Source organism: Nicotiana tabacum, chromosome 24, assembly GCF_000715075.1.
Source record: "Nicotiana tabacum cultivar K326 chromosome 24, ASM71507v2, whole genome shotgun sequence".
NCBI classification, from domain to species: domain Eukaryota; kingdom Viridiplantae; phylum Streptophyta; class Magnoliopsida; order Solanales; family Solanaceae; genus Nicotiana; species Nicotiana tabacum.
This window is the reverse complement of record NC_134103.1, coordinates 75,243,297-75,315,385: the sequence shown is the minus strand read 5'-3', so window position 1 is coordinate 75,315,385 and position 72,089 is coordinate 75,243,297. Positions and strand designations below refer to the sequence as shown.

Genomic DNA, 72,089 nt, shown 5'->3' with positions numbered 1-72,089 from the left:
ATTCAATTTTCTTTCAGACGATGTCTGAAATGGGACTCTATGTTGCTTACCAAATAAACAGTAGTCATAAGGTTTTACTGTTGTATATTTGGCATAAGAAATGAGTGATTTCCTGGCAAGAATTTGTAGTCCCTTCTCGCTCATATGACCCATTCTTTTGTGCCACAAATATGCAGAAATCTCATCTTGTACCGCGTTTAATTCACCTTAGCATATTTCTGCATTTGTCCTATACAACATGCCACGAGCAACTCCCTTTGCAATCACCAATGACCCCTTGGTAAGTCTCCACTTTTGATTTGTAAAATAGTTCTCGTATCCATCACGGTCTAAAGCAATTCCCGAGATCAAGTTCATCCGCAAATCAGGTACATGTCGCAGGTCCTTTAGAACCAATGTGCATCCGATATTTGTCTTGATATAAATGACAGTGATCCCCGCAATCATTGAGTAACTCGTGTTACTCATTCTCACAGTTCCAAAATCACCTGCTACATATCTGCAAAAAATATCTCTTACCGGTGTGGCATGGTAAGATGCCGCTGTGTCAACCACCCATTCCGACTCTGGACCTGACAGGTGCATGCATTCCTCTTCCTCATTTATAAAGAGGACAACATTATCATTGTTTTGCACCATGGCGGTTGTGTTGTCGTCATTCTTCTGGCCACTGGTTTCACCTTTGCCCTTCCTTGGATTTGGGCAATCTCTTTTGAAGTGACCTGGTTGATCACAGTTGTAGCAATTTCTGGCTCTTGATTTGGATCGGTTCTTAGACTTCCCACGAGCTCCAGATCTACTATAGTTGCTTGAACTCCCTTGATAACTCTTGCCTTTACCTTCTGTGATGAGAGCATGTCCTTGATTTTCAGGTTTCTTTCTCATCTTCTCATTGAGTAGAAGAGCCGATGTGACGTGTTTCAACTCAATAGTAGTCTTACCGTGCAGGATGGTTGTTGCCAGATTATCGTACGAAGATAGTAACGAGTTCAACAACAAGATGGATTTATCTTCTTCCTCGATTTTCACTCCGAGATTGGTGAGCTGTGATTAGTTTGTTAAACACATTTAGATGTGACAAAAAATTCGTACCTTCACCCATGTGTTGGGCGTATAGCTGCTTCTTCAGGTACAATTTGTTTGTCAGCATTTTGCACATGTATAGGCTTTCCAACCTTGTCCAAAGGCCACATGCGGTGTCTTCATCAATGATATTATTTACCACATTATCTGATAAGTGCAACCTGACTGCACTAGTAGCCCTTTCATCCAACTCAGCCCAATCCTTAGCTTTCATGGTATTAGGCTTTTTGGAATCAATATCTAATACCTTGTGTAATCCTTATTGGATGAGCAGATCCCTCGTCCTTCTTTGCCATGTTGAGAAACCGTTATCTCCGTTAAATTTTGCTACCTCATACTTTACTCCGGACATTTTTATTTTTCACTGAGTATAGTACCATCAACAGTGAATAGTATTTCTGTGAACGAGCAGAACATGTGCTCTGATACCAGTTGTTGGAAATAAACCCTCTACAGAAATAATATTCACGGTAATAAATTAAAAGCGAAATAATAACGTAGCACCGAGATACGGTAATCAACAAGAATAAAAAGAACAACATGAACACAATGTTTTACGTGGAAACCCCTTTTGAATAAGGAAAAAAATCACGGCCCCGAGAGGAGCAACTGATATCACTATAGCAAGGAATTTTACTCTTTGTAGGTCCGAGTAAAATATCCAAAGACCACTACAACACTCAAAAAAAATAACCCTCTTTTGATGTTTCCACCTCACTACAATATCGCTAACTCTCTATTTTTCTCAAGGACTGTTTTCTTATACCATGTCTGTGAAACCTCACTCTTTCTTTCTAACTCTCAGATATATTTTTTCTCTGAGATTGGCGTGTGAAAATGAGAAACTGAAGGCTTTTATTTATAGGAAGAAGTGTCATAACTCTTAACCAATCAGAAGTTGAATTCCTACAACTTGCGATTTGCAAATTGAAAATTGAGATCCAAAACCAATTTTGGTCAAAAACGTGTTTAGGTGCGTTTCGGTGCCTACCACAAATTTTGGCATCTTGCAAATTTCCCTTCCTGTTTTTTTTTCTTCCTCATTTTGTGGATGGACCCCACAAAATGATCATCTTAACCTACCTGCTGCTTCTTTTGTTACAAAAAGAAAAAGACTATTAATTTGATTACCAAGTCATGCCTAGATTGTGTCTTAACATTCTTGGATGCTGGTATTGGTTTTAAAAAGAAGAAGATATACTTGGATTCTGGTTACTCCGAGTAGGTTTATTCTAACTGAAAATTCTTCATGAACTGTTGTTATATTCGACATTAGCTTAAAGTATTACTATTCAAGGTAATTGTGCTTGGCAATTGTCTATTAATTTCTACCATCTTATTTCACTATATTTTTCATGTGTAGCATTTAGGAAAAGGAACTTTACATACACTAAGAAGTCTTTCATCAATCTATTATCTCCCTCTGAATCAAGCAGACTTAGGTGCGGAATTACCAAGGGAATTCAAAAAATAAAAGAAGTAAACATACTAAGGAATTAAGGGCATTCAACTGCTAATGTATATAAAAAAACTCTCTAAGATCTAATCTGATCACAATGCTACTTTATGGCTCTTTATTTCATAAATTCAATCGAGAAGTCACATCAACAAAGTCATTCTCATTTGGAAAGAAGGATGATTCAGGTATGTTATTGGCACAACGTATCGTTTATTCTCTATATCTCCTGACATAAACTGCAAAATGTCCTTTAGGAACATCTGAATGATTTCTTGTAAGAACAGACTACAGTTTGTAGGTTTGCTTGGTACTGGAAATCATAGGTAACAAATGAAATCCCATGACTTCTTGATATGTAAATATTGGTTGAACTGAAATTTGTTTAGATTCATAAAGCTTGGTGTTTGATCTGGATCTTGCCCTGAAGTTTGTGCATGAAATATTATATTTATATAGCTGAACTTCCAGCCCGTGTCATCTCTTGTTATGGGCTATGGGCACGTCACATGGTTTTGATATAAACTTGAATAAAATAAATATAATATATATATATATATATATATATATATATATATATATATATATATATATATATATATATATATATCCAATACTGTAGTTCTTTGTCCCTATTAAACGGCTCCACTCAGTGGCTAAGCCCTATGAAGTTATTGTCTCATTGTTTGCATCAATTCTAATGCTGATGCCTCGGGAATAGCTGTTCGTACAACGAAAACTTTCCTAACAGTACAGCATGTGATGAGAGGATTTAAATATCTAAACCAACAATCCATAACCTCTGCCCGAAAAATGAATAGAGTTGAATTTATACGTAGTTTCGAGGATATGTGGCATAACTTAACACAAAATGTAAGGATAAATAGAAATGTAAATATAGATTGCAGAGAATGCGAAATAGATAAGGTTGTCAGGAACAATGAATCTTAGGATTCAACAAATAGAATTAATCTAAGACATCTGAAAGAACGATTCTTTACTATAGAAGAATATAGCGCTTTTATTACAATGTAAGCCCGAGAAAAAACTTGTTTTACAGAAATGGTAACCAAACCCTTTTATAGTGGAGGGATTTGGCTCTAAGCAAAATAAAATAAACATTCAGTGGGAGACCCATGATAAGTCAGCTTTTTCACAATTTCTGCCAAGATTCTCTCTAGTAGGATTGCAACGGCTTTTGTCTGCGAGCTCGATCTTGCTTAGAACCCTCGATTTTGGTTTGAGCTTGATTTCGACTCGAGCTCGTGATCTTGGTTCGAGCCCGATCCTGGCTCGAGCCCTCGAATTGATTCGAGGTCAATGTTGGTTGGTCTCTAGATTATCAGCATGATAGATCTACTCTGCATCATGGTTCAATTTCTATTCGAGCTTGATAATGATATCGAACTCGACACGGATCGGCCTCCCCGGGTTCGAGGTTAATTTGTTCCACCTTTGATAATGATATCGAACTCGATCGGACGTGCTAAGGCCGAAATCTATTTCGACCATAGACAGATAGTCCCCTCGTTTCTCAGAAAGAATATGGCGAGAAATGACATGATTTTTTTAACGGCTCGATCAGATTATAACCTGACGTTTCTATTGGGTTCGACCATGACGCATCTGGTAGTTGTCCCATCGGTTTAGTCTTTCAAGGCATTTAATGCATGTCAGGCGGTGGTCGGCCACCGCTGATACTGAACCGCCATCGCTTAAACCTATAAATAACCCTTTCTTTTATCTTTTACCACTTTTACATCCTTTATCTTCCAAATTTCCCAAGTTCTTCTTCGTACTCTCCAACTTACCAGTAAATCTGTGATTTCTTTCTGCAAAAGCCCCTCTTCTATTCTACCAAATCTTTGTCACTTTCTTCTATTCCTCACCTTTGAATTCGAAAATGGCGAAAACATCACAAACCATTCCTCAGAAAGAGAAGGCTTCATCTTCACAGTGTGCCGCCGATGAGACACCGGCAGAACCACGGCCTGAGGAGTGTGTTCTTACTTTAGATTTTAAGGTCGATAAAGGTTCATCGGTCCCTGGCCGGTGTGAGCCGGTATCGAGGTACATGTGTTCGATAACCGAGAAACACCTCAAATAGATAAAGAAGGATTGCAATTGGGGTGAAAAAGAAATAATAATTCCTACCCCTAACGAAGATATCACTTCCCACGTGAAAGGATTTTTGGATGTGTATACTTACCCTTTCACTTTAGGCCTCCTCGATTTCGTTATTATTGACTTCTATCGTCAATACCAGGTAACCCTAGGCCAGGTCCATCCTTCTTTGTGGCGGATCGTTATCCTGATCCGATATTTTGTGAGCAAAATCGAGGGGATGCCGTTCACCCTCGACCATCTTATCTGATTGTACTGTCATCAACTTTTTTGAGGAGCAAATTTGGATTAGACACTGCGTATCTCGTGCAAGAGGGCAAATCTAGCAATTTTGCCTTCAAGCCCATTTTCCAGCCCTCTCTCTTTTACTAGCTTTCTACAAGTCTAATAAGGACAACCCATTATAAAGTGGGAAAAAAAATAAGAGCTCTTCCTAATATATGAGGAACAACTTCTTTCTAATAATATGACAAAGAAGTAAGAGAAAAAAAGGATCCGTAAAAAATCTTTACTTTTACATTATTAATTAGGAATTACCAACACTGTGACCCTTTTGCTTTCAGCCATTCAACTCCTTTTCCTTATGGCTGTAATCTTCCACGAGCACAAATATCATTTAATTGATAAAAAAAAATATATTAATATTTTCTTAGTTCGACCACTAGACCACAAACTTGAATATCTTTTGTGAGTTCCTCGAGCAATTTAGTAATTTCGGGAGTAGTCCCCGATTTCGGCTCATTTGACTTCACTATGGCTGGTTCCGTTCTGTGGGTGATTTCTCGAATCGGATTGGGCTCCGGCCTGCTTTGTTCCTGAGTTTGGCTCTGCAACTGAGCTATCTCTATTTGCTGGGCTTACAACATCTCGAAGATCATCCATAAGATGACTCCGATCTCCTCCGTGTTATGGGTGTCTCGAGCTTCGGAACGTCGGTTCATTTCAAGAGCCACTTGTGAATTGACATCTAGCGGTACTTTGACTCGAGCTTCAGTGGCATTGTTAATTCGCCTCCCGTCCCTGGGTGTCAAGTCGTTGATTTCATCTTGAAGGCCGGTTTCGTTATCGATCGGTGAAGCCATTTGATTGGTGGTTATTCGTAGCTGATCCGAAATTCAAGATGTTTTCGAAAATAAGCGCAAAGCACAATGGAGTATTTTTTCAGATTTGTATCAAATAACCACTATTATCCTCGGCCCCACGGTGGGCGCCAAACTATTTACCCGAAAAATGGATAGAGTTGAATTTATGCACAGTTCCGAGGATATGTGGCGTAACTTAACACAAAATGTAAGGATAAATAGAAATGTAAATATAGATTGCAGAGAATGCAAAATAGATAAGGTTGTCAGGAACAATGAATCTTAGGATTCAACAAATATAATCAATCTAAGACATCTGAAAGAACGATTCTTTACTATAGAAGAATATAGCGCTTTTATTACAATGTAAGCCTGAGAAAAAACTTGTTTTACAAAAATGGTAACCAAGCCCTTTTTATAGTGGAGGGATTTGGCTCTAAGCATAATAAAATAAATATTCAGTGGGAGACCCATGATAAGTCAACTTTTCCACAATTTCTGCTAAGATTCTCTCTAGTGGGATTGCAACGGGTTTTGTCTACGAGCTCTATCTTGCTTAGAACCCTCGATTTTGGTTTGAGCTTGATTTCGACTCGAGCTCGTGATCTTGGTTCGAGCCCGATCCTGGCTCAAGCGCTCGAATTGATTCGAGGTCAATGTTGGTTGATCTCTAGATTATAAGCATGATAGATCTACTTTGCATCATGGTTCGATTTCGATTCGAGATTAATAATGATATCGAACTCAACACGGATCGGCCTCCCCGGGTTCGAGGTTAATTTATTCTACCTTCGGGATCTTACTTCGATAGATCATCGTTCGAACTCGATCGGACGTGCTAAGGTCGAAATCTATTTCGACCGTATACAACTGACTACTGACTTGGTGCAAATTCATCGGAAACTCTTTTTACCTTTTTAAGATAGAAGTAAGGTTGTGTACGTTCTACCCTACCCTCCGCAGAACTCAAATTTTGGAATTACACTAATTTTGTTGTTGGCTTGGTGCAAATTGCTGCATGTTTTCAATGTAAAAATGACTGCGTTCAAGTTTACCGATCTGCATGATATTTTGTGTTAAGTGCTCACATGCAGGGGAGGAACCACTTAAAGTCAAGAGAGTTAATATGAACCCGCTTCATCGAGAATTTTTGATATTTTATATAGGTTAAATTCTATAAAGTTTAGATATAATATTTTGTTGAACCCACTCAGCAGGAGATGATCTTGTGGAAAAATGGTCTAGTGGGTTCAAACTTTCGTGTAGGCTGTGAGTTCTAAACCTGGTAGCAAGCAACACTTTGTCACTTTCTTTTTGCGTACGTGACGTGCATATCCAGTCAAAGCCAAGGCTTTAAGGGACTAATAAATAGTTACCCTTGTTAGTTGATTCTTCCTTTTCCTTTATGTGTTTTAGTTTTTATCTCTATTTTTCTACTTTAATTTATTTTACATTTGATCTCTTTACTAAAATCCAGCAGGAAATATTCTACAGTCAATTTTACTTTAAGTCAAGCTCGAGATATGGTATCAGGGGAGCTTAGATCGAGGTAGAAATCTCATCAATTTGGAGTCCGTATCATAACGCTCGCCCTCGAGGATGTCGGGGCCATGATTCAGGATTGGTCCCTAGCCTCGATTAACTTCGAAGAACGTTGTCAGGTAGTCAAGCTCAGCCAACAGAAGGTCGTGATATCCGTGACCGAACGAATATCACGCCAGAGATCTCGGCACGTATCGATAATAGATTGGCAATAAGTTAATTAGAAGATTTTTTACCTTTTATAGAGTTGTACCTAATGTAGGACTCTTCTACTATATAAAGAGGGTTTGATTACTTGTAAAAGACATAGTAACACGCATTCCAAAGCAATAAATTATTATTACTCTAAAAGTTCTTATTCTTCTATACCGATTGAAGTGCATTCGGCTCGAGGGTGGCTAACCTTCCAAGGCACAAATCGTCCAATACCAATATGATTTATTATAAGGGCCAAACGGTCAAATGAACCGTGACCGCATAGACTGCTCGAGCCCTGGCACAAAACTTGTACACATGTGTAACTATTGCGCACAAGAATAAAAAGAAGTTTCTACCTTGCGGATAAATATCTTGTCCCTTAAAAATTTCTTTTTTTCCTTTCCTCTTAAGGAATTTCCTACATTCGATCCCCTAAAGGTATCGATCCCAAGAGCTGCCTTTTTTCGGGTTCAAACGATCATTCCCAATCGGAGGCTGCCGTCCAAAAACAAACTCGGACGGCTCAGGCTAAGAGAGTCCGGGGGCCCGAACCTTAAAGGCTATGGCCATCCCCATTCGGGGACTGTTATCTTAGGCAAGCTCGGATAACTCGAGGTGACAAGTCCACTGGGCAACACCCAAACTAAAAAGGCTAAGGCCATATTTAAACGGCTCGGAGACGTCTGTGACCCGTAATAAAAAATAAGGCCTTGAAAATTTTCTAAACCGGTTCTAAAGGCTACCTTCGGTAAACTATAGTCTAAAATATTATAAATACTTTGGGGGAAAATTCTGGTCATACCAAACCCTCACGATGCCTTGAACAAAATAATGTCAAAGGCAAGGCGTGTTCGAACGACCGAACATGACCTAACTAGTTCATGCTAAGGCATTTCGATCTTCGCAAACATAAAGAATAAAGTAAGGAAAAAATAAAACTCAGAAATTGTTGAAGGGAAAAGGACGCCTTGTATTATATATACATGAAGTCTTTACAAAGGCCAAACGACCTTTATAAAAAGCACAAAAGTACACAAGTACAAAAATATAAAAACTTTACTAGGCACTTAAACGACCTGGTCTTCACTGGAGCCCGCCTCGTCGCCAGGTTCTTCGGAGTCTCCTCCATCTTCGAATCCGCTCGAACCCTCGGAGACTTCCTCGGAATAAGCCAACTTCTTGGCCTCTGCTTCGAGCCCCTTAGCACTCTCAATTTCGGCCAACAAGTCGAAACCCCGAGCATGAATCTCCTCAAGGGAATCCCTTCGGGATTGCTGCTTCGCATGCTCGACGATATCCTTCGTTCGATCCTGGGCCGCCTCAGCACCGGCCTTGTATTGGGCCACCATCTCATCGGCATCGGCTTTAACCACCAAGATCACCGACTTGGCCTCGAGCTCCTAGGCAAGATTTTATCGATCATAGATGGTGCTAAACCGAGGTGGCTGGCCACCCCTACGGGGGCAGAAAGGACCCGGGCTTCCGCCGCAACGGAGATGATGATTGACCGCTTCTGGTCGGGATCCACACTCAGAGTTGGGAACCAGTTGACCAATTTCGGGCTTGAAGAGGGCCCACTTGTTCCCGAAGATAGACTCTTCTTCGGCACCTCCAACTCATGCAACCCGGTGACATCCTCCGTGGAGGTAGATTCCATGCCATCAAAAAATCCGCGGAAGGGGTTGTCCACTCCATGGGCCCCCTCGTTAGGACATTCTTTCACCATCTGAGCCTCGTTGTACACGGACTCAGTGAACGAAGGTGACTCGATGATGTCTATCATACCAAGTGCCTTCTTCGGGGCGTCACCCATATCCAGAGAAGCTTCGTCTACGGCCTCCTTGTCGGCCTCCCTAACTTGAGGTAGATCGACCTCGCCTCTCTCCGGTTCGGAGGCCCCTTACCCTTCGAGTCGCGATGATACACTGGCCATCAGATCGAAGGCTTCTCCTCCTCCTTTGGATTCGTCCCTCAGCAGATAGAGTGAATACGGAGATGGTGCTCGATCACTGGTGCTTTTTTTGGATTTACTCACCAACGTTTTCCTTGGCTTCTTTTTCTCCGAGCTCGGAGAACTCAGAGTCTTTTTCTTCTCTTCTCTTCACCCTGTCTCAGAGCAGGGGACTCGGTGGGGAAATCATCGCTATCGGATGGGGGCCTCATTTTGACATCCTTGGATAAACCTGCAAAAAGAAATAAAACAAGTAAGGACTTAATGATGCAAAAGGGAAACCAAATATTACTCATGAAAGAGATCTCACCGTGTGAACGGGCATCCCATCGGCCCTTTGAAAGCTTGCGCCACAAACGCTCGGAATAAGGCCTTTGTAATACGATGCCCCTCGACCCACTCCTTGAGTCGAGGAACTGCATTTGGGATCCGAGCAACAACTGCACCACCACAGAATACCAATAAGAAGAAAGGAAAAAAGCGATAAATTAAAATCTTGGAAGCAAAACTATTCTTACGTAACATGTTCCACTTCTCAAGGAACGATATGTGCTCGGCCGGGATCAAGTCTGAGGTTCTCACTCGGATGAAACGGCCTAGCCAACCTCGATCCTGATCTTCATCGATACTCGAGAATGAGGCTTTACTGGCCCGACGGGCGAGCTTGATCAGTCCCTCCCGGTAGAGTCGGGGACTGTATAAACGCATGAGGTGGTCGATAGTGAAAGTAGACCCTTCGATCTTGCTTACAAAGAAACGGAGGAGGATTACGATCCTCCAGAAATAAGGGTGAATTTGACCAAGGGTTACCTCGTATCTTTTGTAAAAATTGATGATAACCGGGTCCAAAGGGCCCAGCGTGAAGGGATAAGTATAAACACTTAAAAATTTCTCGACATGGGTGGTGATGGCTTCGTCAGGTTCGAAAATCACCACATGTTTGTCAACCCAGTTGTAATCCTTTTTGACTTCGGAAAAAATATCCTCGGTGATCGAGCAGATATACCTCGAGACCTCTTCGCACTGACATGTTACGGAGGAGGGCTTTTCGACCTTAAAATCAACATTAACTGGGCACCCCCTGGGGATGAGCATTTTTATAGGAGGTTCCGGTACCGGTTCCTCGACAACAGTACGCGAGACGACTTTCTTGGTATTCGACCGCGAGGTAGAGGGAGTTTCTTTTTGGGGAACAGATTTTGAAGTCTTCGCCATTTCTTTGAAAGATGGAGAAAAAACAAGGAAAAAGAAGAAGTTAAAAGAGTACACTTGATGGTTTGAGATGAAGACGAATGAAAGTTCTTATAAAAGATCTCAAAGTAACCAGAATATAAGTGTTTGGAAGTATTGAAATTTCTTAGACACGAGGGCAAAAGACTTGGATGTAAAGTTTGAATGAACAAATGAAGGAGTATTTATAGTTTTCCAGCAACGGTTCACATCTGGGAGTGGCCGACCGGCAATTGACAAGCATTTAATGCCATTAAGACTAGACCGACGGGACATTTCAACTATTTTGTTATTTCTGTCACGGTATACCGAAGTGAGAATCGGGAGCTCATATCATTTCTCGTCATCTACTCTCCGAAAAATGAGGGAACTATCTGTATACGGGTAGAACCGGTCTCATAGTACATTCCGGTCTCCGACATGACAAGTCAAGCTCGAGATATGGTAACAGAGGAGCTTAGATCGAGGTAGAAATCTCATCAATTTGGAGTCCGTACCATAACGCTCGCCCTCGAGAATGTCAAGGCCATGATTCGGGATTGGTCCCTAGCCTCAATTAACTTCGAAGAACGCTGTCAGGTAGTCAAGCTCGGCCAACAGAAAGCGGTGATATCCGTGACCGACCGAATATCACGTCGGAGATCTCGGCATGTATCGATAAGAGATCGGCAATCAGTTAATTAGAGATTTTTTTTTTACCTTTTATAGAGTTGTACCTAATGTAGGACTCTCATACTATATAAATGAGGTATGATTACTTGTAAAAGACATGGTAACACACATTCTCAAGCAATACATTATTATTACTCTAAAAGTTCTTATTCTTCTGTACCGATTGAAGTGCATTCGGCTCGAGGGAGGCTAACCTTCCAAGGCACAAATCATCTAATACGTGTGGTTTGCATTTACTTTATTGTTATTTATTTCAATTGTAATCTAATTTATCATTTTGGGTCAAGTTAATCTACATATCCTTAAAATCACTTACAAATTCAATTGTTATCCGATTTTGAAGGTAAAAAGTCACAGCTCCTAATTAATTCGTTGTCTTTTGTTTGTAAATTAGCGACTTTTTTCTTTATCAATAATGAAAAGATTTTAGAATTTTTCCAATTTCTAGAGTCTAAAAAGTTTCTAAGCTGGGTAAATAGATTTTCAGTTAAAGTGTAACAAAGGTGATATTCTTTGAAATAAAATTCTTAAATTAAATAGATGAATTGCTAATTAAAGTAAATGGTCTTTATTAAATATTTTAAATTTCTTGTTCAGCTATTTTTTCTTTCTAAAAAGGGATGTTGACCGCAACTTTTTAAAGTTGTGCATCTTGTGGTAGCATTATTTATGAGTTTAATAAAAAGAAAAGTATCGGAAAAATCTTACTTGCCCTTATTGTCGGTTAACATTATTTTTTTATTGAACCCGCTTGTTTAAACTTCTGGATATGCATGTGACTTGGCAACACAAAGCCGTTTACTACTTTTAGTAATAATAACTATTTGCATCAGATCAGTTAGTTCAATACAGCCCCTAAGTTGGGTAATCTGCACATCTCTTTAGTAATATGCTTGACAGGGAATTCTGTTTTGCTGAGGTGCACGTGCACACGCGTATGTGTAGAGGAATTGGTGGGAGGTGACACCAAATCTGTTACTGAGTAGTAAGTATCCCAAAAGTGCCCAACCAAAATTTTGGAACAATCCGTTTCTGGAATAGCACATAGTTTTGAGCTCAAACTGTGTACTTCTATGTAGACTCAGTTATTTCTTTTATTGTTTCTTTTCTGCTTAATAGTTTATTGTTTTTTTACTACTGTATATGAGGCATATTGATGATAGGCTATAATTACGTATTTTAATCGCTTATTACACTTTAATTTACTATATTTTAATTGAGTTTGAGCTTTAATCGCTAGTGTTTTACAATAATTGTGTGTTTTATGCCTTGTAGGAGTGATTTCGAGCTATGTAGATGTTAGAGAACGAATTCAAGTGATTTGGAGCTTTGAAGTCTGAGTAAAAACCTAAGGAATTAAGTCGGGATCGTGTTCGGGGATCAAATTTGATAGTTAAGAACGAATGAAGAATCGAGTAGACATATTACGTATTGTCTAGTAAAATGCACATAACATTTCGCTCAGAACTCCACTTGAGCTCCACAATATATGGTTGGAAAGATAATTCAAAGGGCTACAACTTTAATGTTTTACATTTTTCCAAATTCCAAACAGAACAGTGTGAAAACTGCGCGACAAGTGTGCGGCCGCGCACTGGCCGCGGATGTGAGGCAGAAACTGGCCAAAATCCGCGGCCGCGGACGTCCTGACTGGAAAAATGTCCTTTTTCGCGTAGGAGAAGGTATAATTATTTGGGTCCGACCCTACTTGGTATATATACATGGAAAAAGGGTATTTTGAGTACTTTTGACATATTTTTGACACAATTTAGACCTAAGGAGGCTAAGGACACATTAAGAGCAAGGCGGAGAATTCTTCTACAAGTTTCTCACTTCCTTCTTCCTATTTCTATTATTGGTTATGAATTCTAGTATTGTAGTTATGCATACTATTATGCATAACTAATTTGTTATCTAGGGTTTTGATGGAACCTTTTGTTGGATGAATTCTTGTTATGTTTTAATATAATTTAACCTTTGAATTTATCTATTTGTTCAACTACGTGTTTATTTCAGTTGATTGAATGGCCATCGATTGACTGTGCTTATTTATTATGTGTTGCTTGAGAAAGGATACATATTTAGGTGGTTGTTGAACAACGTCACTCCTAATGTATGTGAGAAATCAATACAGCGGGTTTAAAGGTAGGTTTAGAAATAACAAAGCCTTGACGTGGTCATAATGAGCGGTTAGATAAAGGCAACTAGCGTAGTTTGAGAGAATATGTCTAGTAAATTATTGTAGTTGCTCGCGAGAGAATTACGACACCTAAAGTGCTCATGATGAGTAGAGAATACATAGGCAAAATTATAGGGAACATAGCGGGAAGGATTCCAACATTTGGGAAAATCATAACTCTAGACCTCCTAAATTTAATCACTAACCCTTAGTATATTTAGTTGTTAATTTACTACTTTAGTTTCTTAGTTAATTAGTTAGATATAAGAATCTCAATCTTTATAACTTAGAAATTTATTCGAGCTTGTCTTCTTAGTGATATTGAACAATTATGGCGAAACCTTAGTTCTCTATGGGATTCGACTCCGGACTCTTAGACCGAGTTATATTTGCAGCGACCGCTTAATCCTTTTTACAAGGCATATTGGGCGTGATCACGTGTATGCGCCCTCTGTTGTTTAGGTTATTGTCCCTTAATATTGCAAGTATTATTTTTTCCCAGATTGTGATAAGAGTTCATTGTACTTGCAGCAGTTGTTGCTGCTCATTTATGACGTGGGCTTTATATAAGCACAACACAATGTTACGTGGGGCTTTGATATTATCAAAAGGTTTTGAAAGAAATACTCCATCCATTTTAATTTATATGACATAGTTTAACTAGATACGAAATTTAAAATAAAAAAAAATAAAAAATTATGAAATTTGCGATCTTCAAAATTTAAAGCGTAAAATTGTTTATCTAGCTGTTGCACCTCAGATTATTTAACAATTCCACTCACCCATGATTTTCTAGTTCAAGCTTTGTGGAATAGTACTCACTATCTGCTTTGGCCCTCAATGGTTCAATCAAGATTGATTCTTTTCCTGTTGTCACAATCAATAACTAATTTTTTATCATGACTCTATATCTGCCCTACCAATTTGGGTATGTATTTTTCTACTTTCAATCTAAGAGCACATGTCCTAGAGCTACAATTACATGTGAGCTTGTGGTCATCTTAAATTATCTGAGTATTATTTGGTACATGTTGTTATATACATTCGATATTCAATCATTGATCACAAGTTGGTTATTCCCAGGCCTTCTTTGTTAACCGTTCACATGTGACTTGAACATGTATTTAGTCATGTAGTTAGTACTAATGATTTGCTTTATACTATAAAAAGTAAGTAATAAATAGATTTGCTTCAGCTAGTTTTGAGATACAGCATCAGATTTGTGATCCCTTACTTAGCTGAATATTATTCTTTTTCCAACTTATAGCGGCCAAACTTAAAAAATCATCTTATTTTGAGAAAGGCGTTTTTTTCTCAAAAGTACTTTTCGAGAAAGCAGTTTGTGTTTGGTAATTAATTTAGAAAGCACTTCTAAGCAGCAAGTGTTTATAAGTGTATTTTTTTTCAAAGTGTTTTTCAAAAAAGTATTTTTGGGGATAAACTATTTTTTCTTATTTCTCCAAACTTTTTTTGCATCTACTCAAAAACATTTTTTTTCTTCTAAAAGTTTGGTCAAACACTTTAACTTTGAAAAAAATATCTTTTCGCTTTGGAGAAGCTTGACTAAACAGTTTATGGTTGATCTAGTTTAGATACTCTTATTTCCCTTATTTTCTCTATCAACTGACAGCAGATTATTCTAGTTTTTCCCCAGTTTGACTAAACATCTTAACATGACTTCCAGTTGGCATGAAAATTTCTATCAAATCTCTAAGGGAATTTTTCTAAGTGGCCGTTCTTAACTTTGTTGGGATTTTAAGCTTGTGTAGCTTAAAGAGAGTGAATGAGAAATGGAGGGAAAATGAAATATTTGAGTTTCCCTTAGAAAAGGGACATTGTCCCATATCGGAGGAAGAAAAGGCTTTTGATGGGTATATATATAATTGCTCTTCTTCTAGCTCTTAAAGAGTTAAGAAAAAGGCAAGCCTCGCGCCGTCGTCGTAATTAAATAATTAACGAAAAATTCAATCCGAAATAACCCATGACCCGCAACCCGGTTCGGTCAGGCCCGTTTTCTTTTCCGGATTATTTTAAATATATTTTTCCCGCAATATTTCAAACACCCCTTTTCCAACAGCCATGGCTGTTTCTGAAAGGTTGCAAACCTTTTCAGAAACATTGCCATCAACTCTATAAATTGAGTTTGAATCCCAGAATCTTTCCTTACGAAATTTTCTGAGCTTCTTCTTCTTCTTCTTCTGCACAATATTTTCCAGTATGTTTTACGACCATTGAGTGGTTCGCGGTTCATCAGAGTTTTGGTACCAAACTGGTGAGTTAAAGCGTTCTATCCTGGGAAGATATATTCCAGCACCTCGGGTATTTGAGGGGAATAATTTCCTTAAGGACACACTGTGTATTCAGTGGGCTCGATTTATTCCTATACTATTTTTTGTTTTCCAAAATCTATTTTGTTACACAAGTATTACTAACTTTCTATTTCGTTTTTCAGTTTAATTATTTATTATATCAATACAGAATAATAACAAACTTTTCCCTAAGATGTGTGAATGTAGGATTGCCATTCTGTTATTCGGCCAAAATTCTTTACTTTTATTTATTCTACTCTTGTTGTAACACTTAGCTGTTTCTTTCAAAACAAACGAAGAAAGAAAAAGAAATGGACTATATATATTTGAGTACAAAATCATGACTAGATTTTAGATCTAGAGATATCTTCGATGCTGATACTGATTAAATATTCTTGAATGTTGAACCTTTTACCGTGTTGAATCAACTGATTTTATACATCATGAACTGTGATGTTTTATATATTTGCTTGTTGGATTACTAATTTCTTTTTTTACAAGTTCAAGCTATTAGTACTTGGACCGGTGGTTCTATTAACTTCTACTCCCTCGGTCTCAATTTATGTGGCACTATTTGACTAAGCACGACGTTTAAGAAAGAAAAGAAGACTTTTGATACTTGTGATCTAAAACAAGCCTTAAATATTTGTGTGGTTATAATTAAAGGTAAAAGGAAAATTCTAAAGTTAAATTGTTTTTAATAAAAAAGTAATATACTTTTTGGAACTGACTAAAAAAGAAAGAGTGTCGTATAAATTGGGACAAAGCGAGTATCTTTTTATGTTTTTAAATTCTTCTATGTCATATATGTGCTTGCTTCTAAAACTTTGGTTTTCCTTAAAAGCCCAAGAAGAATATATGATCAAGCCATAGTTAAAGAATTTGGCTATACATGCATTTTCAAGGACAACAAAAAATGGTAAAGTTTGCACTTTGTACATAAGTAGTTTACAACTCTTGCCTAACAAGAGGAAAAAACAAACTAAAGTGAAAATTCTAAGCTCTAATCTGAACGTTAGGATGCTGCTTAGCTTCTTGATATCATAAACTATTCAATTGAGAAGTTACATCAACAAAGGCTTTCACATTACACGGTATTGTTAAACCGCCCATTGAATTATGAAAGCCAAATTCTTCTTCTGCTTGCCTTAGTAAGTTTTGGAAAGAAGGATGATTCAGGTATGTTATTGGCACGACGTATCGTTTCTTCTCTATCTCTCCGACGTAAACTGCAAAATATCCTTTTGGAACATCTGAATGATTCCTTGTTAGAACAGACTGCAGTTTGTGTATTTGCTTGACACTGGAAATCATTGGTAACAAACGAAATCCCATGACTTCTCTTGATATGTAAAGTAGTAGTAGTGTTTGATGTATTTAAACTGATAAAGACTGGTTTTTGATTTGAAATTTATGGTGAAGTTTGCAATGGAAAGATTATATTTATATAGTTCTCCTATTTGCATATGTATTGCCACCTAACGTCAGCTGTTGTTATGGGCAATGGGTCATATATTCTGGGCTACCTCACATGGATTTGGTCATATAGCTCAATTAAAAATGCAGTACTATCCTTTGTTCCATGTGCATGCATCAGCGTGAAGTGGCGCTAATACTGAAGTTACTGAACTTCAGTATTTGAAATATTTTGTGAAATATTGAAAAAATTGTTTGAAGAGTATTTGGAGTGAAAAAATGGCGTTGATTCACATAGCTTTAATTTCTTCTTTTTTTCAATTAAAATTTATTTTCAAACACATCTTCATGTCAACTTCTAGATTCATTTTCTCGACTTTAATTTTTAATTATTGGACTCAATCAACCCAAAGATACTCTTAATATAGTGTGATATTGTTCGATCCAAGCTTGTAAGGATATGGAAACCGAGCCCCGCATTCCTGCCATCACTATATTCATCCCACCGAACCTGGGTTCTAATACCAGTTATTGGACTAAATCGTCCCACTGCTATCACCATACTCGTCCCCCGAACTTGGACTTTGATATCAGTTGTTGGGCTAAAACGGCCCACAGTATGATCTTAACATAGTGTGATATTATCCTCTTTGGGCCAAGCCCACATGACTTTCTCCCAAAAGACCTCACACTATTAAGATATCCATATACCTTATTGTAACGATCCGGCCGGTCGTTTCGGGAGTTATAACCCCGTTTTTTCCATTTCTGTTTCCTTTATGCTCTTAAGCTATATTATGATATACCAGGTTAGTTGGTTCGGGCCCGGAGTTGTTTCGAAGTGAAATGAGACACTTAGTCTCTTATTTAGAACCTTAAGTTGAAAAAGTCAACCGGATGTTGACCTATGTGTAAACGATCTCGGATTTGAATTCTGATAGTTCTGTTAGCTCCGTTAGATGATTTTGGACTTAGGAGTGCATCCAGAACGTGATTTGGAGGTCCGTGGTAGAATTAGGCTTGAATTGGCGAAATTGAAAATTTGACCATTTTTGTTCGGCAGTGAAAAATTTGATATCGGGGTCGGAATGGAATTCCGGAAGTTGAAATGGGTTCATAGTGTCATTTGTGATGTGTGTACAAAATTTGAGGTCATTCGGACGTGGTTTGGTTAGTTTCAGCATCGGTTGTCGAATTAAAAAATTTAGAAATTCTTAGGCTTGAATAAAAGGGTAATTTGGTAATTTGATGTAGTTTTGAGTGATTCGAAGGTTCGACTAAGTTAGTATGTTGATATATGACTTGTTGGTATTTTTGGTTGAGGTCCCGAGGGCCTCGGGGTGATTGCGGATGGTTAACGGATTTATCGAAGTTGGAAAATGCAGCTGAAGCTGCTGCTACTGCTATTTCCGCACATGCGGAAGGAGGAGTCGCAGGTGCGAGGTCTCTGGTGCATTTGGGGAAGCTGCAGATGCAGAAATGGAAGGCCAAGGCTGGGAACGCAGGTGCGAAGAATTGGCCGCATCTGCGAGCCCGCAGATGCGAGGCCTTGAGCGCAGATGTGGAAAGGAAGAGTTGGGTCGGTTCCGCCGAAGCGGAAGTATTACGCAGGTGTGCGCCCGCAGGTGCGGAACCTGGGGTCGCAGGTGAGGAATTGAGGGCTTAAGTGGTTCTCGCAGGTGCGAGGATTCGACCGCAGGTGCGGTTTCGAAGGAGCGGACATATGGCCGCAGGTGCGACTGTGCTGGGCAGAAATCCCCAGCTCGTGTGTTTTGTCTTCATTTTCCATTTTGGGATTTGAGAAACTCGAGAGAGAGGCGATTTTTCGAAGGTTTTCAAGGAGCAACGTTGGGGTAAGTGATTCTAACCCATAATGGTATTCTTAAGAAGTAGGATTTTGGAGTGAAAGTAGTGGGTTAGGGCTTGGAATTCTTAAGAAGTAATTTAAGGATTTGAAGGACCAAACGATGTCGGATTTTGATGAATTTGGTATGGTTAGACTCGTGAGTGAATGGCTATCTAGTTTTGTAAATTTTATCGGATTTCGAGATGTTGGCCCGGGGGCCGGGTTTGAGCAAATTTCGGATTTTGGTCTAATTTTGTAGCTTTTCCATTGGAATTCATTCCATTAATGTATATTGATGGTATTGTACTGATTGTGAATAGATTTGGAGTACTTGGAGGCCGAGTCCAGAGGCAAGAGCATTGCGGGGTAGAGACTTGACCGGTTTGAGGTAAGTAACGATTGTAAATCTAGTCCTGAGGGTATGAAACCCCGAATTTTGTATCATTCTACTATTTTTAGTGACGCACATGCTAGGTGACGGGCATGTGGGCGTGCACTGTTGGGGATTGTGACTTGGTCCGTCCCGTAGCAACCGTAAAGTTGCAAACTTTGTTGAAACTATATGATACTTATATGTTTTAGAAAGAGTTTCTGTAAATTGGGTTGAATGCAATGTTTGGGCCTTGTGCCAGTGCTGCTTGGACCCTTAGGGGCCTTTTCTTACTATCCTCTCATTGTTTTCGATTGAAAATCTATACTGAGTCATGTTTATACTTGTTTACCGCATAACTCAATTTTATGACTCTATTTTGATGCATATAAATGTTTTGGGCCGAATGCCATGTTTTACTAAAATGCCCGAGTGGCTTGAGAGGTTTATGACTGAGTGAGGCCGAGGACCTAATTTGTGAGGATATTTATGGGATCGGGCGGCACGCCGTAGCATGTTTTATATCGGCCGAGGGCCTGATTATGAGGATGAGTGTGGATCGGGGCTGCCCGCCTGTAGCATACTTTATTATTATAGCACGTGAGTTGTCCATACAGATTATAGCGCTTGGGCTGAAGGAGCCCCTCCGGGGTTTGTACACACCCCCGGTGAGCGCAGGTACCTACTGAGTGCGAGTGCTGGGTGCTGAGTGACTGGGAGGCATGAGTGATTATGAGGTATGCCCGAGTGGCAAGAGTGATTGTGAGGTATGCCCGAGTGGCAAGAGTGATGGTGAAGTATGCCCGAGTGGCACGAGTGACTGTGAGGTTTGCCTGAGGGGCTGTATATGAGTGATGTTTTGCCCGAGGGGCTGTTTATAATTTCAGCATTTTTGCTCACCTTTGCATTTTTCCTCTATTTGAAAACTGTTGAAAAATATCTTTAAATAATTTTTACTGGAACTGGGTTCAAACGAGATGTTTGATTCAAATTCTGATTTTTAAAGCATGTGGTATTTTACTGAAATTTCCAGATATGAACGTTATATGCTTTATTGCTCGTCACTACTGCTCAGTATTTATTTATTGTTATTACTTACTGAGTTGGCATACTCACGTTACTCCCGGCACCTTGTGTGCAGATCCAGGTGTAGCTGGTCACGGTAGCGGTTGTTGATTATTTTGGTTGTAGATTTTCTCGGGGATAGCAAGGTAGCTGCTTGACGATCGTAGCCCTGCTCTTCTCCCTCTTATCTTCCTCTAGTTGTATTTAGCTATATTCTAGGCTGAGTTAGCCTTGATATTGTTAGACAGATTGTAGTAGATACTCATGACTAGTGATACCCCGATATCGGACTTTTCTTTTCCGCACATTTGTTTTGATTTAAACTCCTTTGCGAAGGTTTTTATGTTAAATAGAATTGAAATTATCTTTGAAATAAAAATATAGGTTTGTTTTGGAAATGAGTCGGCTTGCCTAGTTCCACGATAGGCGCCATCACGATAGGGGTTTATTTGAGTCGTGACAGATTGGTATCAGAGCCTATGTTACATAGGTCTCACGAGTCATGAGCAGGTTTAGTAGAGTCTTGCGGATTTGTATGGAGACGTCTGTATTTATCTTCGAGAGGCTGCAGAACCCTTAGGAAAATTTCACTTTCTTGTATTCTATCGTGCGAAATTGATTCAGCTTGAAATATTACTCTTTGAATTCCTTCCATGAATTCGTATGCGCACATGAGCACTCGGTATCAGTTGTGCATCGCCGGCTTGTGATTCTATGAACGAGGTTCGATGTGTGTATTATGTGTTTTGGTGATGGGCTAGTCTGGAGGACTTGAGGCCAGGTTTAAACCGTAGTTTTGTCTCGGTAGCTTCAGTTGTAACCTGTACATTTGGATTCATATGTCCAGTAATGCCCCTACGAGTGGAATTCGTTGCTCGATGAGCGGTGGAATGGTTTTGTGATGAGTATGATGTAACTGCGGGATGTGTTAAGACGATTTGAATGTGACGAGAAGTGTTTCCTTGAAATGTAAAGGAAGGCCATTGGGCGCTTGATTTTTTGTTTTGATGTGACGTACGGTCTCGAGTGTGAATATTTTGAAGGATCTTTCACGTTGTTAAATTTTGGGGCAAATTCAATTCTCATGTCTTGTCAATGAGTTTGGACTCAAGAAGAGTAAGTGATTGTGTAGTAATTGTGATTGCGAATGGGTATTTTTTATATTGATTGCTCGAGAAAGATGATCTTCGAAGAGACTTAGAGTCGGTAACATTTTATTGGTTCAGGTGCGACAGAGATACATTTCGATTTGATGCAGCAGTTGGGTAGCAAAGTATGAGGGAAGACATGACGGGAAGTGTTTCGCGGTGGTTGAAGTACTAGCAGGTCAAGTAGGAGAAGTAGAGGTTGAGAAGTTTCTTAAAGGAGATGATTTAACCGAAGTAAGAGTGGCAGATTAGCATATGAATTCACTAGTAGGGTAGTCGTGCGCCTTGAGAAAGTGTAGAATGGTTTGGAATCGTGTTAGTATGTGAATCGGCATGCAGACTCTATTTGGAGTAATGGTTAGTGTACAAAGGAAAATTGAATATGGCAGAAAGGAGTGTGTTTGAAATGAATAGAGGCGTGAAGATCTGATTATCGTGTCAGGCGCAATATGACTTGAGTTCGGAAGGTGTTGTTGACGTACAGTTGATGTCAATAGGGAAAGTGCAGACTTATACAAATGGTGGGCGACCATGAACTCAGGAGAATTTACGAATTTAGTGGTCATTCCACTCAGTGCAGTGTCATTGGAAGATGTCGGTAAGGAATTCCACATGTGGGTTATCTCCTGTGTGCAACTAGCGGTGGCGTGATGTTGATGAAGCTTTTGCGAGGAATATTACTTGCTACCCGGTAGGAGGTCGCGTGTATGATTTTGGCTGGAGATTCAGAATGTTCATGAAAGGCTTAATAAAAGACTTCGAGAAGTCTGGCAGGTTAACGATGCGAGACCTTGGTAATTGAGAAGGAGAAATCCTTACGAGTTCTAATTTTATACTATTGCATCTTAAGGCTAAGTAGGGGAGTCTGCTATCGACGAGTTGATTGCACAGTTATGGGTCGTATTAGTTTCGGTTCGAGGTATACCGGTGAATCAATTATGACTTGCAGAGGTCGAGATCGAGGATGACTCGGGTAAAGGAATTTCTGGACATAAGTTGTATTACACTCTATGGTTATAGGAGGACCATAAAATAATTAAGTGGTTATTCACGAAGAATGTAGTGTACATGGAGAAGGAATTTGCTCGATTGCGTAGGAGTGTGGGTTACTCTTTATTTCCCTTGGGTGTTGGTGTGCTAATGGGGCACAGGTCGTTTCGGTCCGTTTGGTCGGTTAATTAGAGACTTGAGTAGAGTGGATGACTCTCAAGAATGGTTCTAATGGATTCAAGATTTATATGTAGCGATTTGGAATTTTCACGATTTATATATATGGCTAGAAAACTGTGAGTTGCATTGAATGGTGTCGAGACTCGTGGCATTTCATATCATTGTGAATTATGCATTTCAGTATCAAGAAGGTGAAGGAAACAGTTTTAGGTTCACATAAAGTCTATTCAAAGTAAGCATTTTTGGTTGTGGAACCTTTGGGATACATAAAAAGGGAATTCGGCGGCTTATAAGCCTTAGGGCGGTGTGATTCTATGCTAGAGTTCGTGGGGTAAGTTTTAGTTAAGGATAGTAGTGTTCTAACAAGGAAAAAGTAGCAATTTGAAGGCAATTTAGAAAGAACTTGGAGAAATAGGACAGCTTGGTAGTAGGTTGGGTTAGCACAGTAATGGGTATGATTGGTTCTTTAGGTACTTATGATGTGGCTAGTATCTACAGGTGTTTCGTGGCAACGTTCTCGAATTTGGCAACCTGTGTGGCTTGGTGAAGTTAGAGGAATTCGGTTCAGTTAGCTTGGTTATGTGCAAATGGATTTCAAAGTGTTCATGATGTTTTCTACCATGGTTTGAATCGGATATTTTCTACCGGTGTACGGAACATGTTGTGTGTTATGATTTTCTCCTAGAAAGAAGCAAGAAAGAGGTTTCTGACTAATAAGGTATGTAATTTGCTAGTGACTCAGAGTTGATAATAGAATTCTTATACTTGTCATATGATGGCATAATAGATGTGGTGTGTTGTGCGGGAATAGGATTTACATGTACAAGGTCACAGTTCAATTTTGAAGGGAAGGGCATAAATTCTTAGGCAGCATGGATGGTTTCAGATGACTAGATAAATGATATTACTATTTGGTATGGCTTGATGAGAGTGTATATTTCAGAAGGGGCAGTGTGTTTTGATTTATAGGTACTTCGCTGGTATTGCGACACTCTCTCGGTTGATCGACTATTGATATTCAAATTTTTGCCAGGTGGCACGGAAGATTTTAAAAAAAAAATATTTCTCGTGGGATGATTGTGTATGAGAGAGGTGTTAGGTATTCGGGCAGTGGAGGTGGAATCAAATATGGTAATTTATGTGTTCTATGGAATTGGAGATTGGGAGTTCTCGGGAGCAGATTGTTTCATGGTTGTGGACTGTGAAGTTGTGGCCGGAGCTAGCCAGATGATAGAATGTGTTATGATTCAGTCATTGTGGACTTTCGGAGGTTAATTATTGTGATTCGTTGGATACATGCACCTATGGTGCGGTTCTATTGTGGCCTTATAGTGGAATTTGAGCGAGAATAGTATTGGATATTGCTTGGTTGATGGCGAATTGGTTATGTTCTTTCACGTTTTATATGGCATGGTGTTGTTTGCTTCTCCATGGTTATAGTAATGCACTTTGGGTACTTGATGTCGAATTGCGCATGGTTATCGATTTTAGTAGGGTGGCTTGAGGTGTTTCATATGGACCAGCATTTGGATATGGTCACGTATTGCAGCAGAGTTATGTGGAAATATGATCCTTTGTGTAAGATTCGTGTGTTATGGGTGTGCGGTGTATGATGGGTTCTTAGCATTACGTCGTGGTGGTACCCGTCGAGCTTGCAGAACGGTTCTCCTGTTTGGGTCATTGTTACGATTGGGTACACTTGGAATGTTGCTATCTGGTGCACGGATTGCACGGGTTATGGCTTTAGATTGTATTGATATGTCATGTCACTAGAGTGGTTGTGTTGGATGAGACGAGGTCATTGAGCCTAGAATGGATGCTATCAGATTTGATTGTGGTATAATTAGGAGGATAATATCGGAAGTCGGCTTTGAAATTAGCTATAGTTCTTGTAGAAGGAACGGTAGCTCTATGACCTATTGGTCTAATGAATGGTTATGAATTCGGTATGTTTCTTTCATCATCGGCAATGTACGAAGGTTTTAGAATGAGGTTTTGTCTGATATGAGGTTTATTACCAGCACTAGGTTGATTTGAGTCGATACTGTGATTTGAAGTCATTGCTTCGAGCATTCGAGCTATGCGGTATTTGAATTTGAGTATTTGAGTTATGGTTATGGCTTTTGGTATAGCTTGTTCAAACTTATACGGTATGTAGATGCGAACTTCTAATCTTATAAGAAATTTCGGATGTCGAAAATTTGATTCGAAAGCTTGTGGGCTAGGTTGAATTGAGGAATTTCAGTTATGATGTACTATCGGACCTGTATGGGATAGGGTGACGTGGGATCACCCCCGGGTATGTGTATGGGAAGGTTACACAGCCATTTCTTGGCTTTTGGAATAACTCTCGGCACGTTCGAGGACGAACGTATGTTTAAGTGGTGGAGGATGTAACGACCCGGCCGTTCGTTTTGGGAGTTATAGACCTGTTTCCCTCATTTCTGTTTCCTTTATGCTCTTAAGCTATATTATGATATACCAGGTTAGTTGGTTCGGGCCCGGAGTGGCTTCGGAGTGGAATGAGACACTTAGTCTCTTATTTAGAACCTTAAGTTGGAAAAGTCAATCGGATGTTGACCTATATGTAAACGAACTTGAATTTGAATTATGATGGTTCTGTCAGCTCCGTTAGGTGATTTTGGACTTAGGAGTGCGTCCGGAATGTGATTTGGAGGTCCGTGGTAGAATTAGGCTTAAATTGGCGAAATAGGAAATTTGGCGATTTTTGGTCGGCAGTGAAAAATTTGATATCGGGGTCGGAATGGAATTTCGGAAGTTAAAATGGGTTCTTAGTGTCATTGTGACGTGTGTGCAAAATTTGAGGTCATTCAGACGTGGTTTGGTTAGTTTCGGCATCGATTATCGAATTTGGAAATTTAGAAGTTCTTAGGCTTGAATTCGAGGGTAATTTGGTAATTTAATGTTGTTTTGAGTGCTTCGAAGGTTCGACTAAGTTGGTATGTTGATATATGACTTGTTGGTATTTTTGGTTGAGGTCCCGAGGGCCTCAGGGTGATTGCGGGTGGTTAACGGATTTGTAGAAGTTGGAAAATGCAGTTGAAGCTGCTGCTACTGCTATTTCCACACATGCGGAAGGAGGAGTCGCAGATGCGAGGTCGCTGGTGCGTTTGGGGAAGCCGCAGATGCGGAAATAGAAGGCCAAGGCTGGGAACGCAGGTGCGAAGAATTGGCCGCATCTGCGAGCCAGCAGGTGCGAGGCCTTGAGCGCAGATGTGGAAAGGAAGAGTTGGGCCGGTTCCGTCGAAGCGGAAGTATTACGCAGGTGCACACCCGCAGGTGCGGAACTTGAGGTCGCAGGTGAGGAATTGAGGGCTTAAGTGGTTCTCACAGGTGCGAGGATTCGACCGCAGGTGCGGTTCCGCAGGAGCGGACATATGGCCGCATGTGCGACTGTGCTAGGTAGAAATCCCCAGCTCGTGTGTTTTGTCTTCATTTTCCATTTTGGGATTTGAGAAACTCGAGAGAGAGGCGATTTTTCGAAGGTTTTCAAGGAGCAACTTTGGGGTAAGTGATTCTAACCCATAATGGTATTCTTAAGAAGTAGGATTTTGGAGTGAAAGTAGGGGGGTTAGGGCTTGGAATTCTTAAGAAGTAATTTAAGGATTTGAAGGACCAAACGATATCGGATTTTGATAAATTTGGTATGGTTAGACTCGTGAGTGAATGGGCTACCTAGTTTTGTAAATTTTGTCGGATTTTGAGACGTGAGCCCGGGGGCCAGGTTTGAGCCAATTTTGGGTTTTGGTCTAATTTTGTAGCTTTTCCATTGGAATTCATTCCATTAGCGTATATTGATGGTATTGTAGTGATTGTGAATAGATTTGGAGCATTTGGAGGCCGAGTCCAGAGGCAAGATCATAGCGGGGTAGAGATTTGACCGGTTTGAGGTAAGTAACAATTGTAAATCTAGTCCTGAGAGTATGAAACCCCGGATTTTGTATCATTCTACTATTTTTAGTGATGCACATGCTAGGTGACGGGCGTGTGGGCGTGCACTGTTGGGGATTGTGACTTGGTCCGTCCCGTAGCAACCGTAAAGTTGCAAACTTTGTTGAAACTATATGATACTTCTATATTTTAGAAAGAGTTTCTGTAAATTGGGTTGAATGCCATGTTTGGGCCTTGTGCCACTGCTGCTTGGACCCTTAGGGGCCTTTTCTTACTATCCTCTCATTGTTTTTGATTGAAAATCTATACTGAGTCATGTTTATACTTGTTTATCGCATAACTCAGTTTTATGACTCTATTTTGATGCATATAAATGTTTTGTGCCAAATGCCCTGTTTTACTGAAATGCCCGAGTGGCTTGAGAGGTTTATGACTGAGTGAGGCCGAGGGCCTGATTTGTGAGGATATTTATGGGATCGGGCTGCACGCCGCAGCATGTTGCATATTTATGGGATCGGGTTACACGCCGCAGCATGTTTGATATCGGCCGAGGGCCTGATTATGAGGATGAGTGTGGATCGGGGCTGCCCGCCTGCAGCATACTTGATTATTATAGCACGTGAGTTGTCCGTGCAGATTATAGCGCTTGGGCTGAAGGAGACCCACTGGAGTCTGTACATACCCTCATTGAGCGCAGGTACCTACTGAGTGCGAGTGCCGAGTGCTGAGTGACTGGGAGGCATGAGTGATTGTGAGGTATGCCTGAGTGGCTAGAGTGATTGTGAGGTATGCCCGAGTGGCAAGAGTGATGTTGAGGTATGCCCGAGTGGCACGAGTGACTGTGAGGTTTGCCCGAGAGGCTGTATATGAGTGATGTTTTGCCTGAGGGACTGTTTATGATTTCAGTATTTTTGCTCACCTTTGTATTTTTACTTTATTTGAAAATTGTTGAAAAATATCTTTAAATGATTTTTACCGGAACTGGGTTTAAACGAGATGTTTGATTCAAATCCTGATTTTTAAAGCATGTGGTATTTTCCTTAAATTTCTAGATATGAACGTTATATGCTTTATTGCTCGTCACTACTGCTTAGTCTTTATTTATTATTGTTACTTACTGAGTTGGCGTACTCACATTACTCCTTGCACGTTGTGTGCAGATCCAGGTGTAGCTGGTCACGGTAGCGGTTGTTGATTATTTTGGTTGCAGATTTTCTCAGGGATAACAAGGTAGCTGCTTGGCGATCGCAGTCCTGCTCTTCTCCCTCTTATCTTCCTCTAGTTGTATTTAACTATATTCTAGGTTGAGCTAGCCTTGATATTGTTAGACAGATTGTAGTAGATACTCATGACTAGTGACACCCCGATATCGGTCTTTTTTTTTCCGCATTTTTGTTTTGATTTGAACTCCTTTGCGAAGGTTTTATGTTAAATAGCATTGAAATTATCTTTGAAATAAAAATATCGGTTTGTTTTGAAAATGAGTCGGCTTGCCTAGTTCCACGATAGGCGCCATCACGACAGGGGTTTGTTCTGGTCGTGACACTTATGCTAGCGTTTGGCCACAGATTTCCAAATTTGTTTTGAAAAATCGGATTTGGGTGAAGTTTGGTTTGAAGATGAAAAGTGCTTTTGAGGAGAAGCAGAAACAGTTTTTGAGAAGCAGAAAAATGTAGCTTCTCTCCAAAAGTACTTTTCTGAGAAGTACTTTTGAGAAAAATACACTTAGAAGCAGTTTTCAAAAGCTTAGTCAAACACTATTTACTGCTCAAAAGTGTTTTTCAAATTAATTAGCCAAACACAAACTGATTCTCACCAAAAGTACTTTTTTTAAAAAACTTCTCGAAATAAGTAGATTTTAGAAGGCAGGCCCAAACAGACTATTACACTAACTAGGGTTGTTCATTTGGATCGGATATCCGAAATCCGTACCGATCTGTTCAATTTCGGATTGGATCGGATTTCGGATTATGTTTATTAAAATTTCGGATTTCGGATCGGATTCGGATTGGTATAATTTTAATACGATCCGATCTGATCCGATTCGAAATCCGAAATTATTAGGGCATGTATAAATTTTAAACTTTAATTCGGATAATTAGTACTTCCTTTATGTTTTTCTCCAATTTATTACCTTTACAATTGATGGATTTAGCTCTATTGGCACCATAATACTCTCATAATTGTATAAACATGAATTTTTCTTACTGTACTGCCTCTTTTACGAAGAAAATATGCATATGAGTTTGCAACTTTGAGGCATAATAATCCGATCCGAAATTCCGATCTGATCCAAACTTTAAAATTCGATCCGATCCGATATTAATTCGGATTGCTTCTAGAATCCAAAAATCCGATCCGAAATGTGCTAAATCTGATCCGATCTGATCCATACACAGTCCTAACTAGGGTGTTCATTGTTTGGTTTGGGTCGGTTTTTTCCTAAAAAGAAACCAAACCAAGTAAGTCGATTTTTCAAATATTGGAACCAAACCAAACCAATTAATTCGGTTTTTTATCGATTCGGTTTTTGTCGGTTTTTCGGTTATTTATCGATTTTTTCTTAAATATGAGACATACACTACCAAACGCATATTCCGGCGACTACATTTTTAACGTAACGCTATCAAACCAATTGCTTTTTGAGAAATCTATCAATTAACAAGATATATTGATGATAATTGACTTAAATAGTGATGAATAATTTAAGTACTCAATTAAAAATCGATTATTTTTAACATGAAACAAATTCTTGTACTTAGCAAAAGAAAACTATCCAATCAAACTAGAAGGCATAGAATTAGATTATTATAATAGCAAAGAACTAGACTAAAAATACAAATGACTAATATGTACCATAAAATTTTAGAAACTTTATATAAAAATATACATATATATATATATATATATATATATATATATATATATATATATATATATATATATGTGTGTGTGTGTGTGTGTGTGTGTGTGTGTGTGTGTGTGTGTGTGTGTGTGTAATAATAAATTTAAATAGCTACTTTTATAGTCGGTTTGGTTCGGATTTTTTCGGTTATTTTTTTATTAAAACCAAAACCAAATCAAATTTGATCGCTTTTTAAAATTTAAAACCAAAACCAAACCAAACCTAAAAAGTATCGATTTTTTTAGTCGGTTTGATTCAATTTTTGGTTTGGTTTGATTTTTCGGATTTTTATGAACACCCCTAGCCCTAACACTAACACTCTTTTTTTTTAACTTCAACCCAATATTGTCTGAAGGCCTATTAAACGGCTCCACTCAGTGGCTAAGCCCTATGAAGTTATTGTCTCATTGTTTGCATCAATTCTAATGCTGATGCCTCGGGAATAGCTGTTCGTACAACGAAAACTTTCCTAACAGTACAGCATGTGATGAGAGGATTTAAATATCTAAACCAACAATCCATAACCTCTGGAAATGGTGTCAAACACAATCTGACATCTATACTTCACTATTAACAGGTTTCTGTTACTTCAATTTAAACTGTGTGATAGGCCATAGTTTTAAGGTTATACCGCGTACTGCACCTTCACTCGCGCTGGCCATTTTAATACACTTCATGTTTAAAAATATAAGGAATGATCTTCTATATCCACTTACAATTTGAATAAAATGACGCTACAAAGTTTTCATGTGGAAATAACTAATACACATTTATAACATACTACAAAATCAAGTCTCCTACTTATAACCTAACAATTAGTATTTGATAGGCGGCAGCAACAAAAAATGTTGAAGTTGCTTGAATCTTGATGGGTTCCATCTCATTCAATAGTCAAAGTAATAAGCATGTGCCTAAGGAAATTTTTTTGGTTTGGTAGCCAACTTTGTTGAATTATCAACATTGAAGAGAAAGAAGGAAAAATGTGTGCAAATTGTCAAATATAGTAGGCTTTATAGAGTGAGGCTTCGGCTATAAAAGGAGAGTTTCAACTCTCATTTTCACACACCAACAAAGAGAGAAAGAAAGAGTGAGGTTTCACAGACAAGGTATAAAAAAATAGTCTGTGAAAAAAATAGAGAGTGAGCGATATTGTAGTGAGGTGAGAATATCAAAAGAGGGTTATTTCTTTTGAGTGTTGTAGTGGTTCTTGGAGTATTTTACTCGGACCTACAAAGTGTAAAATTTCTTGCTATAGTGATATTAGTTGCTCGTCTCGGGGCCGTGATTTTTTCCCTTATTTAAAAGTATTTTCCACGTAAAAATCTTGGTGTCGTTGTCACTCTTTTATTCTTGTTAATTACCGTATCTCGGTGCTACATTATTATTTCGCTTTTAGTACCGTGAATATTATTTCTGTGGGGGTTTATTCCCAACAACTGGTATCAGAGCACAGGTTCTGCTCGTTCACAGAAATACTATTCACTGTCGGTAGTACTATACTCGGTGAAAAACAAAAATGTCCGGAGTAAAGTACGAAGTAGCAAAATTTAACGGAGATAGCAGTTTCTCAACATGGCAAAGAAGGATGGGAGATCTGCTCATCCAACAAGAATTACACAAGTACTAGATGTTAATGCCAAAATGTCTGATACCATGAAAGTTGAGGATTGGGCTGACTTAGATGAAAGGGCTGCTAGTGCAATCAGGTTACACTTATTAGATGATGTGGTAAATAATATCATTGATGAAGACACCGTACGTGGCATTTGGGCAAGGTTGGAAAGCCTATACATGTCCAAAATGCTAACAAATAAATTGTACCTGAAGAAGCAGCTATACGCCCTACACATGGGTGAAGGTACGAATTTTTTGTCACATTTAAATGTGTTTAACGGACTAATCACACAGCTCGCCAATATCAGAGTAAAAATCGGGGAAGAAAATAAAGCCATCTTGCTGTTGAACTCGTTGCCATCTTCGTACGATAATCTGGCAATAACCATCCTGCACGGTAAGACTACCATTGAGTTGAAAGATGTCACATCGGCTCTTTTACTCAATAAGAAGATAAGAAAGAAGTTTCAAAGTCAACGACATGCTCTCATCACAGAAGGTTGAGGCAGGAGTTATCAAAGGAGTTCGAGCAACTATGGTAGATCCGGAGCTCGTGGAAAGTCTAAGAACCGATCCAAATCAAGAGCTAGAAATTGCTACAATTGTGATCAACCAGGTCACTTCAAAAGAGATTGCCCAAATCCAAGGAAGGGCAAAGGTGAAACTAGTGGCCAGAAGAATGATGACAACACAACCGCCATGGTGCAAAACAATGATAATGTTGTTCTCTATATAAACGAGGAAGAGGAATGCATGTACTTATCGGGTCCAGAGTCGGAATGGGTGGTTGATATAGCAGCATCTTACCATGCCACACTAGTAAGAGATCGTTTTTGCAGATATGTAGTAGGTGATTTCGGCCTTGTGAGAATGGGTAACACAAGTTACTCAAAGATTGCGGGGATTGGTGACATTTGTATCAAGACAAAAGTCGGATGCACATTGGTTCTGAATGATGTGTGACATGTACCTGATTTGCGGATGAACTTGATCTCGGGAATTGCTTTAGACCGAGATGGATAAGAAAACTATTTTGCAAATCAAAAGTGGAGACTCACCAAGGGATCATTGGTGATTGCAAAAGGAGTTGCTCATAGCACGTTGTACAGGACAAATGCAGAAATATGCCAAGGTGAATTGAACGCGGCACAAGATGAAATTTCTGCAGATTTGTGGCATAAAAGAATGGGTCATATGAGCAAGAAGGGATTGCAGGTTCTTGCCAAGAAATTACTCATTTCTTATGCCAAATGTATAACGGTAAAACCCTGTGACTACTGTTTATTTGGTAAGCAACATAGAGTCTCATTTCAGACATCGTCTGAAAGAAAATTGAATATACTTGATTTGGTATATTCTGATATTTGTGCTCCAATAGAAATTGAGTCGATGGGCGGTAACAAATATTTTGTTACTTTTATTGATGATGCTTTACGAAAATTATGGGTTTATATTTTGAAAACCAAAGATCAGGTGTTTCAAGTTTTCTAGAAGTTTCATGCTATGGTGGAAAGGGAAACAGGGCAAAAGCTAAAGCATCTCCGAAGTGACAATGGAGGTGAGTACACTTCAAGAGAATTTGAAGAGTACTGTTCGAACCATGGGATCAAACATGAAAAGACAGTTCCTGGAACCCCACAACATAATGGCGTAGCCGAAAGGATGAACCGCACCATTGTGGAGAAGGTGAGAAACATGCTCAGAATGGTTAACTGCCTAAGTCATTCTCGGGTGAAACAGTTCAGACAGTCTGTTACCTGATCAATAGGAGTCCATCAGTTCCGTTGGCGTTTGACATCCCATAGAGAGTTTGGACCAACAAGGAGGTGTCCTACTCGCATGTGAAGGTGTTCGGTTGCAAAGCTTTTGCACATGTACCAAAGGAGCAGAGAACAAAGTTGGATGATAAATTTGTTCCTTGTATATTCATCGGATATGGAGATGAAGAATTCGGATACAGATTGTGGGATCCCGTAAAGAAGAAGGTCATCAGAAACAGAGATGTAGTCTTCCGATAAAGTGAAGTTAGAACTGCTGATGATATATCAGAGAAGGCCAAGAATGGTATTATTCCTAACCTTATTACTATTCCTTCTACTTCTAACAATCCCACAAGTGCAGATAGTACGACCGACAAGGTTGCCGAGGAAGAGGAGCAACCTAGTGAGGTTATTAAGCAGGGGGAGCAACTTGATGATGATGTCGAGCAAGTGGATCACCCCACTCAGGGAGAAGAAGAATGTAAACCTCTGAGGAGATCAGAAAGGCCAAGGGTAGAGTCATGCAGGTACCCTTCTACGGAGTATGTCCTCATCAGTGATGAGGGGGAGCCAGAAAGTCTTAAGGAGGTGATGTCCCATCCAAAAAAGAACCAGTGGATGAAAGCCATGCAAGAGGAGATGGAATCTTTGCATAAAAATGGCACGTACAAGCTGGTTGAACTTCCAAAGGGTAAAAGACCACTCAAATGTAAGTGGGTCTTTAAACTCAAGAAAGATGGAAATGGCAAGCTGGTCAGATACAAAGCTCGATTGGTGGTAAAAGGCTTCGAGCAGAAGAAAGGTATTGATTTTGACAAAATTTTCTCACTTGTTGTCAAAATAACTTTTATTCGAATAATCTTGAGCTTAGCAGCTAGCCTAGATCTTGAAGTGGAGCAGTTGGACGTGAAAACTGCATTTCTTCACGGAGATTTGGAAGAGGAGATCTATATGGAGCATCTAGAAGGATTTGAAGTAGCTGAAAGGAAACACATGGTGTGCAAACTGAATAAAAGTCTTTATGAGTTGAAGCAGGCACCAAGGCAGTGGTACAAGAAATTTGACTCATTCATGAAAAGTCAAACTTACACTAAGACATATTCTTATCCATGTGTATACTTCAAAAGATTTTCTGAAAATAACTTTATTATATTGTTGTTATATGTGGATGACATGTTAATTGTAGGAAAAGACAAGGGGATGATCGCAAAGTTGAAGGGAGATTTGTCCAAGTCATTTGATATGAAGGACTTGGGCCCAGCACATCAAATTTTAGGTATCAAGATAGTTCGAGAGCGAACAAGCAGAAAGTTGTGGCTGTCTCAGGAAAAGTACATTGAACGTGTACTGGAACGCTTCAGCATGAAGAATGCTAAGCCAGTCAGCACACCTCTTGATAGTCATCTAAAGTTGAGCAATAAGATGTGTCCTACAAGTGTAGAGGAGAAAGGGAACATGGCTAGAGTTCCTTATTCTTCAGTAGTCAGAAGCTTGATGTATGCAATGGTATGCACCAGACCTGATATTGCTCATGCAGTTGGTGTTGTTAGCAGATTCCTTGAAAATCCTGGAAAGGAACATTAGGAAGCAGTCAAGTGGATACTCGGGTACTTGAGAGGTACCATTGAAGATTATTTATGCTTTGGAGGATCTCATCCAATCTTGAAGAGCTATACATATGCTGATATGGCAGGTGACATTGATAACAGAAAATCCACTACTGGATATTTGTTTACATTTTCAGGGGGAACTATATCATGGCAGTCTAAATTGCAGAAGTGTGTTGCACTTTCAATAACTGAAGCATAGTACATTGCCGCTACAGAAGCTGGCAAGGAGAAGGTATGGCTCAAGCGATTTCTTCAAGAGTTGGAATTTCATCAAAAGGAGTATGTCGTATATTGTGACATTCAAAGTGCAATAAACTTGAGCAAGAACTTCATGTGCCATGCAAGAACAAAGCATATAGATGTGAGATATCATTGGATTCATGAGCAGGTGGAGAACGAATCTTTACAGGTAAAAAAGATTCACACGAGTGAAAGTCCTATTGATATGTTGACCAAGGTGGTACCAAGAGACAAGTTCGAGCTATGCAAAGAACTTGTCGGCATGCACTCAAACTAGAAGACAGTGCTACCTCCTCTAGATGAATGAGACTGGAGGGGGAGATTGATGGGTTCCATCTCATTCAATAGCCAAAGTAATAGCCATGTGCCTAAGGAAATTTCTTTGATTTGGTAGCCAACTTTGTTGAATATTTTTGGTTTGGTAGCCAACTTTGTTGAATTTATTTGGGTTGGTAGCCAACTTTGTTGAATTGTCAATATTGAAGAAAAAGAAGAAAAAGTATGTGCAAATTGTCAAATATAGTAGGCTTTAGAGAGTGAGGCTTCGACTATAAAAGAAGAGTTTCAATTCTCATTTTCACACACCAACAAAGAGAGAAAGAAAGAGTGAGGTTTCACAGACAAGGTATAAGAAAATATTCCGTAACAAAAAAATGAATTCGCCCTCAATTGGCGCGGCTTCATAAACTGTCGTTGGAGAGCAGACATTAAGTCTGTTTTTTGTATGGGCTAGCTACTATTTGGATATGCATTTAAGGTTTGGCCAAGTTTTCAAAAATATTTTGTAAAAGTAGCACTATTTGAATTAGGTTTGATACCGGGAGCATGCTCAAATATGTTCTGTTGTGTTTTTTCTCAATAAAGAGGGTATTTTTGTCTAGATAATAATTCATTTAATACAAATTGGCTAGATTTTCTATGGGCTCTACATATTTTTAGGGAAATTTTACATCCTATAGCAAAGGTTTATACCTTATTTATTATAAATTCAAACCCTTTTAAAATATTATTTTCTATAGCTATCTTTTATTTTTTATAGCAAAATAGGTATTTATGGTATACACTACCATTAAGGCATTAAATATGCTATGTACCATTTTTCTCTCATTTTTTCAGTTATTCTCTCCCAAAATCACAGCAAAATATTTCTTCTTTCTATCTCCATGATCTCTCTCTCACAGCAAGATTGTATTCGCGATTTTTGAAGCATGATTCTCTCTCTCACTTTCAACGTTTTTATTCCAAAAATTCGTGGTAAGTGTTAAAGTTTTTGGGTTTTTGGTCGGTTCAAGCTTCTTCTTTTTCTCTTCACTTTTTTTTTAAAATCTTCACCATTGTTAGGTTTTCAGCAAAAAATTTCAAATTTCCTCTTCAATGACTGATTCAGCAACTTTGAAACAAGAGGGCCAATGCGGCTTTCTTTTATGTTGGATATTGCAATGGATTTCTCTATACGTATACTGCAATATTTTTTACGTCGGAGAAGATTCGAGGGCCTAGGTTTTTGTTCGTCTCCATTTTTAGTTTTAATACAATGTATACAATATTTTGTTTGGCCAGAAAACGCCATCTTCGGCGAACTTTCTTCTCTTTTTTGCTATTTAGTCATATACAATGATACAAATACATTGTATTATGTACAAATTCACTCAAATGCATTGTATTTTTTGCATAAATATATATTTTTTTGCTTGTATTTATGTATTTTGAAGGTTTGTATTTTTTTCAATACAGCTGAATACATCTGTATTCATGCATGAATATAGGATATAAACATTGAAATACACTGAATACAAACTTTAAAACAGAACATAATATAAACAGTAAATACATTTAATTTTAAAATACAGTAAAATACACTGAATACAAATAAAAATATAGTGAATACAACCAATAAAATATATTAAATATAACAGTAATAACATGTATTAGGAATAACTAAAATATTGTTAATACAAATACATTTGAATACACTGTATATAAAATAGAGAATACATTAAATACAAACATTGAATCTAATGAATGCAACAGTAAAAAAAATACTAAATACAAAAGTTATATACAACTAAAAATTCATTCTAATTAATTGGGTTGATAATGAGGCATGTTAGAATTGATTTTGTTGAGTTATATTAGGAGTGCATCACGCTAATTGATATTATTTCTGTTATTAGACAGCTGGACATACCTATTTTTAAGGTGTTTGGCGTTACTGTATTCATGAATACATGGCGCGAATACATGTGAATACATGCGCGTACAATTGGACTGCCTTGATTTTAGGCCCTTTTTGTTGTTGTATTCATGAATACAGCAGCGCGAATACATGTGCGTACAAGTGGACTGACCTGATTTTAGGCGCTTTTTGCTGTTGTATTCATGAATACATGGCGCGAATACATGTGAATACATGCGAATACATGCGCGTACGACTGGACTGCCCTGATTTTTAAACGCTTTTTTGCTGCTGTATTCATGAATACAGCAGCGCGAATACAGTGAATACACTACCGTAACAACTTAATAGTATCTATAGGAAGTAATTATGTATATGATAGCCATAGGAAGTTAATAGCCACTAAACAATAGTGCTTTATGAGAATTACTCTATTTTGAGTCGTAGTACTTTAAATGTAAGGTCGAATTTCTGTTGCGCCCAAGTTTCCTGTATATTGGGCTTCATCACACTACTAAAAATCTGCTAAAAACCGACCAAATATTTTCGACCAACGTTGGTCGGTCAAAAAAAGCGACCAAAAACCGTCCAGGTTGGACGGAAACTGGGGAAAAAAATTATATTTTTTTAAAACTAAATACCGACCAACGTTGGTCGGTAAATTGGTCAACGAATTGACCCAGCTAGTCAGACAAGAAAATTTTGGATTACCGACCAACGTTGGTCGGTAATCTGGATTCAATTTTTTAAATTTTAATAATTATTTTATTATTTAAAATATTTTATAATATTTAAGAATTTATATTTAAAATTACCGACCAATGTTGGTCGGTTAATGTAGGGGAAGCATTTACCGACCAACTTTGGTCGGTAATTGTTATTTTCTTGGTCGGTTATTACGTCAATATTGGTCAAATTTTCGAATTACTTTTATATTTACTATCTAAATAATATAAATATAATTCGTTAACACTTTTGTAATACAAATAATGAATACACTAACATATACTATATATAACATGCTATTTGTAAATTGATTCATCGACTTATAACTTACTTAGATGCATCGATGAATATTAAAAATAAAATGTTTGACCTATATCGACTAATAGTAAAAACAAAACGTCTCGACCTATATCGATTAATCTAGCTATGCCATGCATTATTAGTGATGAATGAATGAAAAATAAAAGAATTAATACTAAACATCTTTGACATATATATATATATATATATTAGTATTAACTTTGACATATATATATATATATATATATATGGATCACAAATTAAATAAACGAAAGAAGCTATTAGTATTAAGTAAACGAGTTAAATTAATAGGTCAAACATGGTCAAACTTTAACAAGCTATATATATACACACTAACATATACTATAACAAGCTATATATATATATAGTTAAAGTATTACAGTGAAGTGTGTTTGTGTGTGTATATATATGTGTTTGTGTGTGTATATATATATATATAAGAACACGAAGCGCTAGGACCACAGGGTCGGGTTCTTTTAGGGATAGACTTGGGAAGATACTAATTAGTATATATACTTTATCATCAAATATATCTATTTGTAAATTGATTCATCGATTTATAACTTACTTAGATGTATCGATGAATATTAATCGATGATTCATCAAAACGTCTCGACCTATATATCGATTAATCTATGTCATGCATTATTAGTGATGAACGAATGAAAAAAGAAGTTATTAGCATCAATTACAATATAGTTTATGTGTGTGTGTGAGAAATTACTCACATACTTAATTATAACTTAGAAAATTTACTTAGATAGATGCTATTATAATTTATTAAAATTAAATAGTTAATATAATTATTTATAAAGATTATGCTTATAGTTTATAATTATTTATAATAATTATATAGTTAAATAAAATAAATGCTTGTAGTTTATAATATATTTTTTTATAGTTTATAATATTTTAAGAAAAAAACACACAAAAAAAAGAATTTAATTTTATTTTTTTAAAAACCGACCAAAGTTGGTCGGTTTTTGGTCAAACGGTCAACACTTAATGTACCGACCAAAATTACCGACCAACTTTGGTCGGTAATTCTGAAATCAGAGAATTGAAAAACGGGGAAAACCCCTATTTCTCTCTTATTTTCCCCTCTCTTCTCTATTTTCCTCACTCAAAAACTTCCCCTCTCCTTCTCTATTTCCCTCATATAAATTCCATTCCCCACCCCGCGTCACCACCGCCCAGCCCTCGCCGTCGCCGTCGCCGCTGCCACTGCCGCCCCTCTCCTTCTCCATCTCCTAAAAATTCTAGGTTTGAATTACAACCCATTTATTTATTATTTCTAGGTTTTGTTAATTAGTTATGAATTAGTTTCAATTGATTAGTGTTTTAATTATTTGAACATTGTATTTTATTGAGGATTAGGGTTTAGGTCTTATTTTAATTAGTTTTGTTAATTAGTTTTATTAACTAATTAGTTTTGTTAATTAGTCAATTAGTTATGAATTAGTTTTAATTGAAGAGTGTTTCAATTTTGAGTTTGTATTATTTTGAGTAGTTTAGTTAGAATTGAATTATTAACTTTGTATTGTCATGAATAGTTTAGTTAGAATCTAGGGTTTACGATTTGTTCTTGTGAATCGAACTTTTAGGGTATGGGTTGAATTTCTTTAGTTTAGTTAGTTTATGTTTAAACTCGTAGGATATGAATTAAAATTTTAGTTTTTAGGATTTGTTCTTGTGAATTGAACTTTTAGGATATGAATTGAACTTTTAAGATATGAATTGGACCTTTTGGATATGAATTGAACTTTTAGGATATAAATTGGTGTAATTAGAAAAAATAATTATCTTGAATTAACTAAAAAAGATATAATTAATTTATAATTGTAGAATAAATTAATTTGTTCTTGTGAATCGAACTTTTAGGGTATGGGTTGAATTTCTTTAGTTTAGTTAGTTTATGTTTAAACTCGTAGGATATGAATTGAAATTTTAGTTTTTAGGATTTGTTCTTGTGAATTGAACTTTTAGGATATGAATTGAACTTTTAATATATGAATTGGACCTTTTGGATATGAATTGAACTTTTAGGATATAAATTGGTGTAATTAGGAAAAAATAATTATCTTGAATTAACTAAAAAAGATATAATTAATTTATAATTGTAGAATAAATTAATTTGTTCTTGTGAATCGAACTTTTAGGGTATGGGTTGAATTTCTTTAGTTTAGTTAATTTATGTTTAAACTCGTAGGATATAAATTGAAATTTTAGTTTTTAGGATTTGTTCTTGTGAATTGAACTTTTAGGATATGAATTGAACTTTTAAGATATGAATTGGACCTTTTGGATATGAATTGAACTTTTAGGATATAAATTGGTGTAATTAGGAAAAAATAATTATCTTGAATTAACTAAAAAAGATATAATTAATTTATAATTATAGAATAAATTAATTTGTTCTTGTGAATCGAACTTTTAGGGTATGGGTTGAATTTCTTTAGTTTAGTTAGTTTATGTTTAAACTCGTAGGATATGAATTGAAATTTAGTTTTTAGGATTTGTGCTTGTGAATTGAACTTTTAGGATATGAACTGAACTTTTAAGATATGAATTGGACCTTTTGGATATGAATTGAACTTTTAGGATATAAATTGGTGTAATTAGGAAAAAATAATTATCTTGAATTAACTAAAAAAGATATAATTAATTTATAATTGTAGAATAAATTAATTTGTTCTTGTTTTATTTGTATAGATGGAACATCGTACTTGGATGTACAATAGAAATTATCCTAATCGGCGGGGATTGCGGGAGGATTTTGTAGAAGGGGTTGATGACTTTATTAGACATGCAATGTCACTTCCACCATACCAAAGTGAAGGAGTAATTAGGTGCCCTTGTGTCAGGTGCGATTGTATGAAGTTTAAAAAATCGGAGGAAGTTAAGCTTCATCTTTATAGGAAGGGGTTTATAGAGAATTACTTTGTGTGGACTAATCATGGAGAGATCGATGGTAGCTGTGGGATATTTCATAACATGGTTGTCGGTGAAAGTAGTAGGTCGGTGGAAAATACAAATCTTGATTCTAGAATTCAGGATATGGTTGCGGATGCTTTTGGGATGCACTTCGGGGGTGAGCCCAATGAAAATGTTGAACAAACTCCTAATGATGACGCAAAATATTTTTATGAACAGTTAGAGGAAGCTAGTCGTCCACTACGTGAAGGAAGTCCGCACTCTGAGCTGTCTGTTGCAGTTAGATTACTAAGTATCAAATCTAATTGGAATATTTCTCAAGCAGCCATGGACTCTTTCATTGACCTTATGAGTGAACTAGTTGACCCTAATATCAACTTACCTGGTGATTTCTATAAGGCAAAGAGATTGGTTTCTAAGTTAGGACTTTCGTCAATGAGAATTGATTGTTGTGACGATGGTTGCATGTTATATTATAAAGATGATGCAACTTTAGACAGTTGTAAATTTTGCGAAAAGCCTCGTTTCAAGAGGCTTTCCAGCGGGAATATGGTCGTTGTCAAGGCGATGCATTATTTACCTCTTATACCTAGGTTAAAGAGGTTATATGCGTCGATGAGTTCTGCTCCTCATATGAGATGGCACTTTGAAAATAGAAGACCACCTGGTGTTATGTGTCATCCTTCAGATGGAGAAGCTTGGAAGCACTTTGATAGGACATATCTAGATTTTGCTAGTGAACCAAGGAACATTCGATTAGGTTTGTGTGCGGATGGCTTCACGCCTTTTTCTATATCTGCGACACCATATTCATGTTGGCCTGTCTTTCTTACACCTTATAATCTACCACCTGAGTTGTGTATGACTAGTCCATATATATTCTTAAATTGTATTATCTCCGGTCCACGTAATCCGAAAAGTTTGATTGATGTATATTTGCAACCTTTGATTGATGAGCTAAAACAATTGTGGTATGATGGTGTTGAAACATATGACATATCAACCAAGCAGAATTTTAATATGCGTGCTAATTTAATGTGGACTATTAATTATTTTCCTGCGTATGGAACGTTGTCTGGGTGGATGACTGCTGGAAAGCTAGCTTGTCCTTACTGCATGGAAAATAGTAAAGCGTTCACTTTGAAACATGGCCGAAAGCAATCATGGTTTGATTGTCACCGTCAATTCTTACCTGATGATCATGAGTTTAGAAGGATGAAAAATGCATTCAAAAAGAATAAAGTGGAATATGATTCTCCACCTCCGATACTTTCAGGTGAGGAAATTTGGGAGACGGTCCAGAATTTCAGTAAAGTTACTGAGGCTCCACCTTATAGATTCCCCGGATATGGTGTTAATCATAATTGGACGAAACAGAGTATATTTTGGGAGTTGCCTTATTGGAAGGATAATCTTCTCCGACACAACCTTGATGTCATGCATATTGAGAAGAATTATTTTGATAATTTGTTCAACACAGTGATGGATGTTAAAGGTAAGACAAAAGATAACCCGAAGGCTAGAATGGACTTACAAGAATATTGCAGGCGGCTTGAATTATACTTGTAGACAGCAAACAATGGTAAGGTGTTCAAGCTCAAAGCAAGTTACACATTCACTTTGGAGGAAAGACGACAAATTTGTGATTGGGTTACGAAATTGAAGATGCCTGAGGGTTATGCGTCGAATCTTGGAAAAAAGGTAGATATGGAGGTAGGGAAGTTGAGCTATTTGAAAAGTCATGACTGCCATGTTTTCATGGAGACCTTAGTGCCTATTGCATTTTGTGCTTTGCCTGAAAGAATCTGGAAACCCATCACAGAGATTAGTTTATTTTTCAAAGACTTGTGTTCTACCACATTAAGGGAAGAAAACCTATTTCGGATGGACCAGAACATCCGTGTAATTTCTAGTAAGATGAAAAAAATATTCCCATGTGATTTCTTTGATGTGATGGAATACCTTCCAATACACCTTGTACACAAGGCACGACTTGGAGGGCCTGTTCAATGCAGATGAATGTATCCCTTTGAGAGGTAATATTATAAGTTTGATGTAATATTCTATTTTATTTGAATGTTCTTCGCTAACATGAGATTATGTAGGACAATTGGCAAATGCAAATAATTTGTTAAGCAGAGGAATAAGATTGAAGGATCTATATGCGAAGCCTATCTTGCAAAGGAAACTGCACATTTTTGTTCTTATCATTTTGAGAGTAACGTGCCATGTTCTAGGAATAGGCCCAATAGGCACACAGTCGAATGTGTGAATGATCCATTATATCTACCAATGTCCATATTCAATCAACCAGGCCGATGTTCTAAGGATGTTAGAAAGAGAAGTTTGAGTGATATGGAGTACAAGTCAGCTACACTTCATGTGTTGCTAAATTGTCCCGAAGTTGTACCATTTCTCAAGTAAGTATTGATTTATTAGTTATCAAAATGTAAAATTTACTGTGACTACATATTTATGCAACTACTAAAAATATTTGATATGTCACAGTCACTTCGTGGATCAATTTAGACATGATGCTGTATATACGAGATTTGATACGTGGTTCAAACAGTTTGTAAGTATGTGTGTGTGTGTGTGTGTGTGTGTGTGTGTATATATATATATACAGTTTGTAAGTGTATATATATATATATATATATATGTAGTGAATGTATAAAAATTGATTCATAAGTTGTGCTAACTTATGAATTTTTTTAACTCTATGTAGGTAAATAATCCAAATAATGGTGTAAATCAATTTTTGAAAGATATATCTTGGGGACCTGGGCTTCAGGTCACAACAATGTCTAAGTACGTAGTGAATGGTTATAAGTTTCATACAGAGGATTGCTCTAAAAATAAAAATAGCAACAACAGCGGGGTGTGGGTTCAAGGTGGTGATGGCAATCAAGTTGGAGATATTGATTATTATGGTGTGGTCAAAGAAATATTACAACTAGAATATACAAGTTGGCCATATAAGAAATTGATATTCTTTAGATGCAAGTGGTTTGACCCAAATCCAACAAGAGGTACAAGAGTACACAACCAATACAACATAATTGAGGTTAATCATACGAGGGAGTATGATCGCTATGATCCTTTTATAATTGCACATAACGTTTGGCAAGTGTATTATGCTCCTTATCCATTGCGGCGGAATAAGTCTGATTGGTGGGTTGTAATAAAAACTAAGCCTGTAGGTAGGGTAGAAGTCGAGAATGTGCTAGATGTTGCATATCAAAACAATATCTCCAATGTTCACCAAATAGTGGACGATCAGTTAGAAAATGATTTGGAACATCCTGAACGTATATTGGAAGAAGTTGATATAAATGAAGTAACAATTATAGAAAATAAGGACGAAGAATCAACTGATGAAGCTCAAACAAGTGAGGACGAAGAATTCTCGGACGAGGAACAATACGTCGATGAGGATTAAAAAGTTGGTTTTTTAAAGCACTCTCATTTTATAGCTAGTTTCTTATATGTTTCAATCTAAATGTGTATTATATTATGCAGATGGCAGGCAAGGGTCAAGGTAACAATGACCCTACTAGTTCTCGGGGTCGAGAAAAGGGTAGGAAGGGAAAGAGGATGGTAGAAAATAATACTCCCTCTTGTCCACCCTTTTCAGAGATGCCTATGTCTTATCCTCCACCACACGGCTATACTGAGCTGCCACAGCATCACGAGCCGTACACCTTCATTCAGACACCAAGTCTTCCATCACAGGGCCATAGGACTATACGTCCGACATACAGTCCAGCTGCCTCACAACCATCTGCATCACATCCATACATGGATCACATCCCTACATATCACAGCCACATGGATCGCATCCATCCATGTCACAGCCACTCGGGTCACAGCCACTCGGGTCACAGCCATCGGTATCACATCCACTTGGGTCGCATCCAGCTATGTCGCAGTCACAGGGATCGCAACCATCTTCATCATCGACTCCATCTATTGCAGGCCTTCGCCTGCGAGGCAGTAGCTCTGACCCGCCTACACCGTCTTCACATGCCTCTAATACACATGCTTCGGATGGTAATGACGAGGTAGTGCATTATGATTGATATGGCAGGATCAGCATAGTCCCCGAGGGTGATGGGTAAGTGTTATTCATTATTTTTGCGTTTATTGATTTGTAACATTTTTACTAAGATATTAATGTGTTTTTATTGTTAAATTACAGGGTTCAGGCCGGGTAATAAGACTACGAGGATAATCACCAATGCCATCAGAAAGCTTTATGATGGCCCTTATGCGACTTGGACTGATTGCCCATTCTCACTGAAGGAGCAAATTTTCAATCAATTTAAGGTATAAATGTTCTTTTAAACAGTTTAATAATTTATATTTATGATATTTCCATCTAATATTTAACTTTTGAAATATAGAGCAAGTGTGTATGGGAAGACCGCTATAGCGCGGAAGTGGCTACAAATTTTCATCATAAAGCTCGCAAGAGATTGGCGGATGCTTTCTCGGATGCTAGAAAGAAGAACAAGAGGCCTGGCTGGTTACTTGAGAATTTGTGGAATGATTTGCAAAGGCAATGGCTTACCGCATAGTTCTTAGAGAGGAGCGAAAAAGGAAAGAAAGCTCGCGCATTCGAGAAGGGAGACTCCTTGCACACTGGAGGTGCGATCAGCCTAGGGACAATAAAAAGAAGATTGGTATGTAATTGCTTAAATTATTTTACTTTTCTAAGTATATCTATTCTGTTTATTAACTAAATTAATTTATTTTCAGGAAAAGAAGTATGGGCGTCCAATGAGTCATGATGAGCTATTCAAGGAGACACATATTGTGAAGAAGAAGAAAGAGGGGGATCAAGATAGGTGGGTCGAGGACCGGGCCTCGACTGCATATGTAAGCTTTTAATTTTCTTTAAGTATTATAATTTACTTTTATAAAAATTTTGAAATACTAATTTAATTTAAAATAATATAGGGTCGCTACCAAAGTAACGTGGAGGAATTCATCTGTAGTCATCCAGCTGGTGAATCGGGTGAGCCAACCCAACCTTCGGACGAGGATGCTGAAAGAATATGGTTGGAGTCTGTTGGCGGTCCAAAATGGGGGAAGGTATACGGGCTTCCTACTAAAAACTTCCATCGCTATAAGTGTGGAATGCGAGGAATAGGGACTTCCTCGCAAGGCGGGCAACTTAATAGGGAGAGCCTCTCCGCTAAAACAGGCATTTTATGCCAAATTAAACCCAGAAAAATCGACCAAAGTTGGTCGGTTTTTAATAAAAAAATAAATTATTCCAAAATACCGATCAAAGTTGGTCGGTTAATGAACATTGAATTCCCAGAATTCAACATTACCGACCAACTTTGGTCGGTATTTTGCCTGCACTGTTGAGATTACCGACCATAGTTGGTCGGTAATGTTTAATTTTAATTATTTTAAAAAAATATATATTTTCAATTACCGACCAAAGTTGGTCGGTTTTTTTTAATTTTAATAATTAATAAAAAAAATATAATTTAGTTAAACCGACCAACTTTGATCGGTAAAATTAAATTAATAAAATATGTTTCCGACCAAAGTTGGTCGGTAAGTAATTAAACTTGTCAGATGGTCGTTTTAAGCTACCGACCAAAGTTGGTCGGTAATTTCCGACCAACTTTGGTCGGTAAGCCATTCCGACCATCAAAATACCGTCCACACCGTAATGGTCGTGTTTTGGTCGGTAATTGGCCATAACCGACCAACTTTGGTCGATTTTTTTGGTCGGTTTTTAGCGAATTTCTAGTAGTGTCAGTTGACTGTTGTTTTCATTTGATGCCACTATATATTGGGCAAAGATCATTTTTAGCATGTGACAGAAACTATTTACATTCGGTAGCCATAAAAGTGTATAAAATTTGTATTTTTTTTGTATATAACATTTTTTTGCATATATATATATATATATATATATATATATATATATATATATATATATATATATATATACATTTTTGACTATTATTTTGAGAGTGACTATATAATGTCATTTTCCCCTTAAAATATAAGCACAACTAGTATGTTATTTGGTATACCAAGCTCGATTGCAATTTTCCAAATCTGTTTTTGATTAATTTTGATAGAAGCAAGAAAATTATATTAAGTAATATTAAAGTTGGCAAAATAATGATTCAAAACATGACAACTTTTTTCACTAGTAAATACTTATTGTAGTTTCAGCAATATTCTTGTTGCCAACATGAATTTAGCTCATTTTTCTTTAATCCTTTTCACATCTATAATCAATAATTAAGCATAAATTAATGAGTCCAAACCGATCTCTGTTTCAAATCTGAAGATAAAAAATTGGATTGTTTACGATCCATAGACTCAGCTATGTCTGAATGTGAGAATGTGCCACTGGATCTTCCCCATAAGAACTATCATATCTTTTCGAAGATTTTGTCGCTGATAGTTAAGTGTCGAGTTGATTTCTGGATCACTAAACTAACAAAAATTATTATGAAAGTTATTTTACTTTGTTTTATAACTAAAAAGGCATTTTTATTTGTCACCGAAAAGTCACTTTCTTATGCACATTATAACTGAAAAGTCACTATGCTTTCGTGGGATATTTTCAATTGCCTTTTGATAATGTTGCATTTTTCTTTAACATGACCATTTAAAATATTAAATCCATCCATTAAAACAAAATGGTGCTAGCAATTAGTTTTTTTAGCACCAGTATTTTTGACAAAGCCTATAAATTTCTGACAAGACTAAAAATTCCTAACAAAATATTTGACCTAACGTAAACATACTAACATATATATAACTAACTTGACCCCAGTCACCAACCAATGTTGCAAAATTGAAGAGAGCTGACTTAGTCTTTTCTCGTTCAGCACTATATATTTCCCAATATAGAAAGCATAAAAAAAAGAAAAAGAAAAATAAAATCACTGTCATGCCTATGATGACTTTAGTAAGGAAGTGAGACTAATGAAGTAATCTTCACTGCATGGAATTGTGAGACCTCCCATTGGATGGTTATATCCAAACTCTTCTTTAGCCCAATGTAACAAATCTTGAAATAATGGTTGGTTCAAATATGCTATTGGAACAACAAATCTCCTACATGTTTCACCAACATACACTGCAAAATGCCCCTTTGGAACTTGATTAGTTGTTGCTAACATGCTTCCATTTCTATGAGAAATCGATTTTCGAATTCGAAGCTTGTCTTTGGCATGAACTATACCAATTAAACCTCTTCCCATCTTCGACAAAAAAAAACAACAACAACAACAGACACAATATAATTTTACCAGTCTGGTCCGGAGAGACACAAAATTTATCTCTATCTTCTGTAGAAAGACTGTTTTTGAAATTTTGAAAAAATAAAAGTGAATTGAAAATTTTGAAGTGTTTGCAATGGTAGCTTTGAGAAGTAGAGTTATATATAGAGACACTCAATTCATCAGATTGTGAATAAAGAAGAGTAAGTGAATTTGGTAAACATATGGGTAGATATTAGCAAAAGATCACATGGTATTGTTAATATATTTTAAGACAACATGTGCTACCACTTTAGGGTACAAAGAAGAATAATAAGAAGATTTCACTACTTAAAAAATGTGATATGCTAATATCTGTATCTGGCTCTCTACAAATAGTTCACTCACTTCATTTCAAAATTTACGATTGTTTGTTGATATACCTAATGGTGTTTCTCTATAAGTGAGGATCCCAAAGATGTTGTTCTCTATTATAGGAGCATTGAATTTGGACTTGCATTATTTAGTGGCAAATTTACAAGAAAAAAGTGAAGTGGGGTCATTGGGAAAATTATGCAGATTCTTGAAAATAGAGCCTCACCTCAGCTTGTACATTTTTTCCTATTAAATTTGGTTAGTTACGTTGATCAAGAGTTGTAATGCCTTAATTGACAAAAAATTATGCTCAAGAATTGGATTTTAACTTTTGAAATTTGAACCTGTTTGTTTCTGAAGTGGATCTATTGTTATGATTCCTAAAAATAGAATTCTAAAAATTTAGTACATGACTGAAAAATCATTGTTTTGTTTTCACTTGTATATTCTAGTACACTTTAAGGAAACTGCATACTATATTTTTTCTGATACATTGAAAAGACTAGATAAATTACTTAAATCTCGCATAAGCTACATTGTTTGACTCAACCAAATGAAGAAACTCTATTTTCTTGAGCAAAACCTCCCAGATTATTATAGATTTTTAATGGTTGTAATATTCTTCGTTAGCCAAAAAGTCTGTACAGTTGTTTGCTTCTTCTCCAAATATGTGTAAATAGTAGCCTTGTTGATTTCAAACAAATACTTGAAGTCTTTAATAATAGGCATAAGGGGTTGACATCGTATGTTATCATTGTTAATAAGCTTGACAACATGTAGACAATCTGTTTCCACTTCTGAATCTTTACTATATAGCATGTACATGAACTCAATTTTGTTTCCTCAGTTAAATTTCGGATTTTCACGGATGATTATGAAATTAAGCTTCTATTGCATGCAAAAAAGTTACAACACCAAATTATGTAATTAAAGAAGTACCTTAACTGTCTTTACCGTCATTTTTATAAGTCGCATTTTATAATTGTGATTATAAATCGCATTTGGTAATTTATAAGTCGCATTTATAAATACGATTTATAAGTCACATTTGGCAACGATTTATAAGTCGCATTTACTAATTATAAGTCTCATTTGGTAATTACGATTCGGTAATTTTATTAGTCACATTTGGCATTGCGATTATAAGTTGTATTTTATAATTTTAATTCACATTTACCAATTCTTTATATGTGGCATTGCCAATAGCAATTTGTAAACCATATGAATATTCTAATTTCTAACAAGTTGCATTAAATTACATTTCGATATCCATTTTATATCATATTTTATGTACTGAAAGTAAAGTGCACTAAAAAACAATAAAATTTTCTTAATTATTATTATTAGTATTAGTATTATTAAGATTATTATTATTATTATTGTGAATACCTAATTTTTGTACTATTTTAACACCTCCTAAAGTCATTAGTGTTTTGTTGCTTTAATTATATTTCCCAATTTTTGTGTCTTTGATTGCATATTTCCTATCATAAAAATACCAAAAAATAGTTCTTTCTTTATTTGTGCATTTTAGGAATTAACTAACTATTCAATTGGTGAATTAATCTAGTTAATTGATCATTTGAATAAGTTACTTAATTAATTTATTTGTTTGTGAAAATTAAGTTTAATAAGTAGGATTAAGAAAAAAATTGGGCCAAATTTGAAAGAGGAAGTGGCCAAAAGTGCAAGATAAGGGGCTGCCTTTGAAAGGGTCCGGAACGACGTAGTTTTGCCTCAAAACTACGTCGTTTCATTAAGTGACCCAAGATCAAATCTCACCCATTGATCACCCCTTGATCTAATGGTCCATATTTGATCTTTCAAGAGGTATTTAAAGCCTCAAAAATCTGAAAAATTTTCTCATTTCCCCCATAACTCTTTCTCTCTTCTCTCTCTTCTCTTCGCCGCCGCCGGAAATCACCCACCGGCGGCGAACCACCTCCAAACACCTCCAAATTAACACCATATAATCTCCACGACCTCCTCTTCCAATATCTCCAAACCAATTCCTTCAAAAAACCCTCAAACTCCATGAATTTTAGATCTAAGAAACTTTAGCCGTCACTTTTTGGTCCAAATTCTTGAAGCTCCGGCCAATACCACCCTACAACACATACATGAATGGATAGAGCTCCACGAGACCTATCTTTTCCTACCCATTTCACCCCCAAAATCCTCGTCGCCGCCGGCCCGCTCCTCGCTGCCGACACGGCTCCACCGTCTCACCACCGCCAAAATGCCCCGAACCCCCATCTTAGCTATTTTTCGACTCAAAGACACTCGTTTCTTTTGGCAAGATGCTGAAACGCATTTCGTTCTAGCATCTACCCGAAAGAAACATGCGTTTTGGAGTCGGGTAGTCGCCTTTTAGCATCTTCGGCGTCTTCTTGTGGCTCGAACGGCTTCAAGCATACTTGTTAGGTATAATCGTCATCTCTTTAATTAATTTCTGATTTTTTTTTTATTTAGTAGATTAGTTTCTGATTTTTTATTTATTTATTTTTCTGTTTTGGTTATTTCTTGTTAATTAGAGTTTCAAGTTAGGTTTATTTAATTAGCTATCTCTATTTAGTTTAGTGGTTTGTTAGATTCGTTATTGATTTAAACATGATCTTTAGTGTATTAGTTAAATCGTTCACTTAGTTAGTCGATTATTTAGTTGTTGTTAGTCGTTGTCCGATTATTAACGATGCTCGTTCTGTTTTGAGCATTAGTTTGTGAATTTAGTTGTTTGTTTAGTAATTAGTTTGCACAAATCGAATTCATTCCCATCAAGTTGGTTTTAATACTTAGTTCAATTACGTTTTTAGTCTCGTCTATGCTTTGTCAGTTCATAGTTGTCCAAGTTTGATTTGTGTTGAGCAAGTAGTTTGTTGTTGATGGTTAAAATCTGAAGTTTAGTTTATTTTATCACAAAATAGGGTAATAGTAGCTTACTTTTACTAGTAGGGTGGCTGAAAGGACATTTTTTCTCCTTGCTTCTGACACAGCAGATTTTCAGGTTGTCCTTTCACCTTTGGGACAGACCTTGAACAGTGTTTAGCACACAAAGTCAGTCTTTTGGACAGATTTTTAGTGAACCAAAATATGTCCAAAAAATCTAACTTTATTTGCCTATTGAAAGGGTTGCTTTTCTTCTATAAAAGGGACTCTCTTACACTTAGAATGCAGAGGCCTACTCACTGAAAAGGGGGACACTCTATTACACACTCTATCTTATACTGAGACACATCTTGGAGAGTTGCTTAAAGACATATATCTTTGAGAAAAATCAGCAGCTTAATACATATAACAAGATGAAATTTCAGAGTTTTGTAAGGATTATTTGAGTGCAAAAACCTCGAGAAAAATAGAAAGATCCCTTAGGCAATTTGTGAAGTTGATAGCTACCAGTTTCAAGCATCTTTGTTGAGTTTTCTGGGTTGTCTTAACACTTGAGTTGCTGTTGTTTCTACTGTATTTGCTGCTGAGTTTTTTGTTGCTGCACTGCTGTATTTTATTATTCCACAAATCAGGTAACTTTCAAATTCTTATATTGCAGATTCTTTATGATAATAAGAAGGATTTGATCCCGGTTTGGTTGATGGAACATATTAGATCTGATTTTGTTTCAAGATGAATGTTATATTAGTGTTATCATCGTGTAAATCTGTTAAAAATTAGTTAAATTATCGTTTTATTCTTTATATATGTGATTGAAATTGCATTATGTTAAGATTACTTAGTTTAAGGAAAAGATAAAGACTCCACTTTTAACCATGTTTGTTTAGTTTAGGCTCTTTTACGTAAGTTACTTTCATGGTTCATGTATAATTATCTAAGAAAGACTTCTAGCTTCAAATGTTTTGATGCTTTGAATTATAGTCAACATAATGTTATACTTAATATAGTTCTTCTCTTTAGCATTGAAGTATTACCTTTTTTGTAGTTTTTATATTTAGTCGTGATTTTTATGTTGTTAATGAGTGTAGTTTGATACGTGCCATGATTGGTGTAGATGAGTAGAAATATTATGTTAGTCCTTAAGAAATAGTTGGTTAAGAAGATAAAAGATAATAATTAGCATGTAAGTTTCTTTTATGAAAAAAAAATAATTTTTAGTTTAGACATCAATGTAAGAAGCAATTTGGGCTTAGAAGAATACTTGTTATTTTGTGTTGTCTTGGTCATCGAGGCTCTTAAGCAACATGGACCAAATAAGCTAAAATTTGTAGGCCCAATGACAATAGAAAGCAAGATGGGCATTTTTTCTTTAAAACCAATAAATTGTCTTTTGTTAAATAAAATAAGTGGCCCAATACCATGAAAGCTTAACATAAGCTTACCCGGGTTTAATGTCTTGCATTAGTGAAAATTATTTTTAATAATAATATTTTTTTTTCAGTCGAACAAGTAATAAATAATAAAGAAGCGCTTTTTAATTAATTTAAGCGATAGGCAATTTTAGGCACGTTTGAGATGTAGACCATGTGTTCATACACGGTCCTTGATCGATTTTGTTTTTAATAAAGTAGTCATGTGTGCATTCCCGCTCCTTGACTTTTCAATATTAATTGTATTTAAACCATGTGTACCGACACGTTTTTTGTTTTAATACATATAATCAAATAAAGACTTTGTGTGCTTGCACGCTCCTAGGCCAAAATTATTAATTATTAAGCAGCACTAGACAATAGTAACTTAAGGCAAATAATACACACTTTATCCAAAAATAATTCAAGCTAAATTTTAGTCAATAAAAGCGACCGTGCTAGAACCACGGGATTCGGGGAATGCCTTACACCTTCTCCCCGGTTAACAGAATTCCTTACCCGGACTTTATTTTTGCAGACCAATAATAATAGAGTCAAATCTTCCTTTTATTAGGGATTCAAATAAAAGGCGACTTGGAACACCAACAAAATCAATTCCAAGTGGCGACTCTGTAAATAAAATAATTCCTACTCAATTTTATCACTTTAATTGAAAAAACCCTTTAATCCACATAATATCATTTTGCGGGTAGAAAAGGGGTGTGACAACTCTGGCGACTCTGCTGGGGACATTAAGAATTCGAGCTTGTATATTGACTTAATTTGGCTTTATTAATTTTTGTATATATTGTGATTTATTTGGGCCTAATCTGTTACTTGTCCACTTTATACTGTTTTGATATTGTTGAACTGTACATATAAATTGTATCCTCTCTCGCACCCCTCTGAATCTTCTTATAGTTAGTTATGTTGTGTTTGCCTACCGGCATCACAAAATTTTTGTCTTGAGATAAAGCCAGTTAGCCTACCAGCTTCTGGTGAATGATTTAGTCACACATGCTTAGGCGAGAGAGTCGTTAGCTAGCCAGTGTTGTTCTACTACTGGTGATGCTTGACGCTCCACGGCTCGGGTTGTCCGCTCGAGTAAGCCAGTCTAGACACCTTCTCCATCAGGATTTAAACCTAGAAGAACATACCTCATGCCGGATATCCCTAGTAGGTTCGCTTTATTTGCATCACGTGCATTTGACTTAGCGAAACTCGGCACAGGGGCTGGGTCCGTATAAGACAGGTATCCTCTTTGAGACCATAACGTTCACTTATGTGCTACATGTTAATTTATTTGGGAGGCTTGCATGTCGACCGACTTTAGGGTAGATTAGTTGAATAAGCAGAGAAAAATAAAAAAAATAAAAACATGCTCCCGATTTCTATACAAATGTTCGTTCTTTTTATTAAAAAAATATAAAAAAAAAAAGCCCGAAGTGATTTGGTGCGTTTGGTGTCCATGATTAATTTTTCATAAAGAGAGAAAATATAGTTAGTTTCATTGGAAATTTTATCACCAAACTATGTGAGTTTGATTCTCACCGGATGTGAAATACGTAGGCAACCTCCATAGGGTTCAGCCCACATTTTTCAAAAAATAAAAAAGCATAAAAATTACGCATGTGCATAAAATTTTCAAAAAAACAAATTTGCTATTTTTGGTCACCTTTTACTGTTTGGCCCTCGTGTCTGGACGTTTTGCCGAGACACCCTTAAAACCTTCAACGGAAGTACCGAAGGGCCATTTTTGAAAAAATAGCCATTTTCTTTATTGTTGTCTACCTTTTATTGTTTTGTCCCTATGGTCGTAGTATTTGCCGAGACAACCTTTAAGCCTCTCTCGGGAGTATCGAAGGGTCGTTTTCGTAAAAATAACCATTTTATTTATTTTATCAACTTTTTATCATTTTGTCCCTATGTTCGGCTATTTTGCTGTGACTGCCCCAAAAGCTTCTTTGGAAGTACGAAAGGTTCATTTTTGTAAGAAGGCTTTGTAGTCCAGTTTTGTCTCTTGCACGAACTACGCGCACTCGATTCCTGACCCTATGTAAAATATATAAGCAACCCTTTTATGGTTCGGTGCCCCGTCCAAATCGGTCAAGTCTTACCATTATGGTCAAAATTGAATGATCTTTCGAAATTGTATCATCTCCCAACGAGAGTGTCCGCTCAATTTCAGTAAACCCTCACTTCAAAACACGGTTAGGGTCGGTTACTTGAGTCCCACATTGCCATTTCTAACTTTCATGAGTCAAACCCCAAGGCATCAGAGATTTTTGTATTATCTAAGCTTGCATCGGTCCTAACCTCATGTTCTACTACTTAGGAGCGATATGGATACAATGAAAAGAAGAGCTGACAAAATACCGAAAGATGACGAGCCCTCACAGATTTGGCTTGTGCATAAAACACCCCGGTTGTTGAGACAGTGGTGGGAAAATATGGGCATTTGTGGGCTGGAAAAGATAAAGGACCATCTGGGTCACTTTATGAACATTATGGAGATCAACCCAAGGAGGGACTTAATCGAGGCATTGGTGCATTTCTGGGATCCTAATTACAACGTATTCCGTTTTAATGGTTTTGAAATGACTCCCACTTTGGAGGAGTTAGCTGGATACACAAGGTTAGGTGATGAGCTTCGGAAGAAGAGACCTTTGGCCTCAAGGGATGTCACTGGCAGTGAGTTCCTTGAGCAGATGACAATCAGCCAAAATAAAATAGCAAGTGTGGAACGAGGGCACGTCCGATTGGATTTCTTGTACGACAGGTATGGGTGTCCAGGTGGATTTTCAAAGCACGGAAAGGAGCTTGATAATAAAATTGGATACAAAGCTTGGCAAAGCCATGGGCGGAAAGCATTCCTCGTGGCATTTCTAGGGACAATGGTTTTTCCGAGGCATGACAAAAATATTGATATTCGATTATCTGGCATAGTCACCACTTTATTGCATCGAAAGGACGTCACTATCATTCCTATGGTATTGTCTGATATTTATCGTGCCCTGACCAAGTGTCAGGAAGGAAAAGATTTCTTTGAAGGCTGTAACATCATACTCCAAATATGATTTTTAGAGCACCTTCTCAGTCATCCAACACGGGTAAATTTTAGTGTTCATTGGAGCCACAATGAGCTTGGAGATGAGTTTGAAGATTTGACTGAAGACAGTAGCTTCCCCAAGGGAGTCGAAGCATGGAGAGGGCATCTTCAAAAGTTGACCGCTACTGAAATCACACGGAACTACCACTGGTTCTCACCAAAAGAAGTCATATACAAGATCTTACCACCATTCGTTTTTGATTTTGATGGGTCTTCGGGGTTTTCAACCGTATGTGCCTATGAGAGCCCTACGCCAGTTAGGTCGAAAACAAGTAGTGCCCACAGTGGAACTCATGCAAAGATTCACATGGGAGGTAATATCAGAGGATCTTGTTCGTGAGGCTTATGCTCAACAGGTTTGGGATAAAATTAAGGTGCTTGAATCTCACACTATGGTGGAAGATCAGGATCGAGGAGAGTTAGACCCGGCATATTTTGAGTGGTTCTATGACCAAGATGCTTTGAGATCCAGGCAAGAGACAGTTCTGAAGAGCACGACAGAATGAGAGACTGAAATCAGAACAAGAGTAGGGCATGCCAAGGAAGAAATAACAAGAGATTATGAATCCATCATCCGGGCTCTACGTAAGGATATAAGTATCGCCAACGTGAATATGGATTTGCAGTGCATTGAGTTTGAAGAGGAGAAAATCAGACTGACACATGAGGTTCAAGCGCTTCAAGCACAACTTCGGCAAACGAGAATAAGGGTTGTTGCTCAGCAACATGCAGCCATTCCAAAGCACGAAGAAAGGCATCATAGCCTTATCATTCATGATCTAAGGGCTCGGGCCAAGGCTGTAGAATCAGGTAAGAACCAGGTAGAGAATGAGCTAGCAAAGGTCCAGAACCAGCTAAATCTAGCATTACAACGCGAGGCGAATATATCGGACATAGCCAATAACCATGAGCGACAGATCCAGTTTTTAAGTCAGAGCCAGGAGCATGTTAGAAGGAGGGTCTATGAAGTGGCTACTTATACCGCTCGAGGGTGTGTGACTTGTCAGGGTTTGACCCGAGAGCAATTTGCTACGGTAGCGCCCAACTTCGCACGCCACATTGCCAGAGACTTGAAGCGCATATACCATGATATGGGAGATCAGCCGCAGGAATAAGCACTTTGACTACAATGATGCCGGTGGATTCTCATGCAGAGATTAGAGTCTTCTTTTAGTTGGCAGTCCACTTTGATTATTCATTTGTAGTCATCGAAACTGTAAAAGTCTTTTGGTGTTTTGAGCCTTGTTGTTTTGCCTTTTATTTTTATTTTTTTTATTTTTATTTTTTTTTAAAAGTTTGTTTTGAGTCGGGTCTGGTCTTATTTAAATATTTGTCTTTTAGGTTGTATCTTTATGTAATTTTCCTTTGTCTTGTATCAAAAAAAAAAGAGAAGAAAAATTCGAAAATCAATGAAAAAGATTTTGTTTTAGAAAAATTCGAAAATGAAACAAAAAGATGTTGTTTTTTGTACATTAAAAAAAAAGAGGAAGAGAGGAAAACTTTGTTTTGTAAAAAAAAAAAAATCGACATGTCCCTGAACTACGTAACGATCTGATTCATGCGGCGACATGATACGTAGGCAACCCCCAAAAGGTTCGATCAAAATATTTCTCAATAATTCCAAAATAAAGGGAAGAAGATAAAAAGGAGTTAAAAAAAAAGAGAAGAAGAAGAAGAAAAGAAAAGAACGAGAGAAAATAATATGCAACAACCTTATAAGCCGGAATGAAACATGAAGCCTTCCAAAAGCATGTTAGAAGTGGTGATATTGTTAGGATCATGGCATATTACGTCTGATTCATATCTGTAAAATGCTTAACCCTAACACGCTTGTTGTCTCTTATCTAGTAAGTTTAAGGTGGTTGGTTTGTGGTGAAACTGGCAACACATCATTACTTTACCTGATCTAAGAAGAAGGTCGCAATGGCTAACAATGATGAAATCGAGGTGGTTAGTGACGACCTTCAGGGTCAATCAGTTGAGCAAGAGTCGGAGGAAGTAAGAAAATTGAAATGACAACTGTCTGACGTGTATCAGGCTTGGGTCTCCGGTCAGCCTCCGCCTCAGGGTCCCTCAGAGGGAACTTACACCGTACCCCAGGATACTCAACCACCGCTCCCAACAATGAGTGATCACATTCTGCCTCCGGGGTATGTGCCAAATTACAATTTCCCTGCCGCCCCTGGTACTTCTAATGTACGACCTCCTGCCGCACCGGTTAGGAACACCCCTCTCGTTATGTCTGGCGCGCCAGTGTATACAATCCCGACACCAAATCCTATGACGAGACCAAACATCGAGCCATTATATCATACTTATGATGGCCAGTGCTACTCTCCAGATATGGTTTTAAGGTTTCGACTCCACACAATCAGACCCTACAGTATGAGTCACCTACAGAAAATGAAAAGGCTCTCAAGACAGGAGAGCCAGATAAGATGGTTAGGAAAATGAAAAGTCTTGAGCAGAACATAAAGAGCATACAAGGACTAGGTGGTCACAAAAGTGTCTCATTCAGTAATTTATGCTTGTTTCCTCACATCCATTTTCCACCAGGGTTCAAGACCCCAAAATTTGAGAAATATGATGGACACGGTGACCCTATCGCCCACTTGAAAAAGTATTGCAACCAGCTGAGGGGCGCGAGAGGAAAAGAAGAGTTGTTGATGGCTTATTTCGGGGAGAGCCTTGTGGGGGTAACCTCTGAATGGTTCATTGACCAAGATGTCTCTCACTGGCACATTTGGGACGACATGGCCCAAGCCTTCATCAAACAATTTCAGTACAACATTGACATTGCGTCAGATCGCAATTCCCTGTCCAATATGAAGAAAAGGCCAACTGAAAGCTTCAGGGAGTATGTCGTTAGGTGGAGAGAGCAAGCATCTAGAGTTAAGCCACCCATGTATGACAATGAGTTAATCACTGTCTTCCTTCAGGCTCAGGATCTTAATTATTTTCAAAATATGATGTCCACAATGGGCAGACCTTTTGCTGACGCAATCAAGATAGGAGAAATGATTGAGAATGGCCTCAATACTGGCCGAATTATAAGTCAAGTAGCTCTCAAAGCAGCCACCCAAGAAATCCAGAATAGGCCGGACAACCTTGTTAATCAAAAGAAGAAAGATGAGGAGGCCATGATGGCATCACGGGCAAAAAGAGGCCAAAGGGGAACATCTCAACCCCCGGATCCATGATACTCAGTTGCTCCACAGTATGCAACATTCAATGCTCAGTCTTATGCCAAGCCATCCAATCGCCAACATATGCGAGCCCCGGTTTTAACATACTTTCGTCCTCGTCCAAAACAAGAGCGTGAAAGGGAACATAAGCAGAGGGACAATTTCACGCCAATCGTAGAATCCTACATAAGTTTGTTTGAAAGGCTAAAACATTGTGCCATGATGGAGACGCTTCAAGTGTATGTTCCTGATCCATATGCAAAAGGTTTTGACCCTGCTGTACGGTGCATATACCATTCTAATGTCCAGGGGCATAGCATTGAGGATTGTCGGGCTTTGAAAAAGGAAATAGAAATGATGATTCAAGAAGGAATGATCGTGGTTCAAGATAATGGCATCCTAAACGTCATGACCAAGCACGCATTGTTCATATAATTTACAATGATAAAGAATATGGGTACGGTTTGGTAAAAATTGTCAATAACATGTCCGCTGAATGCAAGGCAATCAAAATTGTTGAAGGTCTTGTTTGATGCTGATGCACAAATTCGTAGCTAAGATGTTTGAGCTTGATAATTGGAAAGACACTCCCCACCTTGCCAGGAAGGAGTCTTGGTAACTTATTGTCATAATTTCTATCATCCGTATTATTTTGAGGTTGTGATCTAGATGTTGTTTGATTGTCCTGTCATCAAACCTCTCTATCCTTTAATTAATAAAATGTAACTTTTCGCTTTGTCTCATTTTAATCCACTATGTATAGTTTTTTTTTGCATATATAGTTCTTTTCACGCCAATTTTAGTGACATGACATGCATGCGGAGTTTTCGGCTAGATTTTAGAAAGCCTGTCTAATCTTGAATTGAATCGAGAAAAAATACTCGAAGGATAAATAAGAAGTTGAAGAACTTTGATGATAAGCCTGTGTCACATGGAACCAATATAGTCATATCCGTAGAGATTAAAGATGTTTATCTCAAACCTATCATGAATACCGGCTTAAGGATAATTGAAAGTTTTAAAGCCTAGTCAGAGTAATCAATGAAAGGCTCTTTGGCCACGACTTGCCATAATCTAATCATATCAGGGAAGATAACCCAAATCTCCAAAGAAGGTGCATTCCAGGGAATTTAAAATAGATTAGTTGGTACTGAAATGTATCATTTCACATCAAGGCAAAGACCAATAAAATGTGGCTCCAATTTGTGAAAGATCATTTGTTGCGAACAAGATATTGACTACGGAGCTGTACAACTGACAAAACCAAGAAGACATTCATGTCTATCAATGCCGAACCTGAGAAGAGATAGTATGTTTGGCATTCTTGAGGCGGGAGGCCATTTTTCTGCTACCTAAATACTTATACCCTTCATCACCCCTTTTGAGCATGTTTTATTTTTCTTTGACCCCCCTCTTTTGGAATCAACTATAAAGTCAAATTTCAAAAAAAAAAATATAGGAGGTAGGTCAATTTGTTGTTTAAAAAAAAGAGAAGAGAAGAAAAGGAAAGGAGAAAACAAAAATGAAAAATGAAAAATGAAAAGAAAAAAAAGACAACAAAGAAATCTTTCGTGTTAGTTTGAACTACGTTTGACTTGATTCCTTTAAAGGATACGTAGGCAGCTCTATACTAGGGTTCAGTCCAACCAAATCAAAAATAAAAATTCCCCAGTATCTGAAACTGGGGCGGGAATTTTTATTTTATTTTTTATTTTTTTTATTTTTTTATTTTTTTATGTTTTTATGAAGAGTCGATTCCAAGAGTTGTAAGTATACAACCCCATCATCTTGAGTCTATTTTGAGCCTTCATACAACCCTTTCTTTTTAACCCTATCCAAAATCCATACAAATAAAGGCCTCCCAATTAATCTCTAAGAATGCCAAGCGAAGCACGTAATAAGCAACAGTTGTCACACGACATAGAACAATGTCAAGTTGCTCATACAAGAAAGCAAAAAAAAGAAAAACAAATAAAAAAATGAGAGAGTCTTACTAGTGAAAACCCTCATGGGCACTGTAAGGCGCCAATGATTATAGAAATGAGAGAGGTCAGTTAGCGAAAATCCGCAAAGGGCGCTACTAGCCGAATGAGGGTCTTCGATGCTCCGGCATGAGCACAACTAAGACAGTTTCAAGATGAACATTTGCGACGTATTTTGAGAATTAGACAGCTCAGACAGATCAGGCGTCCAGTCCAAAATGCATGTCATGATTCATTGAAGTCGGCACATATCTCCAGATAAGTCTCCTTATTTCTCTCCCCGAAAGGGACACCTTTTATTTAGACACAATTCCTTTTCATTTCCAATTGCTCTTCTATTCTTTTCCATAATTTTTCTTAGATTCCCTTTCGGTCTAATCTTGTATCAAAAGCAAAGCAAAAAAAAATGGCTGCAAAACTGGCTACAGTTTCCCCGTAATACCGAGCATAATTTGGAGCATATACGGCATTGACGAAGGCAGAAATCCATATGTGATCTCTTTTGATAAGGCGGACAAAGTGTCTCAAAGAAACTGAAAAGGTCGCCTAAGCAAGACTTGCTTCATGGGAAAAGTTGATAAGCACTACAGTCAGAAATTGGTTCTAGGTGAAAGACAACTAAGTTTGATTTTAAAGGAAAATTGCCTTGCCTTAGGGACAAGGATTAGCGGTACCATGGACATCCGGGTATGAAACAGCCAGCGGCAACGTCAGAAAGACAATGTCTCTAGAAAGCGATACAAAGTATTCAGGAACCTCGGTATCACACTGACAAAATCAGTTCTTCGACAGCGGAGGGGTGAATTCAAACTACTAAGGGCATCAAGGCCACAAACCGACCACCACTTTAAAAACTCACAAAATTTTCTTTGTTTGAAGCAGGATCAAAGCAGTGCAGAATGGCAATTCTCAAAGGGCGAATGTCACCAAAGGTAAGTTTCTGCAAAATCTCCACTTTCCTTTATTCGTAGCATGCATCATTACTGTCCACACCTCCCATTTTCATAGCTTAAACCAGGTAGAACCTTCTCGCCTAGGGGGATTTAGCTCCTAGTTCCGGGTAGAAGTACTTTTCGCTCATATGTTTTACAGTAGCTTAGCCCAGGTAGAACCTTTTTCGCCTAGGGGGATCCAGCTTATAGTTCCGGGTAGAAGTACTCTTCGCCCAGGTTGTTTTACGTAGCTTAACCCAGGTAGAAACTTTTCACCTAGGGGGATCCAGCTTATAGTTCCGGGTAGAAGTACTCTTCGCTTACGTAGCTTAACCCAGGTAGAACCTTTTCGCCTAGGGGGATCCAGCTCATATTTCCTGGTAGAAGTACTCTTTGCCCAGGTTTGCTTTTGGTCGCTTAACCCAGGTAGAACTTTTTCGCCTAGGGGGATCCAGCTCATAGTTCCAGGTAGAGCTACTCTTCGCCTAGGCTTCTTTTTCGTAGCTTAACCAAGGTAGAACCTTTTCGCCTAGGGGGATTCAGCTCATAGTTCCGGGTAGAAGTACTCTTCTCTCAGGTTGCTTTTCGTAGCTTAACCGAGGTAGAACCTTTTCGCCTAGGGGGATCCAGCTCATAGTTCCGGGTAGAAGTACTCTTCGCCCAGGCTTGTTTTCCGTAGCTTAACCTAGGTAGAACCTTTTCGCCTAGGGGGATCCATCTCATATTTCCTGGTAGAAGTACTCTTTGCCCAGGCTTGCTTTTCGTCACTTAACCCAGGTAGAACTTTTTCGCCTAGGGGGATCCAGCTCATAGTTCCTGGTAGAAGTACTCTTTGCTCAGGTTGTTTTTCGTAGCTTAACCCAGGTAGAACCTTTTCGCCTAGGGGGATCCATCTCATAGTTCCGGGTAGAAGTACTCTTCGCCTAGGCTTGTTTTTCGTAGCTTAACCAAGGTAGAACCTTTTCGCCTAGGGGGATCCAGCTCATAGTTCCGGGTAGAAGTACTCTTCGCTCAGGTTGCTTTTCATAGCTTAACCGAGGTAGAACTTTTTTGCCTAGGGGGATCCAGCTCATAATTCCGGGTAGAAGTACTCTTCGCCCAGGCTTATTTTTCGTAGCTTAACGCACGTAGAACCTTTTCACCTAGGGGGTACCAGCTCATGTTTCTGGGTAGAACTACTCTTCGCCCAGGTTTGCTTTTCGTAGTTTAACCTAGGTAGAACCCTTTCAACCCCTGGTTACGCTCCTTTCAGTAATACAGGGTGCCAACCCCTGGTTACATTCCTTTCGGTAATACCGGGTGCCAACCCCTGGTTACACTCATTTCAATAATACAGGGTACCAACCCCTGGGCACATTTTCTTTCGTTAATACAGGGTACCAACCCCTGGTTACATTCCTTCTCAGTAATACAGGGTGTCAACCCCTGGTTACACTCATTTCAATAATATAGGGTACCAACCCCTGGTTACATTTCCTTTCAGTAATACAAGGTACCAACCCCCGGTTACATTCCTTCTCAGTAATACAGGGTGCCAACCCCTGGTTACACTTCTTTCAGTAACACAGGGTACCAACCCCTGGTTACATTCCTTCTCAGTAATACAGGGTGCCAACCCCTGGTTACACTCATTACAGTAATATAGGGTGCCAACCCCTGGTTACACTCTTTTCTATAATACAGGGTGCCAACCCCTAGTTACACTCCTTTCGGTAATATAGGGTACCAATCCCTGGTTACATTCCTTTCGGTAATACAGGGTACCATCCTCTAATTCCATTTTCTCTGGTAACATAAGTTACTTCCCCTCGTGGTTGCATATCCTCACATAGTTAGTTTATACTACTCTCGTTGTCTTCATTTCAACAAATTAGATACTTTAGCTTTCTCTAACTCACAAAATTTTCCTAGTGCCAAACTGGGGCAGAAAAATTTTATTCGTTTTGTTCGTCTTTGATGGCTTTGCAGGCCCCGCCGCATAGCACAGTGATGATTAAAGCTTGCAGTTTCAGCTTTCTCATCAGAATAAAGAAGTTTTTCGGTCACAAGATAGTTGGAGTTAGCTTGGATAATGTGTCAGCAGCCCAGCTTCTCGAGGTTCATTTTCCCGAACTCTGATCCGGAAAGCAAGCAATCGAGAATGAGCCATGATCCTTTCCTCAAAGAGCATCAAGATCCAATCTAAGGTCAACACAAGCGAGCAGGTCAAGAATCAAGATTTGACTCCACAAGACACATAGATTAGGAATTTTGTAACTCTTAGTTTCCAGACATATGTAGTTCTTTCTCTTTTCCTTTTGATGCAAGCAGCAAGTAACAGTAACAACAACAACAACAGCAACAGCAGTCTTAAATCTAGTGTCTGGTAGTCCCAACTACCAAATTTTCCGAGAACTACACTAACCTGATTCCTCTAAACAAGGATATGTAGGCTACCTCGGAAGCAGGGTTCGGTCACCATTTAAAAAAAAATGCTTTCATTGGAGTAATATGTGAGCAAAAATTAGCCATGGCATTTACTTTTCTTTGCACGAAAACTCTTCATGTTCTCGAGTAAAGAGGGGCAGCTGTGAATACCTAATTTTTGTACTATTTTAACACCTCCTAAAGTCATTAGTGTTTTGTTGCTTTAATTATATTTCCCAATTTTTGTGTCTTTGATTGCATATTTCCTATCATAAAAATACCAAAAAATAGTTCTTTCTTTATTTGTGCATTTTAGGAATTAACTAACTATTCAATTGGTGAATTAATCTAGTTAATTGATCATTTGAATAAGTTACTTAATTAATTTATTTGTTTGTGTAAATTTAGTTTAATAAGTAGGATTAAGAAAGAAATTGGGCCAAATTTGAAAGAGAAAGTGGCCAAAAGTGCAAGATAAGGGGCTGCCTTTGAAAGGGTCCGGAACGACGTAGTTTTGCCTCAAAACTACGTCGTTTCATTAAGTGACCCAAGATCAAATCTCACCCATTGATCACCCCTTGATCTAATGGTCCATATTTGATCTTTCAAGAGGTATTTAAAGCCTCAAAAATCTGAAAAATTTTCTCATTTCCCCCATAACTCTTTCTCTCTTCTCTCTCTTCTCTTCGCCGCCGCCGGAAATCACCCACCGGCGGCGAACCACCTCCAAACACCTCCAAATTAACACCATATAATCTCCACAACCTCCTCTTCCAATATCTCCAAACCAATTCCTTCAAAAAACCCTCAAACTCCTTGAATTTTAGATCTAAGAAACTTTAGCCGCCACCTTTTGGTCCAAATTCTTGAAGCTCCGGCCAACACCACCCTACAACACATACATGAATGGATAGAGCTCCACGAGACCTATCTTTTCCTACCCATTTCACCCCCAAAATCCCCGTCGCCGCCGGCCCGCTCCTCGCCGCCGACACGGCTCCACCGCCTCACCACCGCCAAAATGCCCCGAACCCCCATCTTAGCTATTTTTCGACTCAAAGACACTCATTTCTTTTTGCGAGATGCTGAAACGCATTTCGTTCTAGCATCTACCTGAAAGAAACATGCGTTTCGGAGTCGGGTAGTCGCCTTTTAGCATCTCCGGCGTCTTCTCGTGGCTCGAACGGCTTCAAGCATACTTGTTAGGTATAATCGTCATCTCTTTAATTAATTTCTGATTTTTTTTTTAATTTAGTAGATTAGTTTCTGATTTTTTATTTTTTTATTTTTTTATTTTGGTTATTTCTTGTTAATTAGAGTTTCAAGTTAGGTTTATTTAATTAGCTATCTCTATTTAGTTTAGTGATTTGTTAGATTCGTTATTAATTTAAACATGATCTTTAGTGTATTAGTTAAATCGTTCACTTAGTTAGTCGATTATTTAGTTGTTGTTAGTCGTTGTCCGATTGTTAACGATGCTCGTTCTGTTTTGAGCATTAGTTTATCAATTTAGTTGTTTGTTTAGTAATTAGTTTGCACAAATCGAATTCATTCCCATCAAGTTGGTTTTAATACTTAGTTGAATTACGTTTTTAGTCTCGTCTATACTTTGTCAGTTCATAGTTGTCCAAGTTTGATTTGTGTTGAGCAAGTAGTTTGTTGTTGATGGTTAAAATCTGAAGTTTAGATTATTTTATCACAAAATAGGGTAATTGTAGCTTACTTTTACTAGTAGGGTGGCTGAAAGAACATTTTTTCTCCTTGCTTCTGATACAGCAGATTTTCAGGTTGTCCTTTCACCTTTGGGACAGACCTTGAACAGTGTTTAACACACAAAGTCAATCTTTTGGATAGATTTTTGGTGAACCAAAATCTGTCCAAAAAATCTAACTTTATTTGCCTATTGAAAGGGTTGTTTTTCTCCTATAAAAGGGACTCTCTTACACTTAGAATGCAGAGGCCTACTCACTGAAAAGGGGGACACTCTATTACACATTCTATCTTATGCTGAGACACATCTTGGAGAGTTGCTTAAAGACATATATCTTTGAGAAAAATCAGCAGCTTAATACATATAACAAGCTGAAATTTCAGAGTTTTGTGAGAATTATTTGAGTGTAAAAACCTCGAGAAAAATAGAAAGATCCCTTAGGCAATTTGTGAAGTTGATAGCTACCAGTTTCAAGTATCTTTGTTGAGTTTTCTGGGTTGTCTTAACACTTGAGTTGCTGCTGTTTCTACTGTATTTGCTGCTGAGTTTTTTGTTGCACTGCTATATTTTATTATTCCATAAATCAGGTAACTTTTAAATTCTTATATTGCAGATTCTTGATGATAATAAGAAGGATTTGATCCCGATTTGGTTGATGGAACATATTAGATCTGATTTTGTTTCAAGATGAATGTTATATTAGTATTATCATCATGTAAATCTGTTAAAAATTAGTTAAATTATCATTTTCTTCTTTATATATGTGATTGAAATTGCATTCTGTTAAGATTACTTAGTTTAAGAAAAAGATAAAGACTTCACTTTTAACCATGTTTGTTTAGTTTGGGCTCTTTTCCATGAGTTACTTTCATGGTTCATGTATAATTATCTAAGAAAGACTTCTAGCTTCAAATGTTTTGATGCTTTGAATTATAGTCAACATAATGTTATACTTATTATAGTTCTTCTCTTTAGCATTGAAGTATTACCGTTTTTTGTAGTTTTTATATTTAGTCGTGATTTTTATGTTGTTAATGAGTGTAGTTTGATACGTGCCATGATTAGTGTAGATGAGTAAAAATATTATGTTAGTCCTTAAGAAATAGTTGGTTAAGAAAATAAAAGATAATAATTAGCATGTAAGTTTTTTTTATGAAAAAAATAATTTTTAATTTGGACATCAATGTAAGAAGCAATTTGGGCTTAGAAGAATACTTGTTATTTTGTGTTGTCTTGGTCATCGAGGCTCTTAAGCAACATGGACCAAATAAGCTAAAATTTGTAGGCCCAATGACAATAGAAAGCAAGATGGACATTTTCTTTAAAACCAATAAATTATCTTTTGTTAAATAAAATAAGTGGCCCAATACCATGAAAGCTTAACATAAGCTTACCCGGGTTTAATGTCTTGCATTAGTGAAAATTATTTTTAATAATAATATATTTGTTTCAGTCGAACAAGTAATAAATAAAAAAGAAGCGCTTTTTAATTAATTTAAGCGATAGGCAATTTTAGGCACGTTTGAGATGTAGACCATGTGTTCATACACGGTCCTTGGTCGATTTTGTTTTTAATAAAGTAGTCATGTGTGCATTCTCGCTCCTTGACTTTTCAATATTAATTGTATTTAAACCATGTGTACCGACACGTTCTTTGTTTTAATACATATAATCAAATAAGGACTTTATGTGCTTGCACGTTCCTAGGCCAAAATTATTAATTATTAAGCAGCACTAGACAATAGTAACTTAAGGCAAATAATACACACTTTATCTAAAAATAATTCAAGCCAAATTTTAGTCAATAAAAGCGACCTTGCTAGAACCACGGGATTCGGGGAATGCCTTACACCTTCTCCCCGGTTAACAGAATTCCTTACCCGAACTTTATTTTCGCAGACCAATAATAATAGAGTCAAATCTTCCTTTGATTAGGGATTCAAATAAAAGGTGACTTGGAACACCAACAAAATCAATTCCAAGTGGCGACTCTGTAAATAAAATAATCCCTACTCAATTTTGTCACTTTAATTGGAAAACCCCTTTAATCCACATAATATCATTTTGCGGGTAGAAAAGGGGTGTGACAATTATTATTAATATTATTGCTTATTCCATTCGACTTGGTTGATTTTTGAGTTTGATCATTATGCTTAGGACGGTAAAGAGATATTTTAATAGTACTAGATTTAGTGTACGTGCGTTGCACGTGTAATTTAACTTATTTGTCAAACATTATAAAATTAGTATCTAAAAATTATAAAATTTTTATTGCATACATATCAAGAATTGTTTTGAGTTATACAATAGATTAAATTATCTAAAAAGCTTACATCTTCACATTCTCTGGGAGTTGAGCAAGGTATTATTTATTTGACTAATAATACCTTCTATATTTTGTATTTATGACATGATGAACAATCAGTGATATAATGATTTGATAGTTTATTATTTTTTTGGTTTCAACAAATGCTTCCAACTTTTAATAAGATCATTTAAAGGTTAAATTTTTATAATGTCGTAACCAAACTAAAGCAAGAAAATTTTAGAAAAACTTTACCTCCTCACCAATAAAGTTAAAGGTTGTATAGGAGACTCGCATTTTTTTACATTCAGTTTATTTTCGTAAGAATCTTCTTTTGATTTAATTAACGAATACCTACATAATTAACAAATCATCTCAATAATTAAGTAGTAACTTTTTTATAATACTATATCATACGTAAAATACATGTATGAATTTGCCGGACAATTTCAATGAATCAGATTTCTATGTCCGCACAACGTAGAACAAACTCTTACAGACTATGCTTATGTTATAATAATAATAATAATAATAATAATAATAATAATAATAATAATAATAATAATAATAATAATAATAAGAATAAAGGTAAAAAATTAAATAGGTGTGAACTCTAGCTCGTTCTCCCATTCTCACAGATATATAAGAAAAAGTACCTAAAAGCATCAAAAGCTTTAAATCAATAATACAATCTTTTTTCATATATGAATCAATAAATGTTATGTCAACATAAAATTTATAAAATTATTTTCGTTCTAGAATGTGCCTAAGTAAAAGCAGGCACATGCAAGGGATATCAACCTTAAAATTCTAAGTTTTCTTAAAAAACGTTGACCAAGATAACAAGATGGAAAATTATTGTCTCAAAGCAAAAATAATCACGTACTCAATGGCAAAAAATTTCGCTCTTTATATCTTGTAATGTCAAATTCTTAGCAATATAAGTATGAAAAATTATAAAAATAATTCCTCAAATAAATCTTATATTCATAAATTGTGTATTTACAACGAATCTCTGTCGAACTCATCATGTGTACTGCATGACAAAGTAAAACAAAGTATAGCTCCTTGTCTTCCGGGGTGGCCCAAGGGTCAAGCCACTAAACCAAAGGCTTTAGGCCCCAAATTTTGAGGGTCTCAAATCTTTTTTTTATTTTTCTACTCGTATTTGTATTGAGACCCTGACTAATCTAGATCTGTATCGCGTAAGACCTAGTAAAAGAGAGAATACGTTTTAACAGGATTTGTTTTAACCACAGGACTCGAACCCAATATATTTAATTAAGGTAAGTTGGATCAAATATATCTTACAACAATCTTTAGAGGCAGGGTCTAAATATATTGGGTATGTTAAAATAAAAAATAAAATATTTTATAAAAATTCAAGATAACTTTTAATTTAGTAGTGATACAACCGTTTGAGCAAAAAATGCAGAAAGAGAATCACTCCTCATAAACCCTTGTCGCGAATATAAAACTTTTCATTATTTAAATTTTACGAGTAACATCATTAGTGAGGTATCTATATTGTCACGACCCCAAATTTCCTCCGTAGGATGTCGTGATGGCACCTAGTATCTAAGACTAGGTAAGCCTATCAATGCGGAATAATAATAAATATCTTAAATAAATAAACTACAATTCAAACAATTTTAACTCCCAAAACCCGGTAGAAATAAGTCACAAGCTTCTAAGAATTTATTCTTTATGTCTCTATACATCAGAGTCTAAAGCAAATAAGGAAGACAACATAGTAAGATAGAAGGGGACTCCGGAGTCTGCGGACGCTGGCAGATATACCTCGAAGTCTCCTCGTACAGCTAGTTTACTGATGCCTGGTCTGATAAGATATACCTGGATCTGCACAAAAAGATGTGCAGAAGTGTAGTATGAGTACACCACAGCGGTACCTAGTAAGTGCCAAGCCTAACCTCAGTAGAGTAGTGACGAGGTCAGGTGAGGCCCTACTGGAATATAATAATGGAATGGTAAAACGTTTAACAATATAGTGAAATAAAATGACACTGGAAATGAATCAAATAGTATGTCACATTTAATGACACCAAATAATCGCAAATAATATCTCGTGAAATCAAAACATAATTTCCTTCAACTTTATAAAAATCACAACAATTAATCGAAGGCAACTATGGCCATAAATCAATATTAAAAAGGGCACTACCGAGGTACCGCCTCGTAGTCCCAAATTATAAATAATTTCACAATATCTCATTTTCTTATCTCACCGCGGGAGCCTTCACAATTTATTTAAAGAAAATATTTTTCCCGAAATAGCATCCCGCGTTTTAGCCACCCCTTATCACACCGCATGACTTCTAGTAGTTCCCCTACTAGCAACGCGTATCAAGCCACCCTTATCTCACCGCATGCGTTTCAACACCCAGACCTTATACCACCGCATGCGTATCAATATCACAATATATCACAATTTGCACCTCAAGTGCCCAATATTTCAATTTTTCCAAAAATAAATCGACAACAATATTTTTCAATAATAAAGAGCTCACGGCTCATGCCAAAATAATCCAACAATAATATTTTTTCACAATAAAGAGCTCACGGCTCATGTCTAAATAATTCAACAATAATATTCTTTCACAATAAAGAGCTCACTGCTCCATCACAATGAGTACAAAAATATTCAGGAGTAAATAATTCAGAAAAATAATATTTCAAAATCTTTAATACGTTGCTTCAATATCAAGTTTAAAAAATGTCAAATACTTCATATTAATAATATTTAATCTAAAGAAAATCAACCTTCAAATAATGCACAGAATAAAAGAAACCAAGTTTCAACTAAACAGGTCAAACAATTAGTAGGAAAAGGTCAAACAAATTTGAAGTATATATCTCATATCATTGATGAAGAATATAACAAGATAAAATAATTTAATAAATGCGCAATAGCGATCTATACAATTTAAAAATATAATCTTTCACATTTAACCCGTGTACACACTCGTCACCTCGTGTACACGACTTTCAACATATTTCAATAATCACATTCATATTAATTCTAGGGGAAATTTCCCCCACACAAAATTAGACAAGTCACTTACCTCGATTTGCTACAATTTAATCAAGTATTATGCTTTTTTCTTGATTTTCTGACTCCGATCGACTCGTATCTAGTCATAATTAATTCGATACAGTCAACAAAAATTATAGTAATCAATTTCATAAGAAAATATTACATTTTCATTAAAATTCGAAATTAGCTCAAAATTTGTCCATGGGGCCCACATCTCGGAATCCGACGAAACTTATAAAATCCGATAATTCATTCAATTACGAGTTCACCCATACCAATTTTACCAAAATCCGATAACAACTCGACCTCCAGATCTTAAATTTTCGTTTCTATGAGATTTTCTAAAATTTTCCAAATTTCAATCTCAAAACACTAATTAAATGGTGAAAACAATGATATATTCGTGTATATTGACCAAATCCGAGTTAGAATCACTTACCCCTATGTTTTT

At 37.2% G+C, this 72,089-nt stretch overlaps 1 protein-coding gene across 1 annotated transcript; it reads right to left on the bottom strand.

Annotated features, from left to right (window-relative positions):
- Nucleotides 1-47,977: 47,977 nt before the first annotated feature.
- On the bottom strand, nt 47,978-48,286 carry LOC107813642 (auxin-induced protein 15A-like). The gene has a single exon (XM_016638922.1). The coding sequence runs from the start codon at nt 48,284-48,286 to the stop codon at nt 47,978-47,980; it is 309 nt and encodes a 102-aa protein (XP_016494408.1).
- Nucleotides 48,287-72,089: the final 23,803 nt, after the last annotated feature.

What these genes read in the sequence shown, in the direction of transcription:
- LOC107813642 (XM_016638922.1), bottom strand. Translation starts at nt 48,286, where the DNA reads ATGGGAAGAGGTTTAATTGGTATAGTTCATGCCAAAGACAAGCTTCGA.